The 72,089-nt window shown below is 47.3% G+C and overlaps 1 protein-coding gene across 1 annotated transcript; it reads left to right on the forward strand.

Annotated features, from left to right (window-relative positions):
* The first annotated feature begins 9,243 nt into the window (after positions 1–9,243).
* Positions 9,244–56,726, forward strand: CDC5L (cell division cycle 5 like). The gene is made up of 16 exons (XM_044289783.1): positions 9,244–9,396; positions 11,639–11,742; positions 12,816–12,977; positions 13,911–14,038; positions 14,125–14,224; positions 20,426–20,644; positions 21,625–21,772; positions 29,444–29,632; positions 29,934–30,082; positions 30,546–30,708; positions 33,998–34,162; positions 35,336–35,416; positions 37,664–37,909; positions 38,597–38,794; positions 48,989–49,201; positions 56,191–56,726. The coding sequence occupies exons 1-16, from the start codon at positions 9,352–9,354 to the stop codon at positions 56,293–56,295; spliced, it is 2,415 nt and encodes an 804-aa protein (XP_044145718.1). The 5' UTR covers positions 9,244–9,351; the 3' UTR covers positions 56,296–56,726.
* The last annotated feature ends 15,363 nt before the right edge of the window (positions 56,727–72,089 follow it).

The following is a 72,089-nucleotide window of genomic DNA, read 5'->3' on the forward strand; positions in this document are numbered from 1 at the left end:
GAGGGGGCACATATCTGGCCATAACTGTGAGGGGGGAACATATCAGGGGCATTACTACTGTGAGGGAGCACATATCTGGGCATGTCTACTTTGAGGGGGGCACATATCTGGGCATAACTACTGTTAAGGGGCACATATCTGGCATAACTACTATGAGGAGGCACATATCTGGGCATATCTACTGTGAGGGGGCACATATCTGGCCATAACTGTGAGGGGAGAACATATCTGGGGCATTACTACTGTGAGGGAGCACATATCTGGGCATATCTACTTTGAGGGGGGGGGGCACATATCTGGGCATAACTACTGTGAGGGGGCACATATCTGGCCATAACTACTTTGAGGGGGCACATATCTGGGCATTACTACTGTGAGGGAGCACATATCTGGGCATATCTACTTTGAGGGGGGGCACATATCTGGGCATAACTACTGTGAGGGGGCACATATCTGGCCATAACTACTGTGAGGGGGCACATATCTGGGCATAACTACTGTGAGGGGGCACATATCTGGGCATAACTACTGTGAGGGGGCACATATCTGACATAACTACTGTGAGGGGGCACATATTTGGGCATATGTAGTGTGAGGGGGCACATATCTGGGCATCACTACTGTGAGGGGGCACAAAAGTGGGCATAACTACTGTCACAGAAACAAAGGTGGGTATAACTGCTGTGAGGGGCCTCAAGGAGGACATAACTTTTGTGAAGGGGCCACAAGGTGGGCTTAATTACTGTGAGGGGCCACAAGGTGGGCATTAGTACTGTGTGGTAGCACTTAGGCGAAATGTCCTAGATTGCCCTGCTATACATGGACATGGCTCAGTCTTACAGGCCAGCACAGCGCCCCCTGCTGGTGATTTCACAGGGGCAGTCACCATCCCTTCCTTATGTGATTATTCTTTTTTTCTCCCCACAGGGACCTTTTTCTGGATCCAGCGGACATCACGCCAACGCCAGAGACGCCCTGGATGAGGTAGGACCAGATTTTATTAGTTAGGGCTTGGTGAGTGTAGCCATGCATTGGGCTTAGTGTAAAAAAAATGTGCCGCCTCTTTGTATGAATTGGGGGGGATCCAAAGTTTGCACTGGGGCCCATAGCACGCTAGTTACGCCACTGCTTGTCAGAGTACGGGCTGTACAGTTTATGCATGGGGCTGCAGTGCACGGTGTATGGGCAGGAGCGCACATTGCTGCTCCCCGGAGGTTTACTAAATGCTGGCATAGCACATGGGTAGCCTGTAACAATGTACTATGCCAGCATTAGCTGAGCGGAGCAGCTCCTGTCTGTGCCTGCTTCGCTAAGCTGAAAGCTGACATGTAGGATTCCGGCAGGAGCCGCTCCGCTCAGCTAATCCTGGCATAGTACATTGTTACAGGCTACCCATGTGCTATGCCAGCAATATGTGCTCCTGCCCGAACTGTGGCCCCATTGATAAAGTGTAGAGCCCGTACTCCATACACCGCCTAGAAGTCAACGGTGTACAGACACGTCAACTATAAGGGGAAAGGTGCGCTTTAGGGGTGGGGGTGGGGGGGGGTCTATTAAAAATATAAAACACGTTAATAAAGTATATCACAAAATGTGTTATTATGACACTAGGGACATTTTAACAACATGAATTCAAAAGTTGAGTTACTCTTTAACCAAAATATAGGTACATAGCACAGTATTCCCAAGGATACAGAGTAAATGATGTGATACCTGCATCAAAACAAATTAACAGAAACAAACATGAAAAGAATGCTGTGTCAGTCCAAACTACACTGGTAGTTCTATTCATAATTGTGAACTAAAATACTAGCGCATCTGTGGAGAAAAGGAGACAATATAGTATGCAGTAGGTTATACCTGTCCTTCATGCGCTGTGTGGTCTCCCCCACATACAGTAGGTCATACCTGTCCTTCATGCGCAGTGTGGTCTCCCCCACATACAGTAGGTTATACCTGTCCTTCATGCGCTGTGTGGTCTCCCCCACATACAGTAGGTCATACCTGTCCTTCATGCGCAGTGTGGTCTCCCCCACATACAGTAGGTCATACCTGTCCTTCATGCGCAGTGTGGTCTCCCCCACATACAGTAGGTCATACCTGTCCTTCATGCGCAGTGTGGTCTCCCCCACATACAGTAGGTCATACTTGTCCTTCATGCGCTGTGTGGTCTCCCCCACATACAGTAGGTCATACCTGTCCTCCATGCGCTGTGTGGTCTCCCCCACATACAGTCAGCCATACCTGTCCTCCATGCGCTGTGTGGTCTCCCCCACATACAGTCAGCCATACCTGTCCTCCATGCGCTGTGTGGTCTCCCCCACATACAGTAGGTTATACCTGTCCTTCATGCGCTGTGTGGTCTCCCCCACATACAGTAGGTCACACTTGTCCTTCTTGCGCAGTGTGGTCTCCCCCACATACAGTAGGTCATACCTGTCCTTCATGCGCAGTGTGGTCTCCCCCACATACAGTAGGTCATACCTGTCCTCCATGCGCTGTGTGGTCTCCCCCACATACAGTAGGTCATACCTGTCCTTCATGCGCTGTGTGGTCTCCCCCACATACAGTAGGTCATACCTGTCCTTCATGCGCAGTGTGGTCTCCCCCACATACAGTAGGTCATACCTGTCCTTCATGCGCTGTATGGTCTCCCCCACATACAGTAGGTCATACCTGTCCTCCATGCGCAGTGTGGTCTCCCCCACATACAGTAGGTCATACCTGTCCTTCATGCGCAGTGTGGTCTCCCCCCACATACAGTAGGTCATACCTGTCCTCCATGCGCTGTGTGGTCTCCCCCACATACAGTAGGTCATACCTGTCCTTCATGCGCTGTGTGGTCTCCCCCTCCACATACAGTAGGTCATACCTGTCCTCCATGCGCTGTGTGGTCTCCCCCACATACAGTAGGTCATACCTGTCCTTAATGCGCTGTGTGGTCTCCCCCACATACAGTAGGTCATACCTGTCCTCCATGCGCTGTGTGGTCTCCCCCACATACAGTAGGTTATACCTGTCCTTCATGCGCTGTGTGGTCTCCCCCTCCACATACAGTAGGTCATACCTGTCCTCCATGCGCTGTGTGGTCTCCCCCACATACAGTAGGTCATACCTGTCCTTAATGCGCTGTGTGGTCTCCCCCACATACAGTAGGTCATACCTGTCCTTCATGCGCTGTGTGGTCTCCCCCCCACATACAGTAGGTCATACCTGTCCTCCATGCGCAGTGTGGTCTCCCCCACATACAGTAGGTCATACCTGTCCTTCATGCGCTGTGTGGTCTCCCCCACATACAGTAGGTCATACCTGTCCTCCATGCGCTGTGTGGTCTCCCCCACATACAGTCAGCCATACCTGTCCTCCATGTGCTGTGTGGTCTCCCCCACATACAGTCAGCCATACCTGTCCTCCATGCGCTGTGTGGTCTCCCCCACATACAGTAGGTCATACCCGTCCTTCATGCGCAGTGTGGTCTCCCCCACATACAGTAGGTCATACCTGTCCTTCATGCGCAGTGTGGTCTCCCCCACATACAGTAGGTCATACCTGTCCTTCATGCGCAGTGTGGTCTCCCCCACATACAGTAGGTCATACCTGTCCTTCATGCGCAGTGTGGTCTCCCCCACATACAGTAGGTCATACCTGTCCTTCATGCGCAGTGTGGTCTCCCCCACATACAGTCAGCGGTTGGTCAGTGATTGTGAGTAGAGATGAGCGAATTATTGGAAAATTCTATTTGGCTGCTTTGCCAAATTTTACAAAAAATGTGCTTTATTACGAATTACTTTGTCACAACGTGCATTTCTTTGTAAGTAGTGGGTGCAATGGCAGGGAACGGCGATTGCGCCCCTCCCCATCATTGTACCCCTCAGATGGTGTTCATACATGATCGCGGCATGTGATACAAATAACACAGTGTAAAATGAAAAAAATTAAATCACTCTTACCTGATCCATTTGCTCGCGATGGGAGAGCCGCCGCCATCTTGCTTGAAGATCTGGCACAAAATCGTGTGGCCTGAGATGACGTCATCATCATTCATACATCAACCCACACAGTATTTAGTGTGTGATCTTGAAACAAGATGGCACCGGCCGGTGAATCGCGAGCAAATGGATCAGGTAAGTATTTTTTATTTTTTTTTGTTTTTACACTATTTCAGGGTAAATTGATTCACTACCGCGAAGTACGAGGACATTAGGCTGCACAGCGAATCGAAATTATCCATAAAAGTTAGGCCTCTTTCACACTACAGTATGTTGAATTCAGTGTTTTGCGTTCCGTTTTTCACGGATCCGTTGTTCCGTTTTTTGCTTCCGTTGTGGTTCCGTTTCCGTTCCGTTGTTCCGTTCCGTTTTTCCGTATGGCAAATACAGTATACAGTAATTTCATATTAAAAATTGGGCTGGGCATAACATTTTCAATAGATGGTTCCGCAAAAAACGGAACGGAAACGGAAGACATACGGATGCATTTCCGTATGTGTTCCGTTTGTTTTGCGGACCCATTGACTTGAATGGAGCCACGGACTGTGATTTGCGGCCAAATATAGGACATGTTCTATCTTTTCAACGGAACGGAAAAACGGAAATACGGAAACGGAATGCATACGGAACACATTCCGTTTTTTTGCGGAACCATTGAAATGAATGGTTCCGTATACGGACCGTATACGGAACGCAAAAAACGGACCGTATACGGAACGCAAAAAACTGTAGTGTGAAAGAGGCCTGAGATAGAAGTCCTCAAATTTGATTTGCTCATCACTAATTGTAAGCCACAACCCAGATCAAAGCCTACACAGAGATAAGGTTTAATGGAAAGATTTACAATTTTTCTGCGTATTTAACCTGCACCTGGTTTTGGCTCACAGTCACTAATGGAAATCACTGATCAAACACTGACTGTGGGGAAAAAGCCGAAATGTGAATCTAATGCACTTCAAATGTGTGTATGTTGTGAACAGCACTGTGTTGATGCTACCACCTAGTGGCCAATTGTTTTATTAGTGTTGGATAATGTGTGGTTGCAAAATCCTCTGCCCCTATCACTAGAGATGAGCGAATTCACCGGTTCGGCAATTTTTTTAGAAATAATTTGGTTCGATCCGAATATATTTGCGGTGAATCGCGTAACAAAATGGCTATTTCCTGGCTGCAGAGAGCCTTTATAGTGGTGTAGAACACTGTGCCTTGCAGTAACACGCATAGGGAGTCTGCTGTGGTAGTGAAACAATACTGTGAGTCCGTATGACATGCAGATGACAAGCACACTTCACTTATTTGGGCAGTTACGGGGCCAAAACTGACCAAATAACTCAAGTGTGAACTCAGCCTCACAGGTCGATGTTAGCGCCAAGAAGAAGCGCACTCCTTTTACACCGTCGTCAGCTGATTCCACATAAATGTCTACAGAACCTCTTCTATTATACGCTGATACAAGTAGAGCCACCAACAGAGTAGAGAGGGTGTCAGCAGTAAGTTTGTGTTGACGTCACTGATTATTTTGCCCTTCCTCTGATCCGTCAGAACAATAACCCACAAAAAACGGATCCTGTATGTGGAGCTTCCGCCTTCACTCGGTCAGCATTTGGTCAGTAATCCATCAGTATTGCTAATGCCCAAAAAAAACAGGAGTGGATCTAAAACAGAGATAACACGTGAATGGAATATTTACATGTCTTCTGTGTTTTGTACCCACTCCTGCTTTGGCTACTAAATCACAAGCCAATTCTGATGGAACCATACAGGCCTTACAGCTGCTACACAGACAGGATGCGTTGTGCGTCTCATTTTTCCTTCCTCCTGACAGATCAGAAGAAAGGTCAAATAAATGATGATGTCAGCCAGGCCGAAAGCCAAAACAGTGGCCCAGTTGTGAGGGGCAGTACGGATCCGTTCGGGGCCGCTTGTGAGAGCCTTCAAACGGAACTCGCAAGCGGAGCCCCAAACGCTAGTGTGAAAGTAGCCTAATACCCACCAAAAAGGGCTGTCATTTTCTCACTTTACCACACAACGGAAAATACTTTTTTGTGCCAGTAACACAAGCCAAAAAGGGCTTTAGGACATATAACTGCACCGCTAAGCGGCAAATATATTTTTTCTTTTTATGGTAATACACGTCACAAAAGGCTTTAAAACATATACGGGAACTGCACTGCTGACTGGCAAATATATTTTACTTTTGCCACTAAAACATGGCAAAAAGGGCTGCAATTTTCGCACTTCACCATACAATGGCTAATAAGCCCTTTTCTTCCCACTATTAAAAGCCAAAAAACGCTTTAGAACATATAACTGCACAAGGGCAAATAAGACAGAAATATTTCCTCGTAATAAACCCTATTAATGTCTGTATCAAACAGCACTTGCACCCTAATAAGAACGGTTTGCTGGAATTACAGAGCTGTATAATGGCAATTTGCATCCCCAGTCAGTGCAGCAAGGTGTAATAGGATTGTTCCTATTTCCCAGGCTGTCACCTCCCCTACTGAACCCTGTTCTACATAAATGCTGTGGAATGATATCCTTTCCTGCACCTTGAATAATATTTCCCTGCTTGTAAATCGCTTTTTCTTAAATAGTTTTTTTCTCCTCGCCTTGAGTGTTGGAAAGTTGAGATGTATACGTACCTCCACTCTGTATTGTAACTCCTATGTAAACTGGATTACTTACTGATCTATGATACGACTCTGATTATTGTTGAAAAACAATAAAAACTTCCTGGTTTAAAAAAAAATGGTTGTTTTTTCTAGCACTGTCCCTAGCGCCTGCAGACGTCTCTCCCTGCACTAAGTACACTGGTAAATGGCAGAATCTAAGATGGCTTCACAGGGGCTGGCTGCTGATTGGCTGCATGCATGGCATTGTGGGTGATCCCGCCGTCCCAGAGTTACTTTCTCCATGTCCTCACACGTGCAGCAGCCCAAAATGCGTTCCGTTTCGTTTGGTTGCGTTCCCATACCGGAGAGCAGCATGCTGCGGTTTTCTTTCCATCCTGGGATGTTGAGCAAGAAGGATCCGTCATGACCCACAATGCAAGTGAATGGGGACAGATCCGTTTTCTCTGACACAATCTGACACAATAGAAAACGGATCCGTCCCCCGTTGACTTTCAATGGAGTTCATGACGGATCCGTCTTGGCTATGTTACAGATAATACAATCGGATCCGTTCATAACAGATGCAGATGGTTGTATTATCAGTAATTGAAGTGTTTTTGCTGAACCCTGCCGGATCCAGCAGAAACGCTAGTGTGAAAGTACAATTAGGGTCCATTCACACGTCCGTAAAACACGGACACTGGTAATGTGCGTTCCGCATTTTGCGGACCACACATCGCCGGCACTATAATAGAATATGCCTAATCTTGTCCGCAATTGCAGACAAGAATAGGACATGTTTAATTTTTTTCGGGAACAGAATTTCCGGATCGTGTGTAGCACATCGTGCGGCCCCATAGAAATGAATAGGTCCACAATTCCGTTCCACAAAATGCGGAACGGAATTGCGGATGTGTGAATGGACCCTCAAAGGGGTTATCCAATCCTATAAAAAGCTCCCCCATATGCCGGGCCCCCCATACTGAATATACTTACCTGGGTCCCCGCTCCCTGCGCCGCTCCTGGTCCCCGCACCGCCACTGCTGCTTCTCTCCATGTACGGATGAAAACATCCGGTGTCGGGGGGCAGCCAATGGCAGACGGGGACAATCCTCCCTAGCATCGCGGGTGACGCTAGGGAGGCTCGTCCCCGTCTGCCATTGGCTGCCCCCCGACACCGGATGTTTTCATCCGTGCATGGAGAGAAGCAGCAGTGGCGGTGCGGGGACCAGGAGCGGTGCAGGGAGCGGGGACCAAGGTAAGTATATTCATTGTGAGGGGCCCAGCATAAGGGGGGACATTTTAAAGGATTGGATAACCCCTTTAATTTAATGAGGTACGTAAAGGGGTTTCCTCTTTGCATCAGCATCCTTGTAGATAATTACTTATGAAGGTCGCTGTAGTTTCGTAATTGTGTCATGTATTTCTTTTACCTTTACTGCTCCTATCTTGCATTGTGGACTGTGGTCACATGACCTTGTCCATGCAGCTCTTTCTTAGGATACAATCGCACGACCGTATGCGGACAGATCACCGGCTCATTTCAATGGGGCCGCAAAAGGTGCGGACAGCAAGTCCGTAGTTCCGTTCCACAGCCCTGCAAAAAAATAATAATAATAATTTCAGCGTATCCACCTCCGATTCTAAATGTAAGAGCTTTCTTGCTGTCTTACACTTAGACTACGGTATTTTCTGCGCCTAAGCCAGGCGTACAAAAATATGAGTGCGATGCGCCTGCCGGCCCGTCCCCTTTAAGGCCACGCCCCCTTTTTTTAGACGTGGAAAGAAGTATCAGATTCTGCCGCAACATGGCGTGCGACAGAATCTGCGCTATATATATGCAACAAAAGTGGTGAATATGTGTGTGTCCATAGCAACCAATCACAGCACAGTTTGCATTTTTCAACAGTAAGATATGAAATGAAAGCTGCACTGTGATTGGTTGCTATGGACAATTTGCACGCAGGAGTGAATCGTCCTTAGCAACCAATCACAGCGCAGCTTGCATTTTTCAACAGTAAGATATGAAATGAAAGCTGCACTGTGATTGGTTGCTATGGGCAACTGAGCTGTTTTTTCTTTCAGACAGTTTCAGACATTTCCCCCATTAGGGCTCATGCACCCGACCGTTGTTATTTTGCGGTCCGTTTTTCCCGGATCCATTGTTCCGTATCTCCGGTTTTTTTTTTCTCTGATTTAAGTCCTCTTCCATTCCGTTATTCCACAAAACATATTCGTATGGTTTCTGTATGTGATTTTCCTTGTCCCTTCCGTTTTTTCTCTGATAGGATGCAGACCCATTTATTTCAATGGGTCCGTGGGGTTTCGTCCCATGCTTCCGTTCCGCAAACGCCCGTTCCGTTCCGCAAATTGAGGAAGGCACACGGGCGGCTTCCATCTTTTGCGGATCCGTGGTTTGCGGACCACAAAAAAAAAACGGCACGGTCGTGTGCATGAGTGCATGAGTGTGCCTTCCGCATACGGTCCGCAAAAAAAACGGAACGGAAGCGGAAAGAAAATACGTTTGTGTGCATGAGCCCTAAGTGAGACCATGTAGGGACCTGCAGTAACAGTTCCGGCCTCCGGTCAGCAGAGGGCGCTGTGCAGACTATAGTCTCCCCATTGGACGCTCTGTTCGCTCGGGCACAGAGAGTCACCGCCATCCACAACAAGCGGCCGCGGTGTGTCCCCGGAGCGGACAGGTTACCGGACGTTATTCCCTGTGACGGAGCCCGCACACCGCAGCCATGCCGCGTATTATGATAAAGGGAGGCGTGTGGAGGAACACTGAGGTGAGGGGAGCGGGCTGCCCCTGGGAGGCCTCCATGCTGCCGGAGCTCTGCGGCCTGTGGGGTCTCTGCAGCATGCTGGGACTAGTAGTTCTTCCTCTGCTGCATACTCTGCCGTCAGTGCATGCTGGGGCTTGTAGTTCTTACACTGCAGCTTAGCATGTTGTTTTAGAGCACACTGGGGGTTGTACTCTTTACACTGCCGCATAGCATGCATGCTGGGGCTTGTAGTTCTTCCTCTGCTGCATACTCTGCAGTCAGTGCATGCTGGGGTTTGTAGTTCTTACACTGCAGCTTGGCAGATAGTGTAAGGCTACTTTCACACTATCGTTCGATCGGATCCGTTCTGAACGGATCCGATCATATTAATGCAGACGGAGGCTCCGTTCAGAACGGATCCGTCTGCATTATATTGGCAAAAAAAAAGCTAAGTGTGAAATTAGCCTGAGCGGATCCGTCCAGACTTTTACATTAAAAGTCAATGGGGGACGGATCGGCTTGAAGATTGAGCCATATTGTGGCTCAATCCGCACGCCACCGCACGGCCAGGCGGACACCCGAACGCTGCAAGCAGCGTTCAGGTGTCCGCCTGCTGAGCGGAGGCTGAACGCCGCCAGACTGATGCAGTCTGAGCGGATCCGCTCCATTCAGACTGCATCAGGGCTGGACGGAAGCGTTCGGGTCCGCTCGTGAGCCCCTTCAAACGGAGCTCACGAGCGGACAGCCGAACGCTAGTGTGAAAGTAGCCTAGAGCATGCTGGGACTTTTAGTTCCTGGCCACTACATCTAGGCTGTATGTATGAGGAGCTGTCCCTGAAAAGACAATTCTTCTCTCAGGCTCTATTCACATCCAGCACTGGGATACGTCGGGCAGATCCCACTGACTGATGGGTTCCCTCAGGTTTCCAGTATGGATAACGGCATTCTGCCGCACAAAACCCTTCCCCCAATCCCCCAGACGTGTCGGAAGAGGTGAGAGCCGTTCACAGGAGGCCTGGCCCTCGTCCTGCGACCCCACATGTATTTCACATATTCCGCGTTGGGAATTTATTAGGACTTGCGTCTCTTCTGTCTGTCTTAGGCCGCATGCACACGACCGTGGTGTGTTTTGCGGTCCGCAAATTGCGGATCCGAAAAACACGGATGACGTCCGTGCGCGTTCCCCAATTTGCGGAACGGCATGGACAGCCTTCAATATAAATGCCTATTCTTGTTCACAAAGCACGGACAAGAATAGGATGTTATATTTTTTTTTTGCGGGGCCACAGAACGGAGCAACGGATGCGGAGAGCATGCCATGGGTCCGCATCTGAGCTGCCAAAACAATGGCCGTGTGCATGTAAAAGAGGCCAGATGTCAGCGTTTTTTGTGGACCCATTGACTTTTCATGGTCAGAGATCCTCTCTTTGCAGACTAGACTAGGACACGCGGAAAGCACTCAGGTGTCTTCCATGTGCTTTCTGCATGTCCGTGCCGCAAAAGACAATGGGGGTCATTTATCAAACTGGTGTGGGCAAGGGCAGCAGCCTCTTCCTCGGCCTGTGATGCCACATTTATCGGTGACAGGGCCTTTGGGAAGCTCAGTCCCCTTCATGTAAATGTGATTTAGTCTACTTTCACACTGGCGTTTTGGCTTTCCGTTTGTGAGATCCGTTCAGGGATCTCACAAGCGGTCCAAAACGGCTCAGTTTTGCCCTAATGCATTCTGAATGGAAAATGATCCACTCGGAATGCATCAGTTTGCCTCCGCTCAGTCTCCATTCCGCTCTGAAGGCAGCGTTTTGGTGTCCGTCTGATGAAACTAAGCCAAACGGATCCGTTTTGACACACAATGTAGGTCAATGGGGACGGATCCGTCTTTGCTATGTTAAAGATAATACAAACGGATCCATTCTGAACGGATGCAGACGGCTGTGTTATCTGGACGGATCCGCACAAAACGCGAGTGTGAAAGTAGCCTTAACTGCAATACCAAGGGCATCAATGCATAATTCCTGGAAAACCGGATGTGGTAGAGAGGGCTGCCCCGTAGAGCCTCTGAGGATCTCACCCCCATGGGCCCAGCCTGTCCTTGTATTCTGTGGTCTCCTGTTATTGTGATGCTACAGTTGTCCTTCAAGTGGCACTGCAGGGGAAAAGTATTGGCAGTGTCCTTATATGACCCTAGGGGGGCTCAGTCACTGGGCTGGCCTCATGTGGAGGTGTTTTCTGTGCTGAGGTCTCATTTTATCTATTTCTTTAATAGGATGAAATCCTCAAGGCGGCGGTTATGAAATATGGCAAAAACCAATGGTCTCGTATTGCCTCTCTGCTGCACAGGAAGTCCGCCAAGCAGTGCAAGGCCCGATGGTAAGTGTTTCTAGTGTCCAGCGTTGTAAGAGCATTGTTACTCTGGCTCAACAAAAAAAAAATGTCCGCCTGTTCACCATCTCAGGATATACAGTAGTGTGCACTGTGCAGGGGGCCGGAGTAAGGTAAGAGAGGTATATACAGATTCCAGCACCACACTTACTGGATCCAACATTAAAGGGGATGTCCAGATTCAGAGCTGAACCCGGACATGCCCATATGTTCACCCCGACAGCCCCACTAAGATGAGCATCGGAGCATTTCATGCTGGATTGCACAGGGCAAGGGCTTGTTTGTTAACTCCGCACACTGCCAGGTGGAGACTTCCGCCCAGCAATGTGTTCGGTGACGTCACCGGCTCTGATAGCTGTTTTATAGGCTAGAGCGACACTAAAGCCCGCCCATCGCTGCCGGCGACGTCCCTGGGTCACTGCTGGGTAGAAGCCTCCCCCTGGCAGCCCTCAGGAGACCCCGGTGCGTCTCCGAAACTCTTGAACATGCTTTTTTACCCTGCACGATTCAGCGCAGGGCAAAGAAGAGCATCAAAGCATGAAATGCTCCAATGCTCATAACAGCGGGCTGTCTGGGTGAAAATATTGTATGTGTGGGTTCAGCTCTGATCCCCAACAACCCCTTTAAAATCTCAGATATAGAGCTCATATGTTTGAGTTTACAGGTTTCAGTGGATGGTCTTAAAGGGGTTGTGTAACTTCAGGAAGTGGCATTCATCGTGTAGAGGAAGTTCATACAAGGCACTTACTGATGTATTGTGATTGTCCATATTGCTTCCTTTGCTGGCTGGATTCATGGTTTGTACTTGTTCAGATTAGGTTACAACTAAGGCTTTATGCTGAAACGCGTGAACCCTGACCTATCTGCTCTGTATCTGAGATTTTAATGCTGGATCCAAAAGTAAGGAAAGTTTTAACAGGACAACGTGCGGTGCTGGAATCTATATATACATTGTTCCTCCTGCTCCTTCCACTGAAGCCACATATCCATCCGACATGGCATCAGAAAGCTGCCAGCAGGGAAAATATCCTGACTGCTTCTCTCTCCCTTTTTGATAATAGGTACGAATGGCTGGACCCCAGTATTAAGAAGACAGAATGGTCACGTGAGGAGGAAGAGAAGCTGCTGCATTTGGCCAAGCTAATGCCCACGCAGTGGAGAACAATAGCCCCCATCATTGGCAGGACTGCCGCCCAGTGTCTGGAGCATTATGAGTACCTACTGTAAGTAACAGGGAGTGCACAGGAAGCCTGCAGCCTATGGGGAACTAGTAGGGAATTCTAGTCATTAAGAATTGTACTAGTGCAGATGGCCCTCGGCAGCCAATTGGAGTCTGTGGGATATCCTGTTTAAATGGTTGTTGTGGCTCAGAGCCGCCCCCCCCCCCCTCTGCTATGGACTGGTATTGATAAATGCACGCTGTGGTCATGCTGCAGGAGCAGAAGGGGGAGATGAGGCTCCCCCGGGCCGTTGGAAGGTAAGAGGGTGCCCCAGGACCCTAGAAGGGGGGGAGATGCCCCTCAGCCGTAGTTGAAAGAAGCACTATACACAAACCTAAGCCTACATTCGGATAATGGCCAGATGCCAAGGAGAAGGAATTAGAAATATTCAGTGTAACTCTCCTCTCCACATTAGGGGGAATTTATCGAGACTAGCGTTTCTAACGCCAACTTGCGATGGTATAAGATGTACCAATTAATAATTGTGGCGCATCTTGGCTGGTCTAAGAGTTATGATAACAGAGGTTGATATTAAAGTGGCACGCTGCACAATGTAATGACCGACTAAAGGTGCAATGCTGAGAGTAGTGATTTCCCAGAGCCGCAGGTTTGTAGACTGATGTGTATGGAAGCAGCCTGGTTGGATTCTGAACCATCTTGCCCAGTTTTAAAGAAGCACCACGCATTTGGAGCTGCTTTTCCACCATTGAACTAACGTGAATGTGTGGCAAAAACCATATTGTCTTGTTTATGGCGCAGCCTCCGATCATAACTTCAAAAACCGTCTATTGTACGCTGGGGGTTCACATCTCTTGCTGCCTCTCATATGTGGGACATATACATTCCCCCCCCCCCCCCCCCCCCCCATTGAGCTTGGTTATATTTAGTGTCTTGAGAATCTTCAGGTTATTGATTCTATGGTTCTTTCCCCCTCAGAGATAAAGCAGCTCAGAGAGACAATGAGGAGGAGGCAGCTGATGACCCTCGGAAGCTTAAACCTGGAGAAATCGACCCAAATCCTGAGACCAAACCTGCCAGGCCTGACCCCGTGGATATGGATGAAGGTACAGTATATAAGCTAGCTGCTTATAATCTTATTTTGCACTTTTCTGCCTGTAAACTAAGTGCATGCAATGTGTCTTACTTGCAGATGAGCTTGAGATGTTATCTGAGGCCAGAGCTCGTCTTGCTAACACCCAGGGTAAAAAGGCCAAGAGGAAAGCAAGAGAGAAGCAGCTAGAGGAAGCCAGGTGTGTGGAGCACGTAGGGCTGTGTAACTGTCGCCGATATCATGCAGTATGACACGCCGTGTCAGACATTCTTCATGTAGCTGACCAGGACCATGGGCTGTAATCTCGCATGTATCCAGAGGCATCACTTACAGTGTGCGCTGCATACCCCGAGCCAAACCTTTAAGGCCTCCTTAACACATAAATTTGCTTTTTACCAATAGTGTGTTTTTTGGATTTTTAAACAGGAAAACGCAATGTAAAAATGCTATAAAAGATGCAGCAAATTCATTGACACGGGAGTTTTTTTTCTTTCTTTTACTGTGCTAAAAAGTATTGTATGTGAAACACCAGCAAATGAGCAAAAAAAAAAAAAAACTACAATAGCCAAAGTATGCTGAGATATAAAGGGCTTCTGTCAACCCACTAAAGTTTTTTTTATTTATTTTTTTGGCTAGTTAAATTCCTTATACTGCGATATATGAATATATAATGCTCTTACTCACTTTCCTTCAGCAGTTTCTTCAAAAAACAGACTTTTATAATGTGTAAATGAGCTCTCTACCAGCGAGTAGGGCGGCTACTTGCTGGTAGCAGCCGCATCCTCCTTTCATAAAGACGCCCCCTCCTCATGTTGATTGACAGGGCCAGTGAACTCGATCGTCCTCTGGTAGGGCCCTGTCTGCATTCAAAATCTGGCGCCTGCGCCGTACCGGTCTTCAATCGGCGCAGGCGCACTGAGAGGAGGACGCTCGCTCGGCCGCTCCATCCTCAATGCGCCTGCGCCGGGTGTAGATGTGACGTCGTTGCCGCAGGCGCATTGAGGATGGAGCAGCCGAGCGAGCGTCCTCCTCTCAGTGCGCCTGCGCCGACTTTTTTTTTTAAGAAACTGCTGAAGGAAAGTGAGTAAGAGCATTATATATTCATATATCGCAGTATAAGGAATTTAACTAGCCAAAAAAAAAATAATATATGACTTATTGGGGTGACAGAAGCCCTTAAAAAAAAAAAAAAAAAAAGCTAACCAAAAACGCATTCTTGTACATGATTCCGCTAGACTTAACCTCCACCTTCAGATGTTAGCTGTATTTCACACGGGCGTCATGGTTTTGGGCTGGATAAGATGCGGGTGCGTCGCGGGAAAATGCGCGATTTTTATATATATATATTTTTTTTCAGTGCAAAACATTTTAATGCGTTTTTCACGCGCGTGAGAAAAATCAGCATGTTTGGTACCCGAACCCGGACTTCTTTACAGAAGTTCGGGTTTGGGTTAGGTGTTGTGTAGATTGTATTATTTTCCCTTATAACATGGTTTTAAGGGAAAATAATAGCATTCTGAATACAGAATGCTAAGTACAATAGCACTGGAGGGTTTAAAAAAATATATATTTAACTCTCCTTAATCCACTTGTTCGCACAGCCCGGCTTCTCTTCTTTCTTCAGGACCTGGGTAAAGGACCTTTGATAACATCACTGCGCTTATCACATGTGACGGACCATGTGATGAGCGCAGTGACGTCACTACAGGTCATTTTCCTCCTGCACAGCAAAGATGAAGACAAAAGAGAAGCCGGGCTGCGTGAACAAGTGGATTAAGATGAGTTAAATATTTTTATTTTTTTAACCCCTCCAGCCCTTTTTTACTAAGCATTCTATATTAAGAATGCTATTATTTTCCCTTATAACCTAATGTTATAAGGGAAAATAATAATAATCTGGTCCCCATCCCAATCGTCTACTAGCAACCGTGCGTGAAAATCGCACCGCATCCGCACTTGCTGGCGGATGCTTGCGATTTTCACGCAGCCCCATTCATTTAGATGAAAAACGCATAAAGTAGAGCATGCTGCAATTTTCATGCAACGCACAAGTGATGCGTGAAAATCGCCGCTCTTGTGCACAGCCCCATAGAAATGAATTGGTCCGGATTCAGTGCAGGTGCAATGTGTTCACCTCATGCATTGCACCCGCGTTGAAATCTCGCCTGTGTGAAAGAGGCCTTAGGGACACATGACGACGTACTGATCAGTTCAGACCTGCGGCTTTTCCGGGTGGTTCGGGGGCGAGTGCAGTGGCTATCGGGTCCCCGTGATGCTGCATCGGCGCTGCCTTCCTGTGAAGGAGCCTGTGAGATCCAGCCTCCTGCTGCTAAATAAACCATTTTTTTGTCACCTTACATCACTAAAAGTACAACAGCAAGCGATCAAAAAGGCGTATGCCCACTAAAATAGTACCAATCTAACCGTCACCTCATTCCGCAAAAAATGAGCCCCTACCTAAGACTATCGCCCAAAAAATAAAAAAAACTATGGCTCAGAATATGGAGACACTAAAACATTATTTTTTTGTTTTAAAAAAGCTGTTATAGTGTAAAACTAAATGAAGTAAATAAAATAAAAAAGTATACATATTGGGTATCTCCGCGTAATAACCTGCTCTATAAAAATATTACATGACCTAACCCCTCAGATGAATGCCATAAAAAAATAAAAATACATTTTTTTTGTCACCTTACATCACAAAAAGTTTAATAGCAAGCGATCAAAAAGTCATACGCACCCCAAAATAGTGCCAATTTAAACCGTCATCTCATCCCGAAAAAAAATGAGCCCCTACACAAGACAGTCGCCCAAAAAAATAAATAAAACTATGGCTTTCAGAATGCGAAGACACTAAAGAATCATTTAAAAATAATAATAATAATGCTTTATGTAAAACTGAAACAACCCAAAAAATATTGTCATATTTGGTATTGTCGCGTCCGTGACAACCTGCTCTATAAAAATACCACATGATCTAACCTGTCAGATGAATGTTGTAAATAACAAAAAATAAAAACTGTGCCAAAACAGCTATTTCTTGTTACCTTGCCTCACAAAAAGTGTAATATAGAGCAACCAAAAATCATATGTACCCTAAAATAGTACCAACAAAACTGCCACCTTATCCCGTAGTTTCTTAGATGGGTCACTATTTTGTAGTTTCTACTCTAGGGGTGCATCACGGGGTCTTCAAATAGGACATGGTGTCAAAAAAAACAGTCCAGCAAAATCTGCCTTTCAAAAACCATATGGCATTCCTTTCCTTCTGTGCTCTGCCGTGTGCCCTTACAGCAGTTTACGACCACATATGGGGTGTTTCTATAAACTACAGAATCGGGGCCATAAATATTGAGTTTTGTTTGGCTGTTTACCCTTGCTTTGTAACTGGAAAAAAAATATTAAAATGGAAAATCTGCCAAAGTGAAATTTTGAAATTTTATCTCTTTTCCATTAATTCTTGTGGAATACCTAAAGGGTTAACAAAGTTTGTAAAATCCGTTTTGAAACCCTTGAGTGATGTAGTTTCTAGAATGGGGTCATTTTTGGGTTGTTTCTATTATGTAAGCCTCGCAAAGTGACTTCAGACCTGAACTGGTCCTTTTACAAAGTGTTTTTTTTTTTTTTTTACATTTCTGAAATATTTCAAGTTTTGCTTCTAAACTTCTAAGGCTACTTTCACACTAGCGTTCGATCGGATCCGTTCTGAACGGATCCGATCATATTAATGCAGACGGAGGCTCCGTTCAGAACGGATCCGTCTGCATTAAATTGGCAAAAAAAAGCTAAGTGTGAAAGATGCCTGAGCGGATCCGTCCAGACTTTTACATTGAAAGTCAATGGGGGACGGATCCGCTTGAAGATTGAGCCATATTGTGGCATCTTCAAACGGATCCGTCCCCATTGACTTACATTGTAAGTCTGGACGGATCCGCACGCCTCCGCACGGCCAGGCGGACACCCGAACGCTGCAAGCAGCGTTCAGGTGTCCGCCTGCTGAGCGGAGCGGAGGCTGAACGCCGCCAGACTGATGCAGTCTGAGCGGATCCGCATCCATTCAGACTGCATCAGGGCTGGACGGAAGCGTTCGGGTCCGCTCGTGAGCCCCTTCAAACGGAGCTCACGAGCGGACAGCCGAACGCTAGTGTGAAAGTAGCCTAAGCCTTGTAACGTCCCCCAAAAAATAAAATGTCATTCCCAAAATGATCCAAACATGAAGTAGACATATGCGGAATGTAAAGTAATAACTATTTTTGTAGGTATTACTATGTATTATAGAAGTAGAGAAATTGAAACTTGGAAATTTGCAAATTTTTGGTAAATTTGGTATTTTTCTTTTTATAAATAAAAATAAATTTTTTGGACTCCATTTTACCAGTGTCATGAAGTACAATACGTGATGAGAAAACAATCTCAGAATGGCCTGGATAAGGGCCCTTTCACACTTGCGTTGTCCGGATCCGGCGTGTACTCCACTTGCCGGAATTACACGCCGGATCCGGAAAAACGCAAGTGTACTGAAAGCATTTGAAGACGGATCCGTCTTCAAAATGCGTTCAGTGTTACTATGGCACCCAGGACGCTATTAAAGTCCTGGTTGCCATAGTAGGAGCGGGGGAGCGGTATACTTACCATCCGTGCGGCTCCCGGGGCGCTCCAGAATGACGTCACATGCGCATGGATGACGTGTTCCATCTGATCATGTGATCCATGCGCTTGGGGCGCCCTGACGTCACTTACGGATGGTAAGTATGCTGCTCCCCCGCTCCCCGCTACACTTTACCATGGCTGCCAGGACTTTAGCGTCCCGGCAGCCATGGTAACCATTCAGAAAAAGGGCATTAATTCCGGATCCGGCCTTGCGGCAAGTGTTCAGGATTTTTGGCCGGAGCAAAAAGCGCAGCATGCTGCGGTATTTTCTCCGGCCAAAAAACGTTCCGTTCCGGAACTGAAGACATCCTGATGCATCCTGAACGGATTTCTCTCCATTCAGAATGCATTAGGATAATCCTGATCAGGATTCTTCCGGCATAGAGCCCCGACGACGGAACTATATGCCGGATCCGGACAACGCAAGTGTGAAAGAGCCCTAAGTCAAAGCGTTTTAAAGTTATCACCACTTAAAGTGACACTGGTTAGATTTGTCAAAAAATGGCCTGGTCCTTAAAGAGGACCTTTTCATTACAATAAAAAATCTAAACTAAGTATGCTGACATGGAGAGCGGCGCCCAGGGATCTCTCTGCACTTACTATTATCCCTGGGCGCCGCTCAGTTCTCCCGGTATAGGCTCCGGTATCTTCAGATTTTCGGCTCAACTGGGAGGAGCCTGCCGGCGTCTCCTTCTCCCAGGCTGGAGTGCTGGCCAATCGCAGCGCTCAGCTCATAGCCTGAGTTTTTTTTTTTTTTTTTCCTCTCAGGCTATGAGCTGAGTGCTGCGATTGGCCAGCACTCCAGCCTGGGAGAAGGAGACGCCGGCAGGCTCCTCCCAGTTGAGCCGAAAATCTGAAGAGAACGGAGCTGCGCCCAGGGATAATAGTAAGTGCAGGGAGATCCCTGGGTGCCGCTTTCCATGTCTGTATGCTTAGATTTTTTTTATTGTAGTGAAAGGTCCTCTTTAAGGTGAAATAAGGCTGTGTCCTTAAGGAGTTAAAGGCTTTTTTTTTTTTTTTCTACTGATGTGTGAATGTAGTCGTAGGCTGCACCCACAAACAATACTTATCCGCAGGATAGGTGATAAGTCTCTGATGGAAACTGTCTGACTGCTTGTGATTAGCGCTTGCCTATCACTGTCATTCTCATATCCCTGAATGGAGCGCAAACACCAAGTGGTCAGACCTTCTCCCCAGTTGGTGTCCAGTCTCCGTTGGGGTCTCCCCCACACTTGAAGTCATAAAGGCAATTCATACATGCCTTTATACATATTGATACTAATTGAGTTGGAATAATTAAAGATAACTTTGGCAAGAATCCCTTAGGGTAAGTTCGGATATGGCAGAAACGAGCAGCCTGTGGACCTTCTCACTTTACTAATGTCCCAACGCTGTCAGGGTACAGGGGTCACTTTGGGTTGCTTGTGTGAATATCGAAGATTGGTCACTGTTGGTTTCTCCCACAATTGCTCCTATTTGTACGTATGGCAGCTTGTGCGATAAAATTAGACAATATCTAGCAGTTCCCTAATACCCATGCAGACTGGTAGCTGCGTACACAGTTATTACAGTAAAGAACAGCTCCATATTGTATCATGTATTGGTGCAACATGTTTACTGTTTAGCAAATTTAGGTTTTCTTTGTGTTTGTGCATTGTGTATGACTTGGCGCTTCTGCTGTGGACTCCTTATCGTACCTGTGAATGATCTCTCGGCTGCGTGGTATTGATGTTTGCTCGGTTCCCCTCAGGCGTTTGGCAGCTCTTCAGAAGAGGCGAGAACTGCGAGCAGCAGGGATAGAGATACAGAAGAAGAGGAAAAAGAAGCGCGGCGTCGATTACAATGCTGAGATCCCGTTTGAGAAAAAGCCGGCCCCAGGGTTTTATGACACCTCTGAGGAGAACTATGACGCACTGAACGCCGACTTCAGAAGACTGAGGCAGCAGGACCTGGACGGGGAGCTCAGATCGTAAGTTACGAGTGCGATGCTGTCTGGTTGGTGGATTATTAAATATGAGAGAAATCTGTCTGGAAGACTACACGATCACAAGGTGCCCTGTTATTTAGGCACAGAAGTAATTAGTATACGTCTCCTGCTGATGTCAGAGCCAACTTATTTTATCTCAGATTTAAAGGGGTTGTCTCATCTCAGACAATGGGGGGTATATCGCTAGGGTATGCCCCTATTGTCTGATAGGTGGGGGTCCCACAGCTGGGACTCCTCACCTATATCGAGAACAGAGCCTCAAAAGTGGTGGAGGGCACGTCCGCAGCCGCCCTCCATTCATTTTCTATGGGGCCACCGAAAATAGCAGAGCGCTGGGCCCATAGAAGTAAATGGGAGCCGGTCATGCGTGGTGCGCTCCCATTCACTTCTATGGAGAGAGCATTTGGTGGTGGCTGGACCGTAGTCCTCCAGCCACCACTTTGCGGGACTCCGTTCCCAATATAGGTGCAGGTCCCTGAGGTGGGACCCACACCTACAAGACAATGGGGACATATCCTAGCAATAGACCCCCCATTGTCTGGGATGAGACAACCTCTTTAAGTCCGAAGGGTCACATTGGTGTGGTTATCTGAAAGCCATGTGCAGCCATCTCTCAAAGGGAGCTGCAGAAACCTACAAGTTAAAACGCCTGTCTCCCATTCCAGCAGCTGTGAATGATAGTTGCAGCTCAGTCCTGCTCAATAAATGGGACTGCGCTGCGATACCACTATAAAATATAGTTCTGTACCCTGTAAACAATGATGGGGATGTGGCTTCTGATCTGGGGGTTGCTGAGAATCGGACCCCCAGCCATTGGATATTAACTACCCTAAGGATAGGCCAACAATATCAGTCACGAAAAATCCCATTAAAATAAAAGAGAAAAAGAAACTGGGCCAGTGTTAAAAGTAAGGTGTTGCAGTCTGGTAACTTCAATTACAGTTCCACTATTCTTCTGTTAGTGAAAAAGAAGCTAAAGAGAGAAAGAAGGACAAGCAAAATATCAAGAGGAAAAAGGAGTCAGACCTGCCGGCAGCGATCCTCCAGACAACCGGCGGGGTGTCCGAGCTGACTAAGAAGAGAAGCAAGTTAGTTCTACCATCACCTCAGGTTTGTCTCTCACTAAACTGGTGGAAGTATTAAAGTTAATTAGTGCAAGAATCTCCCCGCAGGGTACCCATATACTATGCCAAGAGTTAGTAGTTGTCTGGGAGCACGGGCAGGAGCGGCAATGAGTAGTCCCGCCCGTACTCCCTGCGCTGCTGCTGCCCATTCATAAAATGAGTACTACGTACACCGCTGAGCTGTCAGGTGTAGGGAGAATTGAGTTTTAAGCGCACCCTGAATGGTGTGCTTTAGGGATGTAAAAGTGTAGTAAAAATATTAGAAAATGTTTTTTCTCGCCCAGTTTCCTTGGGGGACACAGAAGACCTTGGTATAGCTCATCTCCATAGGAGGCGTGACACTAAGTGAAAACTGTTAAGCCCCTCCTCCACAGCTATACCCTCAGCCTGGAGAGAGAGACTGCCAGTTTTTGCTTAGTGTCCAAGGAGGCAAGACACTCTCTGCTCTGCAGGGCTGATTCTCCTTGTTTTAATTTTTGATTTTTACTTTTTTCTTTTCTTTTTGTTCCAGAACATCAGGGACAACAGAGACGCACTAGACCTCTCTGTTTCTCCCGGGGTCGAGCTGCGCCAGTGCCGGTCATCCGCACTGCTGCCTCCCCCACAGAAGGCAAGGTGGATCAGGGCAGCCCAGCTCCCCTACATCCCGCCAGCACAAGGGTCGCCCGCACGCCAAGTCCCTCTTCCAGCGTCCTGCCACTACGGTGCCAGTAGCTGAAGGGGCGACCCTGCTGGAACGGACCGAGGGTGAAGACGGCTATGGTGAGAGATTGGCTTCTCCAGCCCTACGTCCCCCCCCTCACCCCTCACCCCACCCCGGTCTCCTGCGTGCCTGACCCCCATACTGACAGGGCCTCTGGACCCTTTTGTCCCTGCTAGCCCTAGGCTGGCCCTGGCTGCACAGGGCGACATTCTGCTCCCATAGGACATTGGCACCCTTCTTCCTGCAAGAAGAATGCCTGGGGAGCTGCACCTAGCTGCCCCTGACGTAGGGGTTAGGCAGGCTTCCCACCCTCACAGACCGGGTCTCAGGGTCCCCCTCCCTCTTACCGGCCACTGCTTCAGGGCCAGAGGGCCCGCGCCTTGCTGCCCCTGACCCATCACGGGCACCGGTCCGGTCAGCACTAATATATCCGGTGCGGCCGGGCGCCGCAAAAGATTTTAGGCTCCGCGGCTCCCGCGGCGGTCCGCCATTCCAGGCCCCCTTACTTCCGGCCGGCGGGGTGGGCTCCCGCGGCCAGCGAGCCACCATTCCGGTCCCTGTCTCTTCCGGCCGGCCGGGTGGGCTCCCGCGCCGGCAAACCGCCATTACGGGCCCCTGTCTCTTCTGGCCGGCGGGGTGGGCTCCCGCGGCCGGCATTGGGCTATGCCCCAGCAGGTGGCGGTCGGCGGGGCTCCGCTACTTTGGTCCCAGGCTTCGGCCTGCTGGGCCGCAATTTCGGGGTGGGCTCCCGCGGCCGGTTTGAAGCGCCGTTCTGCCGCAGGTCCCGGCGGTATGACGGGCCGGGCGCCGCAATTTAGCCCCCGGCTTCGCGGCCTACTAGGCCGCAATATTCCGGCCTCTGGTGGAGGGGGTGGGAACTTCTCCAGGCGCGAATTTTCCCGCCTGGAGGTTCCTCCGCCCCCAGGGGATCGCACGCCGCCCTCCAGGCCGGATCCCTGTTAACCCTTTGGGTGCAGGCCGGCTCCCAAAAATGGGTCTGTATAGTTGGCCCCCCTTTTTTTCTCTGTCTCTCAGGGCCCCTATATGGTGGCTCCCCTTTAGCCTCAGAGGCTGAGTTTAAATAATAATTAAAAAAAAAAAAAAAAAAAATGAAATAACATAAAAATAATAGATCATGTTTTCTATTGGGCTGCGCTTGACGCTGCAGCCTCATCAGTAATGCTGCATGTCTGCATGACCTCTTTCCACAGGCGGCATGGTGTTGCGCTCCCAGCCTGCGTCGCTGCTAGGGCATTTCCCCTTTTAGGCGGTTTTCTTGCCTCTTCCAGGATACGGCGCTGGCCAAGTGCATTCGGCCCTCTGTAGGCAGCATTCATAATCTCTCCAGTTATGGTGCCTGCCATGTGCATCCCCCCCCCCCTCCTAGGCGGGCTACTGCACTCTCCCTGGCTGGCCATGTGCATGACCCCCTTCTTAGGCGGAATGCTGCACCTTCACCGGATACGGTGCTGGCCTTGTGCACGACCCCCTTCCATAAGCGGAACGCTGCACTCTCTGGATTTGCTGCCGGCCATGTGCGTGACCCCCTTCCGTGGGCGGAACGCTGCACTCACTGGATTCGCTGCCGGCCATGTGCGTGACCCCCTTCCTGGGCGGAACGCAGCACTCTCACGGGATCTGTTGCCGATCATGTGCATGCCCCCCTTTTTTAGGCGGGATACTGCACTTTCACCGGATACGGTACTGGCTATGTGCACGACCCCCTTCCATAGGCGGAATGCTGCACTCTCGCTGATGTGCTATGATGTACTTATGTACTATGTTATTATGCTGCACTCTCGCTGATGTGCTATGATGTACTTATGTACTATGTTATTGTGCTGCACTCTCACTGGTTGCGCTGCCGGCCATTTTTTAGGCGGTATGCTGCACTCTCATTGGATTCCCTGCCGGCCTTGGGTATGCCTCCTTCCCTCAGGCAGCATACATACATCCCTCTGTCTTTGGGTGTTTCCTCGCAGGTACGTTGCTGGCCACGTGCATGTACCCCATACATGGCAGGGTGCTTGCTCTCTCGCTGGATCCGCTGTCGGCCATAGGCATGACCCCTCTTCCGTAGGCGGTGTACGCACTCTTGCTGTATTCGCTGCCAGCCAGGGGCATGCCTTCCTTCCTCAGGCGACATGCACGCGTTCTTAGTGACTGTGTTTGTCTCTCGCCAGTACGTTGCTGGCCATGTGTATGACTCCCATGCATGGCGGTGTGCTCGCACTCTCCCTGGAGGAGATGCTGGCCATGTGCTTTCCCCCCTTTTTTCTGGGCGGTGTGCTACACTCTCACCGGATACATTGCTGGCCATGAGAATGGCCCTCTAACATGGGTGGAACGCTTGCACTTCCATTGGATACGGTGCTGGCCTTGTGCGTGACCACCTCTCACTTCAGGGCAGAATTTGGCACGCTCATGGGATTCACGGCTGTCCTTATATGGCTGGGCTGGACTTGTACATGTCCCCATTCATTGGCAGAGTAGTTACTCTCTCGCTGAGTTCAGTGTTGGGTGTATTATTGCACACTCCTTTAATGCTAGGATGCCCCTGTGCATGTTCCCCTTTCACTAGGTGGACCTCCTGCGTTCCTGCTGGTTTATAGGGTATGTCCTGCTTCTCTGAAGTAGGTTCGGCCTTAGGCATCACTCCCTTTTGGGACGGGTCTTTGCACTCTTGCCAACTGCAGTTGGCCAGGTACAATTTCCCCCCTTTCGGGGTGGACTGATTGCGTTCCATCGCATGCTATACTGGTTTTGTGCATAACTCCCTTTCAGGTTGCACTTTGCGATTCCGTACATGCTGTGGCGCTCTGGGACGAGCCCCCCTTTTTTTCTAGGTGGGTTGGCCTTCTCGCTGCTTGCGGGGCTGCTCGTTCGTATGCCTCACCTGCTTCCTGCGGCATACCTTTGTTTCTTGGGAGACGATGCTTGCCGCCAGCCTTGCACTCGTCCCTAGGGAGTTCATTCTGTCCTCCTGACCGGACAGGCTCTATTTCTCTCTGCTGCACCGAGCTGGGTGGTGCTCATTCATTTAGTTGGCCTTTCATTCCAGGGAGTGTTCGTGGGTCCTAGATGCATGCCCTTTGCGTCCTTCTGCAGCATTGCTTCCCTGCGCAAGTGGTCACATGGTCGAGAGTGCTGTTGTCTGAGGCGCCTCTCGAATTCGTCATTGGCGCTGGCAGGACTGCGGTTCCCTTGCCTGCCGCAATTTCCTCCTCTTCGGATGCAGTGTGGTATGAGTCCTTCCTCTTGGCGCCTCTACGCTTCTGTCTGATCTGCTACCGGGTTCGGGCTGCTCTTCTCGGGACGGTCACCCAACTTCTCTTGGGTGCTGGATTACCCAGGTCCGGAGGACCTCCGCCTTGGGTTCTTCGAGGTATTCGCCTTCTGCGAGGCGGTGGACCGGGCGTCTCACAGTGTAGCGGGTTCTGCCTTTGAGCTGTCCTATGGCTTCCCTGTTGCCCACTCCTCCTCCTTTCGGTTGGAGGGTGTTATGTCGGCCTCTGTCTCGACTGCCTCTTTTCGCCGGCTTTGTTTGGCTCCCGCTCTATACAGATCACTCCGATGTGGCTTCCCGCCAGACTTCGGAGGCTGTGTTTTCACTGTCCTCCCCTCTGGGGTGAGCATGGTTGTTCCTGTGGATGGTTCCGGTGTTCCTTTTGGCCTCGTACTGTCTCCCTTGTTCACGCTGGCTGTATTAGCTGTGTGCTTGTTTACCGAGTCTACCGCGTTCTGTCCTCCCGCTGGGTGCAGATTGCGTGGCCCGTTCTAAGACGATGGTCCTGATGTAGACTTACCTTCTCGATAACTTGGGGGGACTACCTTTTCGGTTCAGATTGTCCTTTGATCCCACACAGGGGCTGTACAACGTGGTTACATCAGCATGGACTTTAGCCTGCCTTCTCCTGGCATCTGGCGGATCCTTTGGGTTCTTTCCATCTGTCCTTCTGCTCCCCCATTCGGGTGGATGCGGGTCAACGTTGTTCGAGGGCCGACGGGGCTAGTTTTGTCGACCCTTCTGCCCGTGTTACTGGTCTGCGCCTGTTCTCATTGGGTTTTCGCCTGCTTGCCAGGCGACTCCAGCGGGTTCACTGCTGTCCACTCCTGGCTGTGTCTCGTCCAGGATCTGTTTTTTGTCTGGGGTTCTGTGGGAAGCTGTGCATTCCCCACTCTGAAGTTCTTTCCCCATGGTTCTGTCTTTTAGTTGAGGTGTCAAGTGTCGGCGCGGTTCTTTCTCTTCCAGCGTTCCCGGCCCTCTGGGCCTGCCAAGACCTTCTTCCTCGGAGTGGCTCTTTGGTTCCTCTGTACTGTCCTTCGGTACCGCCCTGGGGACTATATCCTGAGCTCTCGGCGCTCCGATCTTGCCCTTGGAGCCGTTACAGGAGTTCTCTCTATCCTTCTGTCCTGTACGGTTGTGTTCCGTATCAGTCGTGTCTCTGACGGGTGCCGGCATGGCCCCCTTTTTTTGTTACGAGCTTTCTGTCTTTTCCAGTACAGGGCTGTTCTGCATCTCGTTTCTTCCTTCCTTCCTTCCTTCTGAAGGTGGTGTTGCCTTTCGCTTCAACACCTCACCTATTTGGACGTTGTTTGGGCCTGGCCGTTTTTTACTTGGAGATCTCCGACTCTTGCAGTCGTTCGGCCTCTTGGGGTTCCAGGAGGTCTGTGCATAGGGTTGACAGACTCCAGGGTGGTTTTCCTCCGCTTGATCAGATTGGCTATTGCTGAGGTTATCGCACCTAGGGCAGGATTCTGTCTTGGTGTCACCGTTCCTTTCACCAGAGCGGTCGGTGCCTCCTGGGCCGGAGGCATTGGGCTTCGGCCGTGCATTTGGGCACGGCGGCCACAGGTCTGCCTTGCACGCCTTACTGAGTTCTACAGGGTGCATACTCTGACTTTGGCAGATGCTGCCTTACCCCGCCTGGGTTTACAGGCGGCGGTTCATTGATGCCTTTCGGGTGCTTCACCTTGGTGCTGTGGTCCCTCCCCCTTTTGGACTGCTTTTGAACGTCCCAAGGTCTTCTGTGTCCCCCAAGGAAACTGGGCGAGAAAACGAGATTTTTGTATAACTTACCAGTAAAATCTCTTTCTCGCTCTTTCCTTGGGGGACACAGCACCCACCCATTAATTGTTTTTTCTCTGTGAGTTTTCCGAGTTTTTGTTACCCGTTGGGTAGTTGGCTTGTTGGTTCCTTGTTGGACTTTGCCTTTTCTCACTGCTTGGACACGCAACTGGCAGTCTCTCTCTCCAGGCTGAGGGTATAGCTGTGGAGGAGGGGCTTAACAGTTTTCACTTAGTGTCATGCCTCCTAGGGAGATGAGCTATACCAAGGTCTTCTGTGTCCCCCAAGGAAAGAGCGAGAAAGAGATTTTACTGGTAAGTTATACAAAAATCTCGTTTTTTTTTTTAGGGGATTGGGGACAACATATAAAAAATTACTATTAAAAGTTTAGTTACTCTTTAAGGGCTCATGCACACGAATGAGTTTCAGCCGGGCCTGTATTGTGGTCCGCAAACAGCTGCTCCGCAATATATGGGCCCCAGGTGTTTGTGCCCTGCGTCACGGGTGCAGACCTGTTTATTTGAATGGGTCCGCAATCCGAAAGGTGCAGAACAGAGGCACGGAACCCTACTAAGGGCTCTTTAACACCTGCGTTCTTTTCTTCCGGCATAGAGTTCCGTCGTCGGGGCTCTATGCCGGAAGAATCCTGATCAGTTTTATCCTAATGCATTCTGAATGGAGTGAAATCCGTTCAGGATGTCTTCAGTTCCGGAACGGAACGTTTTTTGTCCGGAGAAAATACCGCAGCATGCTGCGCTTTTTGCTCCGGCCAAAAATCCTGAAGACTTGCCGCAATGCCGGATCCGGAATGAATGCCCATTGAAAGGCATTGATCCGGATCCGGCCTTAAGCTAAACGTCGTTTCGGCGCATTGCCGGATCCGACGTTTAGCTTTTTCTGAATGGTTACCATGGCTGCCGGGACGCTAAAGTCCTGGCAGCCATGGTAAAGTGTAGCGGGGAGCGGGGGAGCAGCATACTTACCGTCCGTGCGGCTCCCGGGGCGCTTCAGAGTGACGTCAGGGCGCCCCACGCGCATGGATAACGTGATCGCATGGCACGTCATCCATGCGCATGGGGCACTCTGGAGCGCCCCGGGAGCCGCGCGGACTGTAAGTATACCGCTCCCCGCTCCTACTATGGCAACCAGGACTTTAATAGCGTCCTGGCTGCCTTAGTAACACCGAAAGCATTTTGAAGACGGATCCGTCTTCAAATGCTTTCAGTACACTTGCGTTTTTCCGGATCCGGCGTGTAATTCTGGCAAGTGGAGTACACGCCGGATCCGGACAACGCAAGTGTGAAAGAGGCCTAAAGCACTACGGAGTTTTGCTTTACGGGTGGATCATGGACCTATTCAAATTGAATGGGTCTGCATCCGTCTGCGGAAACTGCACGGATGTTGCCCATGCATTGGGGACAGGAAATTGTGGTCCCCAATGCACGGACCGGCCAGCACACATGTGCATGAACCCTAACATTGGTGGATTTGGGGTAATTTCCCCTGCATGTCGATGCAATGTGTCAGGAGATATTCCCGAATTGCTGTTGAAAAGGTGGAAACACATTTTGTAAAGAATTTACATTTTCCCCGTTGTAGAATTTGCCCACTAGGGGGCACTGTGTGCTCAGTGGAACTCCAAATGGAGATTTTGGTGTGTGGACATTTCCCTATTGTCAAAAATCCATCAAAACAATAATAATAATAATGTGTATAAGTATATAAAATAATATATATATTCCGGCGCTTTACAATTCAGAGGATTTATGTACAAAACAAAAGACATCACAACATAACTGGCTAATATACAACTGAAACACCGGGAGTAAGAGCTTACAATCTATAACTAAAGCTTCGTTTTTAGATTATGGTCTCTTCCCATTTAGATTTCTGATGCAGAGTTAGAAGAAGTGGTGAAGGTCGGACAAGCCAGTGAGATTGCCCGGCAAACGGCTGAGGAATCTGGAATCACCAATTCTGCATCCAGCACCTTATTGTCTGAATATACTGTTGCGAATAACAGCATTGCCCTCAGAACGCCAAAAACGCCAGTGGCCCAGGACCGCATACTGCAGGTAACAAAGTGACAGATGTCCGCACAGAATTTATTTATATTATGGACCTTATGTAATATAACGGTGTGCTAGCATCATTACTGTATGTTGTATCCCAGGGATATAGTATTTCTAAACTCGCAGGCATTAGGGCTTCACAGCTCTCACCCTTCTACCCATCCCCAAAGTAGGAGCAGCTGACTTCTTTAAATGCAAGGTGGGCTTAGTGCAAGATCCTGCCTGCAGGCTGTTACAGACCACTGCTGTAGATGAACATGGAATTGCATTTTAATAGTTAATCTTATGTTTTATGTCTTTTCAGGAAGCTCAGAACCTTATGGCACTTACAAACGTGGACACCCCTTTGAAGGGTGGGCTCAACACGCCTTTGCACGAGAGCGATTTCTCTGGTGTGACGCCTCAGAGACAAGTGGTCCAGACCCCAAATACTGTGCTGTCCACACCGTTCAGGTGAAGCCGATTATCACAAGGGAGTAAAGTATTATCTGTGCTAGTCTCCCAGATGGAGCAAAGAGGGACAGACAGCAGCACACACAGAGCTCGTTTATCTATGGTCTCCTGGAGGGCCCAGCTTGCTGGATTCCTCAGGAACATCTGAAGAAATGAATTTGTGGCCTGTTTATTTACTCTTTTGATTTGCCCCAAAAATTGCACTGTGGTTGGACAGTAGGGGATGAAACTTTTCATCGCTACAGCTTTATTTCTTCTGATCTTCTGATCCGCAGATAACTGTGGAGAAATCTCTGGCGGTATATAGTCACTGACCGGGGCATCTTCGGTCAGCCATACATTACTGGGGTGGGGGTGGGGAGGTTAGTTTTGCATGCCAACAGCTAATGAATGCTAGAACTAAAAGGACTGAAATGCCTTAGTTCCTGTAAATCCTATTGACTATTTGACTTTGCTTCTCTAGAACCCCATCTCAAAGTTCAGAAGGTCTAACCCCACGAGGTGGCATGACCCCCAAACCAGTTATTGGTGCCACACCAGGGAGGACACCGCTGCGGGACAAACTGAACATCAATCCAGAGGATGGATCAGTGGATTACAATGATCCAACATACGTTAAGCATCTGGTAAATGACATATACAATATATTTCTGATCTAAGATGTATTGGAGTCTAAAAACCTCAGGGAATTAAAGGGGCAGCACCCTCACATTGCAGGGGGCCCTTGTGATCAGCTACCTTTGGTTGAGTCTTGATGATAAGGTACATACTGTGTGCAGGAAAAACTGCATGTAAAGGTGCCTGTTATGTTTTGTGACGATCCATGGGAAGTGCTGATACAAAACCAATTTTTAGCTTTAGTTAAAGGGTTTCTGACATCAGAATTAACCCTATTAAGCTAGCTGACGTTAGCGATGTGCTAATGTCAGCTGAACCTAACTAGCCTGTTCCTACTTGTATCTATGCCCCCGTTATGGCAGAAATCTAACTTTTATAATATGCTAACTTTCCTCTTTCCCAGAAAACAGCTTTGAGGCTTTCACACTAGCGTTTTTTGCAGATCAGTCATGGATCTGCAAAAAACGCTTCCGTTACAATAATACAACCGCACGCATTCGTCATGAACGGATCCAGTTGTATTATGTCTTCTGTAGCCACGACGGATCTGGCTTGAGCACCATTGAAAGTCAATGGAGGACGGATCCGTTTTCTATTGTGTCAGAGAAAACGGATCTCTCCCCATTGACTTGGGCCGCTTGCACACAACCGTATGGCTTTTTAAGTATTTTGCGGAACGGAACAGCTGGCCCCTGATAGAACAGTCCTATCCTTGTCCGTTATGCGGAACAATAATAGGACATGTTCTATCTTTGAACGGAAATGGAAGGCATAACGGACTACCTTTTTCATTTTTTTTGCGGATCTATTGAAATTGATGGTTCCGGAAATGGAACGCCAAAAATGGAACATGAATAGAAAAAAAAAACATTTGTGTGCAAGAGGCCTTACATCGTCTGCCAGGACGGATCCTTTTGGCTTCGCTTCGTCAGGCGGACAGCAAAAAGCTTCAGGCAGCGTTTTGGTGTCCGCCTCCAGAGCGGAATGGTGACTGAACTGAGACAAACTGATGCATTCTGAGCGGATCCCTTTCTCTTCAGAATGCATTACGGCAAAACTGATCCGTTTTGGACCGCTTGTAAGAGCCCTGAACGGATCTCAAAAACGGAAAGCCAAAACGCGATATAAAGAGTCTAATAAAGTCCTGGCTGGCGGTTTCCATTTTGTTCCATTCTGTTTTGCTAAGAGCACATGATGGTCAGGTAAGCCTTTTAACCCCTTAGTGACCAGCCTGTTTTGGGCATTACTGACCAAGCGTTTTCTTCCTTTTTTCGTCGCCATCCAAGAGCTATAACTTTTTTTATTTTTCAGTTTATGTAGCAGTATGAGGGCTTGTTTTTTGCAGTACAAGTTTTTTAAGCGAACCTCTCACAGGGATTTTGTGTATAGAGCTGAGGACATTGGTTGCTAGATGGCTGCTAGCACATCCGCAATACCCAGTCCCCATAGCTCTGTGTGCTTTTATTGTGGGAAAAAAACTGATTTGATACATATGCAAATTGACCTGAGATGAGTCCTGTCCCTGACTCATCTCACATACAGGACTCATCTCAGGTTAATTTGCATATGTATCAAATCGCTTTTTTCCCACAATAAAAGCACACAGAGCTATGGGGACTGGATATTGCAGATGTGCTAGCGGCCATCTAGCAGCCCATGTCCTCAGCTCTATACACAAAATCCTTGTGACAGGTTCCCTTTAACTGTGTCATTTTGTAGTACACATGACTTTCTGTATAACTTTTATTAGCTCTTTCTGGGAGGGAGATGGGGGAACAGCAATACTGGCACTGAGTTTTTAAGTTATAATTTTTGCGGCGTTCATTTTTTGGTATAGATAACATATCATCTTTTATTCTCTGGGTCCGTACAATTCCAATGATGCTACATTTTATATATATATATATTTTACGTTTTACTACTTTTGTGTACTACGTTTATTTCTTAATTTTATCTTCTTTTTTTATGGAGTTGCGTGAGGGCTAAGATTAAATTAGATATTTGTGTAGTGCGGGTCATTACCCACGCAGCGATACCAAATATGTAGGGGAGATTTTATTTTTGCAATTTTTTTTTCCATTGTAAAGCGTATTTTCATATTTTCGTATTTTTTTTTTTTTTACTTTTTGAACCACTTAAAGGGACACTGACAGGGCCAATAAGCATATTGAGGTATATATATGGCAGTACAGGTCTTATAATGGGTATTACAATCATATAAGTATCCCCCCCTGTCCACATTATACATACAGAAAACTGAAGTTTTATAACCTGCTCCAACGGTCTTCAATCTGCCCAAGGGGCGGCGTTTCACCTCTCTTGCGCCCAGCCACTTACTGGGCGGCGCTTACTGTCCCCGACTTCCCAAGATCCGGCGCATGCGCAGGGCACTGTTCAGCGCAGCGCTTCAGAGCGGGGACCGCAGAAGCCGCCCAGCAAACTGAATATTCATGAGCTGGGCGGCGCTTCAAAGCGGCAGTTGGGGGAGGCTGGCTGGGCACAAGAGAGGTGAAACGCCGCCCCTTGGGCAGATTGAAGACCGTTGGAGCAGGTTATAAAACTTCAGTTTTCTGTATGTATAATGTGGACAGGGGGGATACTTATATGATTGTATTACCCATTATAAGACCTGTACTGCCATATATATACCTCAATATGCTTATTGGCCCTGTCAGTGTCCCTTTAATAGCCCCACAAAGAGTCTATAAAATACTATGCACTGTCCCTATAGTGCATTGCAGCCATTCACAGCCTTATACAGCCATTGACGAGCAGGCTGGGCCAGAGAGACGCAGCCTGCTGGGGAACACTCAAGGCTGGCTTGGGGCCTACACCAGGTCCCAGTCTACCTATACACACATTAGCACCCTGTGATCGCATTTGCAGGGTGACGATGAGAGACAGAAAAAGTCCACTCCCTCTGTCACCGCTTACATGCGGCAGGCGCCATGTAAGGGGTTAAACAGCCAGGATCGGCACTCCTGCCCCTCCGGACTGTTAGAGCAGGAGCACTGATCTCATGTCTTAGGTGTTTGACCTTTTTTAAAATTTCTTGCGACGTGACTTAGATAATAATTACGCCAACACCTCATCTGCAGATAGCTGTTTCTGTATGATTGCCCCTAATCAGTGCAGAGTAGAGAGAACTGGGTGAGAGGCGCCGGTCATCTTTCCTATAACTGGTCTGGGCTTACCTAAGTTTTCAGAAAAAGTGCTAGTGAATGTGAAGACCCCGCTGACTAGGGATATGGTGAGATGTACATATTTCATAATAATCTACAACTGTGTCACACGCAGGAAAGGGAGTCTCGGGAACAGCTGCGTCTTGGATTGATGTCTCTTCCTACTCCGAAAAATGACTTTGAGATTGTCTTACCCGAAAATGCTGAACGAGAACTAGAAGAGCGAGATCAAGAGGACTCCTTCATAGAGGATGCTGCAGATGTGGAGGCGGTAAAACAGGTAGAAATCTATGTACTGCAAATGCCATGTATATATTAATGGATTCTATGTGAAGGAGTTGTGTGTGTTTAATACCTGGGAACCACCACTGTCATTATAGGGTCCCCTATGTCACCCTACCGGCATGTCCGTAGAGTCTGTATGCAGCACAGTTCAGCGTGTGTGCTGCCTCTCCATACGACTCCATGGGAGTTGCTGAAACAGCGGTAGGTGTGCTAATGCCAAAAAATAAATTAGTCACCTCTCTGGCAGTCCGTGAGCCAGAACCGGAAGTCTACACCAGCAGCTAGGAGCGGGTATAGACTTCAGCTGGAACTTCTCCAGTTTCTGGCATAAGTTATAGTAAATCCAGCTCAACGCTCCCTCCCGTTTCTCACCACTATAGAAAAGTTGGTGAGAAGCTCCAAAAAGTCAAATTTTGGCCCAAATATGGCATGCGTCATAATTGGCAACTTTTTTTTTTTTTTTTACACAGTAGGGGTGTGAACACTTTAGTAAATTCCCCTCAATGTGTTGTCTCCAGAATAGTTTTTTCCTTTGGCCCATGTTGCTTCTGTAAAGCAAATCTCTGAATACTGCTAACAGCAGCTCAGCCAAAACTGCTGCCTTGTGATTGTTTACAGAAAAGAGGATTTTAAAAAATCTACCGAAAACAGACTAGAATAAAGATTTAAAAAAGAGAAAAATTTTGTAGATACGTTCACTTTACATTTGAAGCGTCTCGGTTGGTTATGGGTAGCATCAGTATATTAAAGGGGCTGTCCGCCTTTTTCTTACTGATGATCTATCCTTTGTATAGGTCATCAGTATCTGATCGGTGGAGGTCCGACACCCGGGACCCCTGCAGATCAGCTTTTTGAGAAGGCACTGGTGCTCACAGTAGCACTTCGACCTTCTCGCAGCTTCCCGCAGTCCAGTGACATCATGGCTATAGGTCATGTGGCCTGGGCGCAACTCAGTCCTATTTACTTCAATGGGGCTGAGCCACACCTATCAGATGCTGATGACATATCCAAAGGATAGATCACCGGGCGGACATCCCCTTTACCTAAGAATTGCTTAAAAGGAAAAAGGTAAACTTGGTAAAAAAAAAAAAAAAAAAAGTAGGACGTTCGTGGTTCTTAGTTACTTGTGACTGTTTTATAGGAGCATTTTGCTGTTCTTTGTTTGCAGGCGGCCAGAGATGCACAGCGAGCGAAGGAACTGAAGCAGAGACATAAAGCTGTGCAAAAAGAATTACCAAGACCCAATGAAGTAAGCAGGCCCTGGTTCAATTTTTTTTTTTTTAGGCTGTTTATACCTTTGCATCCAAAATAAATGTAGCAAAGTTGCAAATGGAGTTTTTTTAAGCTGATCTATAATTTTGGACTTACAGCAGTTACTGACAACAAACTGGGTGTAGTCTGACTCTGCGTTTGTGCCCCATTATGACTTTCCTCTACTTCTTGTTGGCCTACCGAATCTACATTCTCGCATGATTGCAGGATCAGACTGCACAGGGTTTGTTTGTGGTCTGTGGCGATGGCGACACATAGATCTGCGTTTTTAATGCAGTCTGTTTGTAAAGTTGCTTATTTTCTTATTTTAAAGTGTAACTTTTTTTTATTTTGTAATGTATAGTGGCAGTGATACCGACCATTTTTGTAATATACTTTAATTACTGAATTTGTACTTTTCTGTTAGAAAAATAGCTCTAAAGTGACCCATTTTGAGTCTTAGCAGCGCTCCCCTGTCTTCTGTTTACATAACACAATGTGAGCAAGTCTCCACAGTTATGTAAACAGAAGACAGAGGAACGTTGCTAAGGCTCACTTTAGAGCTATTTTTCTAACAGAAAAGTACAATTTCAGTAATTAAAGTATATTACAAAAATGGTTGGTATCACTGCCCCTACACATTACAAAAAAATAAATAAAAAAATGACAGTTACACTTTAAATGCCTTGGAGCGATTTGCCTTGATTGAAAAAGATGAGATCCACCTTCACAGCTTTATCATTTCAATGCTTCTGGGATTAAAAAATGAAGCAACTTTGCAAATAATTTAATTTTAATGTAAAAAATTGTTTTGTCTACAGCTCCTAGGCTGACCTAGATGTTACCATGGCAACATACCAAAACCCTATGTAATTGTGAGCCTTCATGCCTCCTCTCTTCCATCTGTCCCATACTTTTTGGTAAGAAGTAGAGAAAAGAGGGAAAGACGTATGACTGCATGAGGGTCTGTTTTCTGTTTCCATTGAGGCAAATAAATCTGCATAGGAGCTGCAGACACAAAATACTAGAGTTTAAAGAGGACCTTACACGGATTATGTGTTACAAACTGGTATGCTTACCAGATAGGACGGCCCCTACAGATCCCATTATTATTTATTTAATTTTTTTCTAAAATACCCCTCCGTTCTGGCGCGGTGTCCCCTGCTGTTTTTGGCGCCTGATATGTTAATTTAGAGTATCAGTACAGGGAGGTGGAGACGGCCCGGTTTTTCAAGGGGCGTCTCCTTCTGCCTGGCTGTAGCGCGGTATAATCGCAGCGGAGAGCGTCACAGCCAGGGGGAAGGTGAGCGGTTTTCTCTCCCTAGATGTGACGCTCTCCGCAGGGATTGGACCGTGCTACAGCCAGGCAGAAGGAGATGCCCATTGAGAAACCGGGCCGTCTCCTCCCTGTACTGATACTCTAAATTAACATATCGGGCGCCAAAAACAGCAGGGGACACCGCTCCGGATCGAAGGTATAATTTAGTGGGGAAAAAAGTGCTGGCATCTCTAGGGGCTGCCCTATCTGGTAAGCATACCAGTTTGTAACCCATAATCCCATGAAAAGCCGCCTTTTAAAGGAGTTGTGCCAAGTATGAAAGTTCTCATCTAACCGCAGGATAGGGGGTAATCAACTGTTCATTGGGGGTTCTGACTGCTGGACCCCCACTGATTTCCCCCCCCCCTTGTTCCACTCCTGATGGAGCTGCAGACCTAGCATGCACCCAGTCGGACGCTGGAGATGGCAGGTATCCTGATAGGGGATAACTTTCATACTTGGCACAACCCCTTTAAATAAGACTACTTGCAGCACTGCTTCATTTTTTATTTTATTTTTTTATATGCATTGATGGCATAAAATAAAGTGATCTATAGATGGACATGGCCTCAGGGTCGGACTATTGTACCAGAGGATCCTCCAGTAGGCCCCAAAGGTCCAGGATAAAAAAAACATTTGGCTTCTTTTGGAGCCGATCACTTTCCATTTCTTTGATTTAAAACCTGTTAGACTTTATTGATAACGTAGGGGTTGGGCCTAGAGAATAATTTCCTCTGTTGGGCCCGAGGGACCCTGCATGGACCTGACTAGAAGTTTTGCTCAGCTAGTGGTTTAACACTTTAGTGGTGTCATTCTTTTTGTGACTCTACCCAGACAGTTTTCCCAGTGGGGCCAATACAGTGCATGTAATATTGGATTAGGATGTTGCTCTGTACAGATGATACTGAGGTCATTATTGGTTTGCAGGTAAACGAGACGATCTTGAGGCCTGTGAATGTCGAGCCGCCTCTTACTGACTTGCAGAAAAGCGAAGAAATGATCAAGAAGGAGATGATAACAATGTTGCACTATGACTCCCTGCATCATCCGTTTGGTGATAATTCGGGGAGTAAGAAAGGGAAAGCCCCCGGCTCTGCCTCCACCAGTGCAGAACATGCATCGTATCTGGAGCAGAGTCCGTATGACAAATTCTCAGAAGATGAGCTCCGGCATGTAAGTAGCTACGTAATGGCAGCACCACCATCGCAGGCGGAATGAATGGATCTCAGTTTGTTGCATTCAGTCAGCTGTCTGAGATACATTCACTTGTTGGGGCCCTCCACAATGAGAGACGCTGTGTAGCTGCTCTCTGCTTTGGCTGTTTGTACCCCCCCTCTAATAACTCAGAATTGCCTATTAAGGTTTACAATACTAGGCAACAAGCAGTGTAAAAAAAGATTTAGAAATGTGACAACATTTTTAAAGTTAAACATCCAATACTTGCCAGCCGCTCCAGCAGTGGTGCTGGTCTTAGTTTACTTTGCTCCAGTGATGATTTAACCTGTATCCATGTGACTGCTGCAGCCCATCTGTCAGTGTCCGTAGTGGTCTTGTGCCAAATATGCAAGTATTACTGCTGAGGCCACTGATTGACTGCAGCAGTCACATGGATGTATGGCACATTACTGTTGAAGAAAAGTAAAGGAAGCAGCCTGGTTCCCATCATGGATTTGTGACATCTGGTATAGTCTACCTCCCCATGTATTTACCATCTTGGGCATCTCTCAGTGCTGACGCATTGTAGCGAGTCTCTCACGGTTGTCCAAATTTAGGACTTGGCAGGTTTTTAGTCCTAACTGAGCATGTGATCTGCATCATTTGACTTGATGGGAATAATTCTCTCTCCTATTCACTGTTCAGGCGGAGGAGCTTCTGCAGCAGGACATGGAGGTGGTGAAGCAAGGTATGGGCCATGGAGACTTGTCGTTGGACGCCTACAACCAGGTGTGGGAGGAATGTTACAGTCAGGTGCTTTACCTACCCGGACAAGGGCGATACACCAGAGCGAACCTGGCCAGTAAGAAGGACAGAATAGAGTCTCTGGAGAAGAGGCTGGAGGTGAGTGCTTCTCTGATCTTCGCTCTCTTTGGATACCTGCACAGCATTTCTGATGTCATCTTGGTTGATGGTTTTATGGATGAACCATTTGTAATACAAACAACCCAGCAGCTAAATTGCAAAATTGTTCTTTCCAGATAGAGGTAAGTAATAGGGATCGACCGATATTGATTTTTTTAGGGCCGATACTGATAATTTGTGAACTTTCAGGCTGATAGCCGATAATTTATACCGATATTCTGGGAATTTTCATTTTTGAAAAAAAAATTAAAATTCCCACAAATCTGCTGAAAATTAATGTTTATTGTTAATGTGTATTTTTTATTTTTTGTAAATCTTTTTCATTTATATTTAATATTTTGGTGTTTTTTATTTTTGTAACTTTTTTTTTTTTAAACTAACTTTTAGCCCCCTTAGTATTAACCAGTGGTGGCACATAGGGCCCCCCTTGCGACTGGGGTGGGGGGGCCCTATGCGCCACCACTGGTTAATACTGGGGGGGAGGGGGGGCGCACTGCGCCACCAATGCTTAATACTGGGGGGGCTTGGGGGGGAGGCGCACTGCGCCACCAATGCTTAATACTGGGGGGGGAGGGGGGGGGCGCACTGCGCCACCAATGAAGCTTAATCTCTAATTTATTCATATACAGGAGGCGGGAGCTGGCTGCAGGATCGCATAGCCGGCTCCCGACCTCTATGAGCAGTAGCTGCGATCCGCGGCACCTGATGAGTTAACTACCGCAGATCGCAGCTACAGCTCATAGAGGTCGGGAGCCGGCTATGTGATCCTGCAGCTCCCGCCTCCTGTATATGAATAAATGAGAGATTAAGCTTCATTGGTGGCGCAGTGGCTTTCGGATAGGATGGGGACCAATTCATTTCAATGGGTCAGCAAAAAAATGCTGATAGTTCATCCGTTTGTGTTCCGCGTCCGTTGTCCGTGTTTTCCTTCAGCAAAAAAAATAGAGCATGTCCTACTTTTTTCACATTTGCAAGGGATCTGTGGGGAAAAAAACGGCTCCTCCCAAAAAAACGGATGCCGCATCCGTTTCTTTTTGCGGACGCAAAAAACTGTCGTGTGAATGAGGCCTAAGGATGACACAGATAAAATATAAAAACTTTTTTATGTGAGCGATGCCCACAGGTCATAGACCCCCACCAGCACAGCCTGATCCCTGATATAAAGTCAAAATGTAAAATCAAAACCAGGCTACTCAGAAAGTCTTCACACCCTTTCACTCTTTTCATTTTGTTATGTTTGTAGCCTTGTGCTAAAATAAAAAGGAAAAAAGTTTCACTTAATACCCCATAATGAGAAAGTGAGAACTGAATGTTACAAATCTTTGCTGATTTATTAAAAAGAAAAAACTAGAATCTTGCATTGACATAAGTATTCAGACCCTTTACTCAGGACTTAGGTGAAGACCCTTTGGCAGTAAGTACAGCCTCCAGTCGTCTTGGATATGATTCCACGAGGTTTGCACACCTGTTCTGCTCTGCAGATCCTCTTAAGCTCTGTCAGGTTGGATGGGGATGGCTGGACAGCAATTTCCAGGTCTCTTCAGAGATGTTTAGTTGGGTTCAGGTCAGGGCTCTGGCTGGGCCACTCAAGGACAGTCACAGAGTTGTCCCTAAGCCACTCCTATGTTGTCTTGGCTGTGTGCTTACATAGAAACATAGAATGTGTCGGCAGATAAGAACCATTTGGCCCATCTAGTCTGCCCAATATATCTGAATCCTATGAATAGTCCCTGGTCCTATCTTATATGAAGGATAGCCTTATGCCTATCCCATGCATGCTTAAACTCCTTCACTGTATTTGCAGCTACCACTTCTGCAGGAAGGCTATTCCATGCATCCACTACCCTCTCAGTAAAGTAATACTTCCTTATATTACTTTTAAACCTTTGCCCCTCTAATTTAAAACTGTGTCCTCTTGTGGTAGTTTTTCTTCTTTTAAAAATGCTCTCCTCCTTTACCGAGTTGATTCCCTTTATGTATTTAAAAGTTTCTATCATATCCCCTCTGTCTCTTTGTCTTTCTTCCAAGCTATACATATTAAGGTCTTTTAACCTTTCCTGGTAAGTTTTATCCTGCAATCCATGTACTAGTTTAGTAGCTCTTCTCTGAACTCTCTCTAGAGTATCTATATCCTTCTGGAGATATGGCCTCCAGTACTGCGCACAATACTCCAAGTGAGGTCTCACCAGTGTTCTGTACAGCGGCATAAGCACTTCACTCTTTCTACTGCTTATACCGCTCCCTATACATCCAAGCATTCTGCTGCCATTTCGTGCTGCTCTATTACATTGTCTTCCCACCTTTAAGTCTTCTGAAATAATTACTCCTAAATCCCTTTCCTCAGATACTGAGGTCAGGACTGTGTCAAATATTCTATATTCTGCCCTTGGGTTTTTACGCCCCAGGTGCATTATCTTGCACTTATCCACATTAAATTTCAGTTGCCAGAGTTCTGACCATTCTTCTAGTTTTCCTAAATCCTTTTCCATTTGGCGTTTCCCTCCAGGAACATCAACCCTGTTACATATCTTTGTGTCATCAGCAAAAAGACAAAACCTTACCATCGAGGCCTTTTGCAATATCACTTATGAAGATATTAAACAAAATTGGTCCCAGTACAGATCCCTGTGGAACCCCACTGGTAACATGACCTTGTTTTGAATGTTCTCCATTGACTACAACCCTCTGTTGTCTGTCACTCAGCCACTGCCTAATCCACTCAACAATATGGGAGTCCATGCTCAATGACTGCAGTTTATTGATAAGTCTTCTGTGTGGGACAGTGTCAAAAGCCTTACTAAAATCTAGATATGCGATGTCTACTGCACCTCCACCTTCTATTATTTTAGTCACCCAGTCAAAAAAATCTATAAGATTAGTTTGACATGATCTCCCTGAAGTAAACCCATGTTGTTTTTCATCTTGCAATCCATGGGATTTTAGATGTTCCACAATCCTATCCTTTAATAGGGTTTCCATTAATTTGCCTACTATTGATGTCAGACTCACTGGTCTATAGTTGCTCGATTCCTCCCTACTCCCTTTCTTGTGAATGGGCACGACATTTGCCAATTTCCAATCTTCCGGGACGACTCCTGTTACTAATGATTGGTTAAATAAATCTGTTAACGGTTTTGCCAGCTCACCACTAAGCTCTTTTAATAATTTTGGGTGTATCTCATCAGGCCCCTGTGACTTATTTGTCTTCACTTTAGACAGCAAACTTAGAACATCTTCCTCTGTAAAGACACATGCATCAAACGATTTAATAGTCTTTCTTTCTAGTGGAGGTCCTTCTCCTTCTTTTTCTTTTGTAAAAACTGAACAGAAGTATTCATTAAGGCAGTCGGCTAGCCCTTTATTCTCTTCTACATATCTTCCGTCCTTTATTTTTAATTTAGTTATTCCTTGTTTTAATTTCCTTTTTTCATTTATATATCTGAAGAATGTCTTATCCCCTTTTTTCATAGACTGAGCTAGTTTTTCTTCTGCCTGCGCTTTAGAAGTTCTTATAACTTGCTTGGCCTCTTTCTGCCTAATCTTGTAGATTTCCTCATCTTCATTGCTCTGGGTTTTTTTATAATTACAAAATGCTAGCTTTTTATTTTTAATGATTTGGGCCACTTCTGCTGAGTACCACAGTGGTCTCTTCCTTTTTTTGCTTTTACTGACAAGTCTAATGCAATTTTCTGTTGCCTTCAATAATGCACCTTTTAAGTAGTCCCATTTCTCCTGGACTCCATGTAATCCGTTCCAGTCTGATAAGGACTCATTTATGACTCATTTCATTTTTGAAAAGTCTGTCTTTCTAAAATCTAAAACTTTTGTTTTTGTGTGGTGGGACTCTTTCACAGTTCTTATATTAAACCACACTGACTGGTGATCACTAGATCCCAAGGTTTCGCCTACAATGACATCATATACCGAATCCCCATTTGTGAATACCAAATCCAAAATGGCCTCCCTCCGGGTTGGCTCCTCAACCATTTGTTGTAGGGATAACCCCAGTAGGGAATTTAGAATATCTGTACTCCTGGTAGAACTTGCTATTTTGGTTTTCCAGTTTATATCTGGAAGATTGAAATCTCCCATAATGATAACTTCTCCTTTCATTGTCATTTTAGCTATTTCTTCAACTAGTAGATCATCTAGTTCTTTAACTTGATCAGGTGGTCTATATATCACACCTACACGAGTTACTGCATGATTAGCAAACTGCAACGTAACCCAAACTGACTCTATGTTGGCCTCACCAACTTGTATTAGGTTAGATTTAATGCTATCTTTCACATACAGGGCCACTCCTCCTCCTTTCTTGCCTTCTCTGTCTCTTCTGTATAAAGAGTACCCTGGTATGGTTATGTCCCAGTCATTTCTTTCATTAAACCATGTCACCCTAACAGCCACTAAATCTACATTCTCAGATGCCATTATTGACCCAAGTTCATTGATTTTTTTACCTAAACTGCGAGCATTTGTAGACAGGACTCTGAGCTTATCATTTCTTAACCTCTGTGCTTCTAACCTGTTCTGGCATTGTTTTGGGGGGCAATTGGACTCTTTTATTTTCACTCTTTTGCCCCCCTTCCTAGTTTAAATACTCTTTCGCAAATTCTTGGAGTTGTTCACTAAGTACATTTGTTCCTTTGAGAGAAAGATGCAAACCATCTTTCTTGTACAGTTCCTTTCTATTCCAAGTAGAGCTATCATGAGAAACAAAGCCAAATCCTTGCTCTTGACACCATTTACCAAGCCATATGTTGAACTCCTTTATGCGCCTCTGCCTATCATTCTGAACATTATGTACGGGCAGAACTTCAGAAAATGAAATGGTGGATGCAAAATCCTGTACGTCATTACCAAGTGTGATAAAAGATTTTTTCACCTCTGACACTTCATTGCAAGCCAGGTCATTTGTCCCTAGATGGACAAGAACATCCACGTCCCCTTCCTGCTTTGCTTGCTTAACAATATTGATAATACGTCTTCTATCTCTTCTAGCAGTAGCCCCAGGGAGACATCTCACAAAACCATTTTCTTTAAGCTCCACACTTCTTATGATTGAATCACCCAGCAACAGCTGCTTCCTTTTGAGACTTCACTTTATCTTTTTTGTCCTTGGCTGCAGTCTTGCATACATTAGACATAGGAGTCGATGGTTTCTCACCCTCTGTGCTTGAGTCCATATCCATGTTTTCCTTACATTCTGAGAGTGCCACAAATGAATTATGGAGAACCATCGACTGTGGGACATGTCTTCTATCCACCACTCTAAGTCTTCCAGAACCTACAGTAACCCATCTGCCATTTCTGGGGGTCCTCTGTGGCAGTGGCATTGCAGCAGTCCTAGCTGGAGTTTGTTTAACAGATAATTTAAATATCTCAGATTTCAAAAATGCAATTTCCTGCTGCAGTAAAGAGAACTGTCTACAGATCTGACAGCATCCGAATCTCCAAAGAGTGGAACATGAAATAAATGCACAACAATTCCTGCACTGAACCAAGTCTGCCATTTTAAAGAGGAGAGAAAAAAAAAAAAAAAAAAAGTGAAGCTTCAGCCCAATCTAAGGTCCAGAGCACTCTGGATCAAATTTTAATTAATAATATCTCTATACTTTGCTCCATTCAGCTTTCCCTCAACCCTGACCAGTCTCTGTCCCAGCCACTGAAAAACACCCCCAGAGCATGATGATGCCACCACCATGCTTTACTGTAGTGATCGTATTAGTCAGTGCCTGGTTTTCTCCAGACATTACACTTATGAGATTTAAAGGTTCAATCTTAGTTTCATCAGAGAATCTTGTTTCTCACAATCGGAGTCCTTTAGGTGCTTTTTTGCAAACTCCAGACAAGATTTCATGTGTCTTGCTGAGGAGAGATTGGTAGAGGTCTGGAATTACAGTTGACCTGGAAGTTTCTCCCATCTGCACATATGATCACATATGATCTTTGGAGCTCAGCCAGAGTGACCATTGATTTCTTGGTCACCTCTCTTACCAAGGCCCTTCTCCCCCGATTACTAAGTTTGGAGGGGTGGCTAGCACTAGGAAGAGTCCTGATTGTTTGAAACTTCTTCCATTTAAGAATTATGGAGGCCACTAAGCTCCTGGGAACGTTTAGTGCAGTAGAAATGTTTTCAAGACCAAGAAATGTTTTGTACCCTTCTCCAGATCTGTGTCTCCACACAATCCTGTCTCTGAGCTCTACAGGCAGTTCTTTTCACCTCATTGCTTGGTTTTTGCTCTATGTATTGTCATTTGTGAGACCTTAGGGTTGCATCTTTCTAAATCATGTCCAATTGCCTGAATTCACCACAGGTGACTCGAATCAAGGTGTAGAAACATCACAAGGATGATCAAGAGAAATAGGAGGCCCCAGAGCTAAATGTTAAGTGTCATAGCAAAGGGTGGGAAATACTTATTGAGACGTGAGATTTACGTTTTTCCCTTTTTAATTGCAAAAATGTCTAACATTCTGTTTTCACTTTCTCATTATGGAGTATTTTGTGCAGATTGGTGGGGAAAACCTGAATTTTATTTTAGCATGAGGAGCAACATAACAAAATGTGAAATGGCCTGTACCAAATCTATGCCAGTAAACATAAATATCCCCATATTGGAGAGGGAGAGAGGAGGAATTTGGCAACAATGTGTAACCAGAGTCAGCATAGGGAAATACAGCATAACAGAGATGCAACTATTAACCATTCGCACCTCTCTTCTCATTGGTGACTTTGTTTGCACTGTCTATAGTAACACATTATAGCCTAAGTCCCTTTTTTCCAATTTCTGGATGATCTTTATGTTGGTATACATTTGGTACCGGATGTATGTTCGGAGGTGTAGCCTGGTTTTGGTTTTACATTTTGACCTTATAACATGGGTCTTGCTATGATGGTGGGTTTTTTTCTTTGGACGTCTCCCACATGTCTTTTGGTATCATGCTTATACATGTAAATACAATTCCAGATTTTTCACTATTGCCATTTTCAGGTGTGTTCCACTGCGTGTCCTTTTTGCATGTTAGTAAGTACCTCCACATACAGCCAAATGTCGCTGTGTAGCCCCAGTCTGAGTGTTCAGTACAGTAGCTGCAAGTGTTAATACCACAGAGCCACCAGTAGGTGGCAGTGATGGCCTTCACAACGGCGGTAATATCAAGGCTTCATCTTGTGTGTTTTTTTTTTTTTTTTTTTTTTTTTAATACATTAAAGGGTGTCTCTTTAGTCGCCTGGCGCCTATTTGCTTGAAAAGTGGGAAACACATATTCAATAGATAATCATTTATCTCATTATCATATGGCCTTAAAGGAGCTGCAAATAAGTTGACACGCTCTTCCGTGAACATCTTAATGCACCCTCATGTTCTAGGGTTCCTTAACTTTTTTTTTTTTTTTTAAGGTGTGTGTTTGTTGCATTTTTTTGTGGTATAGTTTAAAAAATATTGGGGAAAATGTATTAAAACTTGCCTGAAGGAAAACTGGCTTAGTTGCCCATTGCAACCAATTGGGTTCCACCTTTCACTTTCCAAAGGAGCTAAAAAAAATAATAATCTGGTTGCAGTGAGCAACTAAGACCGTTTTCTTTTAGGCGCGTTTTGATCATCTGTGACGCTCAGCCAATATATTTTGATTAAAACACACCTGTGCCCGCCTACCCAGCGCGACGGTGGTCTCACTCATGCAGGTCCTACTCTGAACCTACCTATGCCATTGGGCATCTACATTCAGGAGAGCAGACCCTGCACATGTGTGCTGCTCCTAGTCACCGCTATGTGCATCCAGCAACCGATGAGAGGAGGAGCACACACAGCTATATGTACCAACCTAATTAAGGTCACCTATTAGACAAGTGGTGCAAAAGTGTACAAAAATGCTAGTCCCCAGAAAATAAGAGCGCATTCACGCCTGGAGGTGCCACTCCTTTTAAGTATACTACAGACTGATTTGACTAGTTTTATGGGTGGTTTCTACTATGAAAGCCTCTTAAAGTGACTTCAGAACTGAATTTGTTCCTTAAAGGGCTTCTGTCAGCCCACTAAACATTATTTTATTTTTTTGGTTAATATTAATCCCTACACTGCAAGCTCCCTGTACATATGCTAAATATTCATTTTTGTTCAGTAGATTTTGTTAAAAATCAAGTTTTATAATATGTAAATTACCTTGCTACCAGCAAGTAGGGCGGCTACTTGCTGGTAGCAGCCGCATCCTCCTCTCATCATGACGCCCCCTCCGCCGTTTGATTGACAGGGCCAGGGAACGGGATAGTTCTCTGCTGGCCCTGTTTGAATTCAAAATATCGCGCCTGCGCCGTACCTGTCTTTAATCGGCGCAGGCGCACTGAAAGGCGGCCGCTCCATCCTCTATGCGCCTGCGCCGATGACGACACATCTACACCCGGCGCCTCTCAGTGCGCCTGCGCCGATTAAAGACAGGTACGGCGCAGGCGTGATATTTTGAATTCAAACACGGCCAGCAGAGAACGATCCCGTTCCCTGGCCCTGTCAATCACACAGCGGAGGGGGCGTCATGATAGAGGAGGATGCGGCTGCTACCAGCAAGTAGCCGCCCTACTTGCTGGTAGCAAGGTAATTTACATATTATAAAACTTGATTTTTAACAAAATCTACTGAACAAAAATGAATATTTAGCATATGTACAGGGAGCTTGCAGTGTAGGGATTAAAGGGACACTGACAGGCCCAATAACCATAATTAGCTGTACATATCCATGCACAGGTCTTCTAATGTGCATTAAAAACATATAAGTATCCCCCCTGTCCACATTATGAATACAGTAAACTCACGTTTTATAACCTGAAGTAATCGCTGTTTTCTGCCCAAGGGGCGGGGTTTCAGCTCCACTTGTGCCCAGCCAGCATCAGTGGAGCTGAAACCCCGCCCCTTGGGCAGAAAACAGCGATTACTTCAGGTTATAAAACGTGAGTTTATTGTATTCATAATGTGGACAGGGGGGATACTTATATGTTTTTAATGCACATTAGAAGACCTGTGCATGGATATGTACAGCTAATTATGGTTATTGGGCCTGTCAGTGTCCCTTTTAATATTAACCAAAAAAAAAAAAACGGTTTAGTGGGCTGACAGAAGCCCTTTAACCCCTTTAGGCCACAGCCTTATTTCACCTTTAAAGGGAACCTGTCATGTGGATATTTGATTTATAATCTAACTAATTATATAGAATCATTAACTACTAAAAAGTACCTTAGATGTATTCACTTACTGGTGTGACAGATGGTTACCTCATAATATACACACAAAGAAAAAAAAAATGCCTCGTTCACACATACGTGGATTTTCCCACACCACGGTCTGTGAAAACCCGTCCTGCTGAGTGCATGAGCGCGCTGCGTCATTAGTTGCTATGCTGCCGTGCGCTTCGTGCCGCCGCTGTACAGTAATGCACTCGTATGATCTTCCTCAAAATGCGGAACGAAATTGCGGACGTGTGAATGGACCCTTAGGCCGAGTTCACACGAACGTGTGTGACCCGTGCGCGTGCTGCGGGTCGCAATGCAGGATCTCCGGCCGTGGGTCAGCCGCATCGGATCGCGGACCCATTCACTTTAATGTGTCCTGCGATCCGCCAGTTCCGCAAAAAGATAGAACATGTCCTATCTTTTTGCGTAACGGCAGTACAGGACGCAACCCCACGGAAGCACTCCGTAGTGCTTCCAAGGGGTCCCGTTCCGCAAATTCCGGATTTGCGGACCCATTAAAGTGAATGGGTTCGCATCCGTAATGCGGAATGCACACGGAACTGTGGCCCGCACTATGCGGGCCGCAATACTGCCACGGATCACACGCGTTCGTGTGAACTAGGCCTTAGGCTGATGTCTTAAAGGGGTTGGACCTGTTTATAATTTTATTTTTTCTAAAAAGGCTGCCCGTGGTGAAAATGAAAATAAATCCGTAGTGCTGTACTGCTCCCCCTCTAACTCTTGACATTCCCTTACCGTTCTCCGCCTCTTGGTCCCTCTTGATTTACAGGAAATGCCTGCTCAGCAAATGAGTGGCAGACAAAGGTCACCACCATTGGGGGCCTAGACAAAGAGAATACCCAGTCTTTGTGTGATCTCGCCAGGCTGCGTACTGCTGATTGTCCCCCCGAAGACTGTGATGAATGTAACCTCCTGTCATCATCTCCTTTCAGATAAACCGAGGGCACATGACTGCGGAGGCAAAAAGAGCGGCAAAGATGGAGAAGAAGTTGAAGATTTTGCTGGGCGGTTACCAGTCTCGATCAATGGGACTTATTAAACAGCTGAATGAAGTATGGGATCAGTTTGAGCAGGCCAACCTGGAGCTGAAGACCTTTGAGGAGCTGAAGAAACACGAGGACATCGCCATACCCAGGAGGATAGAGGTAACCACTCTAAATTCTGTCCATTCCGATGTGTTCATAGCTCGGACACCTGTTTTAAAGGGGTTTTCTGCTTTTTCTATATTGGGACCTATCCTTATGATAGGTCCTCAATATCAAAAGGGTGGAGGTCTGACTCCCGGAAGAAGAGACTGCATCTTTCCTGCGAGTGCTGCTTTCTCTTCACCTGCTTGCCACAGACATTGCAACGGCCAAGTGGTATGATTACAGCTCCTCCATCCCATTCACTTGGGTATGGGACGGAGTGTAACTGCAAATGCTCCTTCCCAGTTTAGTAAATGGGACGAAGGAGCTGTAACGACACTGCGCTCTGCTACAATTTCTATGGCGAGCAGGTAAACAGTAAAGAGAAAAAAATGGTCGTAATGTTGGTGGGAAGATTCCTTTTTGGCCTGAGTTCCCATCCCTTTAAAGAAGTGAGGGCCCATTATTCACATTAGAAGTGTGAGATGTGACCTTCATGTTTCCGTGTCCCTTTGACGTCTGCAGAAAATCTGTTTTTGATCCGTGTACTATTCCACCGACACTGCTAGGCTGAAAGTTTATTTCCAGAGCATCTCCTACCAGTGGTCTCTGAAAAAACACTGACTAAACACGAATGCCATCAGTGGTCACACTGATGTGTGAAAAAATACATTGAAAGTCAGTGGGTACGTGTCTGGATGTGTGCTCTGCCAGCCAAAGTAATAAGTGGCACGTGCTCTGACAAAAAACCACGGCGGGCACTGGGCGTTTCTGGAGTCAGAGGGGATGTCTCCTCTTCCATCTACCACTGGATCTGACACTTCACATTCAACCAGTTCAGCCTAGCAGGGGCATGCGTTTATCACATTTTTATAATTTAATTTTAAATATTTTAGGTCCTTTTTTACATAGGTATGGGTAAAAGGTATGTAGAAGTAGCACGTGCTTTTCTCGCCCAGTTTCCTTGGGGGACACAGAAGACCTTGGGTATAGCTCATCTCCATAGGAGGCGTGACACTAAGTGAAGACTGTTAAGCCCCTCCTCCACAGCTATACCCTCAGCCTGGAGAGAGAGACTGCCAGTTTTTGCTTAGTGTCCAAGGAGGCAAGACACTCCCTGCTCTGCAGGGCTCTTTTCTCCTTGTTTAAATTTTTGATTTTTACTTTTTTCTTTTCTTTTTGTTCCAGATCATCAGGGACAACAGAGACGCACTAGACCTCTCTGTTTCTCCCGGGGTTGAGCTGCGCCAGTGCCGGTCATCCGCACTGCTGCCTCCCCCACAGAAGGCAAGGTGGACCAGGGCAGCCCAGCTCCCCTGCATCCCGCCAGCGCAAGGGTCGCCCGCACGCACGCCAAGTCCCTCTCCAGCGTCCTGCCACTACGGTGCCAGTAGCTGAAGGGGCGACCCTGCTGGAACGGACGGAGGGTGAAGACGGCTGGTAAGAGAGAGGCTTCTCCAGCCCTACGTCCCCCTCCCTGGCCTCCTGCGTGCTGGACTCCCATGCTGGTCCCGGCTGGACCTACGCTGACCCCTGGTGCCGTAGGTGAACAGCCATGTTTCTGACTCCTGGGCTGTCGCTCATTTCTAGCTGTTGCCTAATAATTATATAGCCCCACACCACCACTATACTGGTGACCGCAGGGCGACAATACAATGCCCCTCCATAGGGGATTGCACAGGGGTGAGCATGGCATTGCTGTGGAGGAAATAGAGCCAGAGACCTGCTCCTAGCTGCCCCTAACACAGGGGTTATGCCGACTCTCCCCCTTGCCGGTCGCAGTTCAGTACAGGGGGCCGGCGCTAGCTGCCCCTGTCTCTCCTCTACGGGGGCCTGTCCATTGGGGCAGGGGGCGCAGTGCTGGACTCCAGGGTCTCCCTCCTTACCGGTGTGCTAGGGCCAAAGGGCCGCTCCAGACGCTGCCGGACGCAGGACCTCGCGGCCTGCATGTGGAACGCGATGCTCCGACAGGCCCCGGCCGACTGCTGATGCATCGGGTCGGCCGGGTGCCGCAATCTTTGACCCAGGCTTTGGCCTGCTGTTCCGGGCTTCTGCCTCTGCCGGCCCGCGGGGTGGGCACCCGCGGCCGTTGGTACATGGGTCAGCCGGCTCCCTCCAGGTCTCGGCTCGCCGTCGCTGCCTCTTGGCCGGCCGGGCGCCGCAAAACTCTAGGCCCCGGCTTTGGGACCTACTAGGCCGCAACATCCCGGCCTCGGTTGGAGGGGGCGGGAACGTCTCGCGGCGCGAATTCTTCCCGCCCGCACGTCCCCCGCCCCCCAGGGGATCGCAGCGCCGCCCCCCCCTGGTCGGATCTTTGTTAACCTGTTGGGTGCCGGCCGTCTCCAAGGGCCGGCTCCCATCTGGAGGACCCCCTCTATGTTCTGGTGGGCTTCCTAATAAGCCTGTACAAGGCTGTGTCCCTGTATGGGGCCCCTTTTCTTGCCTCAAGAGTGGCTGTGTTTTAAAAAAAAAAAAAAAAAAAAACAGAGGACTTCCATGGCGGAGTTACTAAATAACGGAATGGCTGCGCAGGACGCTGCAGCATGATACAGTAGTGCTGGCTGCATGCTGTGCCCCCCTTCCGTAGGCGACATGTCGCGCTGGCCGGCTGCAAGTCTCCTTTTTAGGCGGACCCTTGCCATCTCCCGGGATACGGCGCTAGCCGAGTGTAGGCGCCCCTCTTCCGCCCGTTCTATGGCAGGGCGTCACCTTCCAGTATGGTGCTGGCCATGGGCATGAACCCCTGCCTCAGTGGAATTCTGCGCTCTCTGGCCGCAGGCTGGCCATGTGCATAGCCCCCTTCTATAGGTGGAATACTACATTCACCGGATCGGTGCTGACCATGGCACGACACCCCCCTTCCTTAGGGGAACGCTGCACTCACTGGATTTAATGCTGGACAGGTGCATGTCCCCCTTCTGGGGCGGAATAATTGCACTCTCACCGGATTCGGTGCTGGCCATGTGCACGACCCCCCTCCTTAGGGGAACGCGGCACTCTCACTGGATTCCCTGCCGGCCATGTGTGTAACCCCCTTCTTAGGCGGAACGCTGCACTCTCACTGGGTTCGCTGTCGGCCATGTGTATGAAACCCTTCTATAGGAGGAATTCCACATTCTCGCTAGATGCGGTGCTGGCCATGTGCACGTCCCCCTTCCATAAGCGGAACACTGCACTCTTACTGGATTTACTGCCGGCCATGTGCATGACTCCCTTTCATAAGCGGAATGCTGCACTCTTATTGGTTTTTGCTGCCGGCCTTGGGCAGTGCCTCCTTCTCTCAGGAGGCATACATACACTCTTACTGGCTTCTCTCGCGGTAGGTTGCTGGCCACGTGCCTGACCCTCTTCCATGGTTGGGTGCTTGCACTCTCACCGGATCCGCTGCCGGCTATATGCATGGCCCCCTTCCGTGGGCGGTGTTCCGCACTCTCGCTGGATTGCTGCCGGCGTGGCCATGCCTCCTCTCCTCAGGCGACATTCATGCACTTTCACTGACTGGGTGTCATTGTGCCAGCACGTTGCCGGCCAGGTGCATGACCCCCATCCATGGCGGATGCTCGCGCTCTCCTGGGATGCCATGTGCACCCCTCCCCCTTTTTGGGAGGATCACTGCACTTTCACCAAATACGTTGCGGGCCGTGAGCATGGCTCTAACAGGGGTGCGCTGCTTGCACTCCCTTTAGAAATGGTGCTGGCCTTGTGCATGACCACTTCTCATTCCATGGGCGAAATTTTGTACGCTCACGAGATTCACGGCTGTCCTTGTGTATGCTGTACTGTACGTTCCCCTTTCTTGGGCGGAGTAGTTGCACTCTCACGAAATTCGGTGTTGGGTGGATTATTGCACAATCATTTAATGCTAGGATAATCAGGTGCATGCCCCCCCTTTTCAGGGCCTTTGCACTCTTGCCATCAGAGTTGCCAGGTACCTTTCCCCCCTTTTTTTCCGGGCGGGCTACTTGCGTTCCTTCGCATGCCGGTGCTGGTCTTGTGCATAGCTCCTTTTCAGGTTGCACTTTACACTTCCGTGGATACTGTGGGACGCTGTGGCTGTGCGCTCTGTGCGTTGTTTGGGCCGTGTATGCCTTCTCCTCCCGTGGGTGGGTTGGCCTTCTCGCTGCCTGCAGGGTTGCTAGTACGTATGCCTCCCTTCTTCCTGCGACATACGTTTTTCTCTCTGGGGTGGGGTTGCTTGTCGCAAGCTTTGCACTCTTCTCTGTGGAGATCTTCTGTCCACTTGTGAGCCTAAGGTGTTGTTGTCCAACACGCAACAATGAATGCTCAATGTATTCACAGCTGTATATCTTGTATATACGTAGACGAGCTCTGCTGGCTCGCTACTGCACTGAGCTGAGTGGTACCCATTCTCCGGTGTGGTCCCGTTGTTGTCGGCACCCACCATGTTCGTTGGCCTTTCCACCTGGGGAGTGTTCGGGGTTCCTTGATGCGTACCCATTCGTCATCTCGTGACATTGTTTCCCTACGCAACCAGTCGGGGTCGAGAGTGTTGTCTGCAGTGCCGCTCGACCTCTACGTTGGCTCTGGCGGGACTACCTTGCCTACTACCATTTCCTCCTCTCGGATGCAGTGTGGTGTGGGTCCTTCCTATTGGCGCCCTTTTCGCTCCAGTCTGTTGCTACCAGGTTCACACTGCTCCTCTCGGGTAGATCGCCCAACTCTTCTTGGGTGCTTGATTATCCAGGTCCTGGGGACCTCCACTTTGGTTTCTTCAGGGTATTCGCCTGCTGCGAGGCGGTGTGCAGGTCGTCTCACAGAGTAGAGGGGATTCGACTCTGCCTTTCCTCGCCGGCTCGGTTTTTGGGCTTCTGCTCTGGGTTTGTCGCTCCAATGTGGCTTCTGCCCCGGCCAGGCCTCAGAGGCTGTTCCGTCGTTGCCCCCCCCTCCTCTGGGGTGAGCATGGTTGTTCAATTGGATGGTTCCGGTGTTACTTGTGGTCTCGTACCATCTCCCTCGTTCTCGCTGGTAGTGCTAGCTGTTTGCCGGGCCTACCGCGTTTTGTCCTCCCACTGGGTGCAGATTGCTTTTCCGTCTGGGCGTATGGTCCTGTGGGACTTACTTTCTCGGTGACTTGGGAGGACTGCCCTTCGGTCAAGGTTGTCCTTGGATCTCCCACACGGGGCTGTAGAACTCCTTCTTTGGTGGCTACATCGACTTAGATTTGGCCTGTCTTGTCTGGGCGTCTGTCTGATGCTGGGCAGACCCTTCTGGGTTCTTCCGTCTGTCCTTCTGCTCCCCCACGCCGGTTGGATGCGGGGCTGTGTTGTTCGGGGGCCGACAGGACCGTGGTTTCCGATCCTTCGGCCGTGTTGCTGGTCTGCGCCTGATCGCTTTGGGTTTTCTCCCGCTTGCTGGGTGATTCCTGTGAGCACGCTAGTGTTCGCTCCCGACTGCTTAGTCCAGGTTTGGTTGTCGGACTTAGGGTTCTTACCTGGGGTTTTGTGGGTAGCGGGGCATTCCCCCACTCTGCCTTTCTCGCCCTTGGTTCTGTCTTTCTCTAGTCCAGCCTGACCCTGGGACTGGGACTCTGTTACTTGAAGTGTCAAGTGTCGGCGCTGTCCTTCCCCTTCCAGCGTTTCCTGGGCCTTGTCATGACCTTCTTCCACAGAGTGGCTCTTTGGTTCCTCCTTCTCGTTTCCTGGTTCCACCCTGGGACCTACATACTGAACTCTCGGCGCTCCAATCTTTCCCTTGGAGCTGTTGCGGAAGTTCTCCCTACTCCTTCTGTCCTGTACAGTTGTGTTTCTGTTGTCATCATGTCTGACGGGTGCCTGATTGGCGGCCCTTCGTGTTCTGTGCCTTCTGTCCTTTTCCAGGACGGGGCTGTTCTCCGTCCTGTCCCTTCCTTCCTTCTGACGGTGGTATCTGCCTTCTTGTCAACGAGGCTTTCGTCCTTTTCCTCCCATCGCCGGGAACGGTCGCTTATCGTTTGGAGGTTGTGGGGCCTTGCAGTTGTTTGCTTGGAGATCTCCGACTCTGGTCGGCGTTCGGTCTCTTGTGTTTCCAGGAGGTCAGTGCAAAGGTTGATGGCCTCCAGGGTGGCTTCCTCCGCTTTCTCAGAGTGGCCTTTGCTGTGGTTATCGCACCAATGGCAGGGTTCTGCTTTCGGTGTCACCGTTCATTTCACCAGAGCGGTCGGTGCCTCCTGGGGCGGAGGCGTTAGGTTTCGGCCATTCATTTGTGCAAGGCGGTCACTTTTTCCTTGCGCACCTTACCGAGTTCTACAGGGTGCATACTCGGGCTTCGGCGTATGCTGCCTTGGGCCGCCTGGTCTGCAGGCGGTGGTTTCTTGATTCCTTCGGGTGCTTCGCCTTGGTGCTGTGGTCCCTCCCCTCTTGGACTGCTATTGAACGTCCCAAGGTCTTCTGTGTCCCCCAAGGAAACTGGGCGAGAAAACGAGATTTTTGTATAACTTACCAGTAAAATCTCTTTCTCGCTCTTTCCTTGGGGGACACAGCACCCACCCATTCTTGTTTTTTCCTTACACGGTTTCCGAGTTTGTTTTACCCGTTGGGTAGTTGGCTTCTTGGTTCCACTTTTGGACTTTGCCTTTTTTCACTACTTGGACACGCAACTGGCAGTCTCTCTCTCCAGGCTGAGGGTATAGCTGTGGAGGAGGGGCTTAACAGTCTTCACTTAGTGTCACGCCTCCTATGGAGATGAGCTATACCCAAGGTCTTCTGTGTCCCCCAAGGAAAGAGCGAGAAAGAGATTTTACTGGTAAGTTATCCAAAAATCTCTTTTTTTTTTTTTTTTTTTTTTTTTTTTTTTTTTTTACATAGGCCATAGTGTTTGTAGAAAGACCTGCAGACTGGCACAGTTCTGTAGAGATCTTACAGGAGACCACAGTTCCTACTTTCCTCTGACCCCTTCCTTTCACTTCAGGGATGTGGCTTAGTTGCCTTACAGAACACAGGTTTGTGAAAAGAGAGAAAAGGAATTAAATTTATCTTTTACATATTTTTTTTATTCCCCCCCCCCATCAGTGTCTTAAAGAAGACGTGCAGCGACAGGAGGAAAGAGAGCGGGAGCTCCAGCAGCGATTTGCAGAACTACTTTTGGAGAAGGAAGGCTCAGTACCCAAATACTAAGCGATGTGGATGTCTCCAGCCCGGCCACGTCTGCATGTGCTCGTCCTGCTACCTGTCATCAGTACAGATCTGCTCTGTGAATCTGCCGTGTCGTGAGCCGCACTGTATACCCTCGTGAAACCTGAAGTCCTATCGATATGTTATGAGACGCATCCGGTTTAAGGACTTTCACCGAAGCAAGAAGAACAGTGACAGTGATATTTTTTTTTTTTTTTGTGAGAGCCCCCCATAAATCCATGTGATGGTGTGAGGTGACGCTCTGTCAGCGTGGAGGCTTGCTTTCTTTTGCCACCTGTCTGTTTTTCCTGTCCAGGCAAATCATTCATTCCATTGAATGTAGGTAGCGGCAGCGTTGGATCAGTCTTTAACCTCAGAGGTTTTCATTGCCTGCGGATTATTGATGTACAATAAATATCATTGTAAAATAAAAACTGAATAAGCGACTGTGCTTTCCCATACACGACAGGCCGTATTGATGGCTTGTTCTCCAGAATTGCTCATCAATATCTGTTCAGTGATGGGTCTGACTCCCAGCACCCCCACAGTGGCTATACCATGTACGGCACTGTGCTTGTCCAGCTGCTTATCAGCACGTGTGTTGGAGTCAGACCCCCACCGATCTAATATTGATGACCTATCTTGAGGATATCAAACACGCAGACAACCCCTTTAAAGGCACTGTGGCAATTTTTAAAGTTATCTGTCATAGCGCCGGACCCTTAACACGCAACAGTGTGGGCACTTTTCCCATTACAGGTTACTTTATTGAGAGACCTTTGCGCCTGATGACACGGGGCATAATATGTCACGTAGAAACACGTTGAGCTGTTGATCTCTGTTTAGGACACGGTTCTACAGGCAGGGTGCATGTATGTTTTAAGGCAGCTCAACAGCTAGTCTCAATACAAGTGTGAATGCGATCTGAAACCTAGTCCCAGTGCGGTTACGCATGAGTGGGTATGCAGATTGAGCCAGCCTAGTGTGCACTTGTACGTATAGCGGTTGAGTGGCTGCTTGCTGTATGGATGTCCTGGTGTCGTGTGAGAACTACACCACATACAGGTCCGTCTAAAAAAAATTAGCATATTGTGATAAAGTTCATTATTTTCTGTAATGTACTGATAAACATTAGACTTTCATATATTTTAGATCCATTACACACCAACTGAAGTAGTTCAAGCCTTTTATTGTTTTAATATTGATGATTTTGGCATACAGCTCATGAAAACCCAAAATTCCTATCTAAAAAAATTAGCATAACATGAAAAGGTTCTCTAAACGAGCTATTAACCTAATCATCTGAATCAACTAATTAACTCTAAACACCTGCAAAAGATTCCTGAGGCTTTTAAAAACTCCCAGCCTGGTTCATTACTCCAAACCGCAATCATGGGTCAGACTGCCGACCTGACTGCTGTCCAGAAGGCCATCATTGACACCCTCAAGCAAGAGGGTAAGACACAGAAAGAAATCTCTGAACGAATAGGCTGTTCCCAGAGTGCTGTATCAAGGCACCTCAGTGGGAAGTCTGTGGGAAGGAAAAAGTGTGGCAGAAAACGCTGCACAACGAGAAGAGGTGACCGGACCCTGAGGAAGATTGTGGAGAAGGACTGATTCCAGACCTTGGGGGACCTGTGGAAGCAGTGGACTGAGTCTGGAGTAGAAACATCCAGAGCCACCGTGTACAGGCGTGTGCAGGAAATGGGCTACAGGTGCCGCATTCCCCAGAAACAGCGGCAGAAGCGCCTGACCTGGGCTACAGAGAAGCCGCACTGGACTGTTGCATGTCATTCGGAAATCAAGGTGCCAGAGTCTGGAGGAAGACTGGGGAGAGGGAAATGCCAAAATGCCTGAAGTCCAGTGTCAAGTACCCACAGTCAGTGATGGTCTGGGGTGCCATGTCAGCTGCTGGTGTTGGTCCACTGTGTTTTATCAAGGGCAGGGTCAATGCAGCTAGCTATTAGGAGATTTTGGAGCACTTCATGCTTCCATCTGCTGAAAAGCTTTATGGAGATGAAGATGTCATTTTTCAGCACGACCTGGCACCTGCTCACAGTGCCAAAACCACTGGTAAATGGTTTACTGACCATGGTATTACTGTGCTCAATTGGCCTGCCAACTCTCCTGACCTGAACCCCATAGAGAATCTGTGGGATATTGGGAAGAGAAAGTTGAGAGACGCAAGACCCAACACTCTGGATGAGCTTAAGGCCGCTATCGAAGCCTCCTGGGCCTCCATAACACCTCAGCAGTGCCACAGGCTGATTGCCTCCATGCCACGCCGCATTGAAGCAGTCATTTCTGCAAAAGGATTCCCGACCAAGTATTGAGTGCATAACTGAACATAATTATTTGAAGGTTGACTTTTTTTGTATTAAAAACACTTTTTCTTTTATTGGTCGGATGAAATATGCTAATTTTTTTAGATAGGAATTTTGGGTTTTCATGAGCTGTATGCCAAAATCATCAATATTAAAACAATAAAAGGCTTGAACTACTTCAGTTGTGTGTAATGAATCTAAAATATATGAAAGTCTAATGTTTATCAGTACATTACAGAAAATAATGAACTTTATCACAATATGCTAATTTTTTTAGAAGGACCTGTATGGCAGATCGTGAGATCTGATGTCGATACAGACTAAGACTTAACAGGGCATCCAGCTCTAATACATTATAAGCAGCTAGGCTGCAAAGAGATAGGTAGGACTGCAATTTAGCGCACCTGTGCCTACCTGTAACACATGGACCGTGTCCTTATTCCTTTTCCTGCTGCTATTGGCATCAATGTGCCAGCAGGATTAGGATTTAGTCCAGACTGTTTTAGATGTAGCGGGTCAATACCTATCCTTGACTACATCAGTCCAGTCTGCAGCGTTCGGGTGTCCGCCTGGCCGTGCGGAGGCATACGGATCCGTCCAGAGTTACAATGGAAGTCAATGGGGGCGGATCCGTTTGAAGGTGAGACAATATGGTGCAATTTTCAAACAGATCCGCCCCCCGTTGACTTTCAATGTAAAGTCTGGACGAATCCGTCTGAATACAAATTACACTTAGACTTTTTTCTGAAATATAATGCAAACGGTTCCGTTCTGAACGGATACCATTGTTTGCATTATAGGAGCGGATCCGTCTGTACAGATACCAGACGGATCCGCTCCGAACGCAAGTGTGAAAGTAGCCTTAGCCATTCACCTGACAGAAAAGAGCAATCGATTATGTGGCTGGAGGTATATTAGGTCAGTGGATAACAATTTTACTGCAGGCCGGTGGAGTACAGGCCCCCAAAATTATGCATTTACTGGACAGAAAGGAACAAGTGATTATGTGACTGAAGGTATATTAGGCTGGGTGGTGGCGGATATGTGTGGGCTGGCATGAGGAAATTCAATTACACGTGGTTGTCACGGGTGTTGAATTCCTCCGAGATCCATGTCTGATTCATTTTTAGAAATGTGAGGTAGTCCACACTGTCGTGAGCTAGGCGGGTGCGCTTATCAGTCACGATCCCCCCCCTGCTGCGCTAAACGTCCTTTTGGACAGGACACTCGACGAGGGTCAAGCCAAGAGTTCCATGGCAAATTGTGCCAGCTCTGGCCACAGGTCAAGCCTGCACACCCAGGGGTTCCTCATTTCTCAGAGCGTCCACATCGACCGTTAACCTGATGGGAGTAAGGTACGATGTCACTGATGGCACCCTGGCTGCGACTGACTAGTTTGGTAATCTAATCAAATGGCCGCAGAAGTCTGCATGCGTCGTGCATGAGCAGCCACTGGCGCTGTGAAAAGAAACCAAGCTCCCAGAACCTTTCCTGCTGCAGAGTTCGTACAGGTAGTCGTTAACGTCACGTTGCTGCTGGAGCAGGCTATCAAGCATATACAAGGTGGGGTTCCAGTGTGTCTGATGGGCAGGTGGTGTCGCTGCTGAATGTTATCAAGGGGAGCCATGGCCCTGTAAGATCTTCTAAAATGGCCAGAGATTTTCCTGGCCTGCCGAAAGACGTCCTGGACCCCAGGGTATTTGGCAATGAATCGCTGCACGACTAAGTTCAGGACGTGTGCCATTCACGGCACGTGTGTCATTTTGCCCTGTTTCAGCACGCTCAGCAGATTGTCACCATTGTCGAACACCACTTTACCAATTGTCAAATTGAGCGAGGTTAGCCACTGATCGGCCTGTGACCGCAGAGCTGAAAGCAGTGCAGGATCGGTGTGGCTCTTGGCTTCCAGGCAGAACTGCCGCAGCACAGCATGGCAACGTCTCACCTGGCACGTCAAATAGGTTCTGGGTGGCGCAGCGGAAGAGGGATATTCCGGTTACATTAATTTATCCCCTATCCACAGAATAGGGGATAAGTATTATCTTGCTGCTTGGACCACCCCAGATCACAAGAACAGATACCCTACATTCCCCCTGAAACGAACGGAGCGGCCAGTTGGGCATGCACATGGCAGCTCCGTTAATTTCTATGGGAATTCTGAAGATAGTTGAGCACTGTACTCCGTTGTACAGAGGGGTACTGTACACCTGACACTGTTTATTTCAGGGGTGCTGCAGGTGGTAAGGGGTTCTTGTGATGGGGGCCCCCAGCGGTAGGTCTCCCATTGATCTAATAACTATCTCCTATTCTTTGGATAGGGGATAACAATGTAATTGGAATATCCCTTTAACACCTCCCCAACACGCACACACAGTTCTGCAGAACAGAATTAAGGTCACTGGGGCTCTATGGTGATTGTAGCTTGATTTAGTAGCATGGGGGGGGGGGGGGGTCAGGATATTTTGATCAAGTGATATGGATCAAGAGATGAGGCATTCTTGAAAGTCACTAGATGGCCTGGATGAAATGATTCTGTGACTTCCTGCTGCGGGAGATGCATGTGGAGCCGGTCCACTCAGAATCTAGACACAAAAGCTTCGTGCTCAGAGACTAGTAGGTCATAAGGTAAGATTTGAATATTTTCCATATAGCTGAGACTAGTCATCGACAGAAGCTTTATTTTTTCTGTCATTGTTTTAAACCCAGAATATTGGGCTCCTAGCCGCTCCACCACACAGAGTGCAATTATTACCGGTATCTGTTTCATCTGCCAGGCTCTCTTGCATGCAGTCCAGTGCTAACATTTTACTCCTCTTCATATAACTGTATATTATACAGTATTAGTGTAATCGTCCTCGCACCCGGCTGAATGATAGGCTTCATGTTTGCACGGTTGTGCCAAAGAAAACCTCCAGCCTAATGAGCCGCATACCTTCTACGACGTGTGACTGGCACCGATCACAACTATTTTTCTTGTCCTTTGTTCACGGGAGAAACTGCAAATAAATTTCATCTTGGCTGAACGTGGGGCGGCTGCAGCCTCCTCTCCTCTCTGCGTAATGCGAAACAGACCTTAGGACAGATTCTCCATACACGGAGCTCGCAGATACCTCAGCATGAAAACCTGGAGGCTGAAAGTCATTGTTATAATATGGTGAGCGCCTGTCTGCACGTCAGAATGAAGAGGAGAACTGGAAGTGCTTACTGGGCCAGTGTCTTCACCAATTCATGGGACAGGTGCCAGATCGTCAGATATTCTGGATTATTACATTGTATAGAATATTGTCAGTGCCAACCATGATTAAAATTACATAGTTTTTTTGCTCCCTGCCTTCCAATAAGCCATAACTTTTTTATTGTTCCAGTTCACATGAGGTTGTACTTTCTAATGACCAACTTCATATGGCATGTGATGTAGTGGGAAGTTGAAAAAAAATGCCAAATAGGATGAAATTGGGGAAAATAAAACTGCACTGTAAAAATAAAATAAAAAAAGGCACTGTAGTGGGAACTTTTTAAGTTTTCCATAAATTTCACCCGAAAGCCAAATATCCCTAAATTTTATTGTGAGTAGTATGTGTGTATATATATATATATATATATATATATATATATATATATATATGTGTTATGGAGCTGAGAGCTTATTTTTTTTACGGGATGATCTGTAGTTATTAGTGATAACTTTTTCTTTTTTTGGGGGGTATGAATTGACAAAAAAAGCAGCAAATTGACTGTTTTGTTTTAATTCATTTTTTTTAGTTACAGAGTTCACCGTACAAAATAAATGTTCATATTTTAATAGTATAGGCATTTTGGGATGTGGCGGTGCAAGTGATCTTTATTTTTTATTTTTATTTATGGGGGAAGGGGAATTGAATTTTTATATATCTTTTTATATTTTTAAAAACTTTCTTTTTTTTTTTTACATATTATAAGTCCCCTTATGGGCCTTTAACAAGCAATTGTTAGATCGCTTGTCGCATAGACTGCAATGAATTACCAGCCTATGGGAGTTGCACTGTGTTCCTATGGAGCCCTGCCCCCTGCAGGTCCCCAAAGGAATGACTTCTGTGGTAGCCTCGGAACCTTCAGAGGGACTGTGGCTATCGCAAGGAATGAACGGGGGAGCCTATTCGGGCCCCTAGAGCACAGCGCTCCCAGGGAAAGATGTCTCGGAGGCTGTGCTCAATTGAGCAGGCACCATTTATAAAGAACGTATATATATGCCATACATGTACAAAAAACGAATGCACTGAGCGCAAACCATAAATTTTTCTCTAAACAGATTCTGACACCATTTGTATCGCTCGTGTGAAAGAGGCCTAATTCTGCTGAAAAATGGCTCCCAAGTGCCCAGCAGGGTGGACTTTGGTATTCCAGAATTACAGCATTATATCCATTACATCGGGAGATATAGCTGTTAGAAATCAAGTCGGGAGTGAAAGGTGTGAGGACACAACGTACACACGAGTTCTTATTCAAAAAGCAGAGGTCTTGAATAGGATGAGAAATGGAGGCTCATAAGGGAGAATCCATTAAGACTGGTGTTTAGCTATCACAATTAGAAGAAGGGGCAGGCTCTTAATACATTTGCTTCATCTTCTGGTAGTCTATGCTACAGAAAAGAAAATCTGGCTAAAGTTTTGAAAAGTGTAAAGAGCTCCGTAAATCTGAAAAAGCGTGCAATTGTGAACCACACACACAATATAGTGGGGAAGAGGAAATGTAGAGGAAAAAAACAGATGTAAAACGTCAGTAGGGAACTGGCCACATATATCATGCAAGTTGAGATACAATTTAAAGAGATTGTCCAGGATAAAGAAAGGGTTCCATGACGACCCCTTTCCTTGGCCTGTGTCTGGTACTACAGATGATGCCTACTGAGGCTGCCATACCAAACATGGCTCATGGACAAGAGTGGAGCTTTAAATGCCAAGACTTAGAGCAGTATGTCCACCACTAGCCATAACTAGTCCCATTTTTTGTTGGGAATGTTCCAGGAGCTGCACCACAAAAAGAGCTTGGATTAGGCAAAGTTGAACTTAATTGGGCCATTTTAAAAAGGTGCCTGATTGGAACGGGGGAATAAAAATGCCCTTTGAATTAGAGTAAATTGATAAATTGCAGATTTGCTTGCAGAAAAATCTGCAGCGTTCTATGGTACTAGAAATATCATCCACCCAATGCCATAAAACTCTACTGCAGAAACCGACCCATAGTGCAGATGTTTAAACCGCAACATGTCAATAATGTGAGCCCGCATAAAGAGTAGTCAGCAGGGGCGGATTGGCCATAGACCTTACAGGGAAATTTCCCCGAGGGCCGCCCTGAGCTCTCCTAATGGCCGGCCAGTAAACGTTTTTGTGGATGTATTTTGTGCTGTGGTGTTTGGCTCTGTTGGGGTGGTATAATGTGCCACAATATGGTGCTGTTGGCCCTGCCTTCCATCAATTTGGACCGGGCTACAAAATGGGGCCACTTTTTTTGTATTTTTTCCAGGGCCACTATAAGTTCCCAGTCTGCCCCAGTAGTCAGAACTCAAGACTAGTACAGAGAGAAGAATTCATGCTGTGGTCAGCAGGAGAACTACTTTTGCACTGAACTGTTAGGGCTGCGCTCAGTCTGGGAATCATAGCCCATGTGTCTGCCTCATCTCCCGGACTGACCGTGGCTCCCCTGACCCAAAATGACTGTATCATAGTGATTCATGATAGTCAATTTCTAACTGATCGTGGCTCTATAGTACTGTACTCATGTCATTCAAGTGAGTACAGTACAATGGTCGCACAATCAGTTAGGAACCGACTGTATCATAAATCACTTTAATAGAGTCATTTTGGGCAAGAAGAGCTGCGGTCAGTCCAGGAGATGCAGCTGAAACATGGACTGTGTTTCCTGGACTGGCGCGGTTGTGTGAATCAGTACCTAATATGGATTGGCAGGTGCAAGGTAACAGAGTCCTTTAAAGTTTTGAGGTCCACAAATTGCCGAAACACGGTTACCGTGTGTGTTCCGCATTTTGCACATCAGAACGTCCTGCCCTTTGTTAGAATTGCCTATTCTTGTCCGCCAAACGGACAAGAATAGGACATGTATTTTTTGGGTCGGGGAGGCAGAACGGACACATGGACATGGTGTGCTGTTTGCATCTTTTCTGGCCCCATTTAAATGAATAGATGGATCCACATGTGTTCCTGATAAAATGCAGATTGGATGCGGACCGAAAATAAGGTTGTGTGAATGCCCCCTAAACAAACTTGGGCATGTTGAAATCCAGCATCCTCATCTTTCTTCCCCCCAGCCCCTGCCATTAAAGGAGAGTCGGGGAGTGGGGCTTCCATTAGATGGTCGGCCAGTCCAGCTGATATGCATCCTCCATATTTCCCTTTTGGGGAAAAAAAATCCAAGCGACCTTGCAGCCATCACAAAAAAAATCCAGTCTTTGATTTTTGCAAAGTTGTTGTCAAAGTTGTTTTGTCTACAGGGAAAGACTTGAGGTGACATTATGGCCACTGATTTCTTAATTTTACCGCGATGCCATGGAGGCCTGGTGAAAGAAAAAAAAATATAGCAAAAAGTTGCCGTCAGGCCATGTGTAGTCATAAGAACGTAAACTGGAAACTCCTGTTTCCTCGTCAGGAGCAGCCCAGCCGCGATCTCTACGAAGGAACGAGAGCATCGCTCCAGAGCTGTGGTTATGGTTCCTCTGCGCCCGTCTCATCCTTCGCTCACATATTGTTATCGGGGGGGGGGGGGGAATATCTGGTCAGCCAAAACTCTGCTTTCAAGTCGGAGTCAAAGGTTTTCCCTAATCCGATAAAACAGGCTTGTCCTGCCGCTCGTGAGATCATTTCTACATTTGCAGCTCGTAACAATCTTTCTAAAGGATTTCAGCTGCCATTGTGTTTCTATCTCCGGAGGAGAAACTGAACCAAAAAAAAAAAATCTCTATCTCTTCTCCTCAGATCCTTTATGGGCAGTGCTAACATTTATGAGCTGTCCTGGGAAGCGGAGAGCACATCTGTCATGTACGCAGCTCGTTCATCAGCCCCACCGCCAGCTCTGTGTCACAGGTAACCGCCATATCGCATCTGACCAAGCGCATCTCGTCTTTGATATCAAGGACTGGCTGATCACAGGGTTCTCCAGAAGATTAGTACCCACAATGTGATTGTAATCATCAGTCATGGGACAAGCAAGCTCCGAATTTCAGACACGGTGCAAGATTACACAATTTGGAGGTGTTCCACATCATCTACGTGAAATGCACCCATATTAGGCCTGATTGACACTACAGTCTTTGCCGTCCATGGGCTGCCCGAAACACACCTGCAGGACAAACGGAACCATTAAAGTAAATGGTGCTAATTAGGGATGCGCAAACCCGTGGAAGTTTGGGTTCGGATGAACTTCAGGTCAAAGTTCAGGTTCGGGACCTGAACTTGACCCCAAACCCCATTGAAGTCAATAGGGACCCGAACTTCGCTTTATTATTTTCCGTTATAACATTGTTATATCGGAAAATAATAGCATTATTAAGACAGAATGCAAAACAATATGGCCATTTAGGGGTTAAAAAAATAAATTAACTCACCTCATCCACTTGATGGCGCTGCAGCATCTTCTATCATCACTGAACAGGACCTGTGATATGCGTGATGACATCACCACATGGGAGAGTACGGTGATGTCATTGCGCACATCGCAGGTCCTGTTCAGTGAAGATAGAAGAAGCTGCTGCAGTGCCATCAAGTGGATGAGGTGTTTTTTTAACCCCTAAATGGCCATATTGTTTTGCATTCTGTCTTAAGAATGCTAGTATTTCCCCATATAACCATGTTATAACGGAAAATATTAATACCACCCGAACACCGAATACGGACTTCAGTGAAAAAGTCCGGGTTTGGGTCCCGGTCCCCGTACTCGCAAAATTCGGTACGAATCCGAACTTTGCATTTCCGGTTCGTTGCTAATCACAATTTATGTTTTTCTGCATTTTCCACTCTTGTCCGTTTTCTGTGCAATGCTTATTCTTTCAAGTGAACAGGTCTAGAAAATTTATATCATGTGGAACATAATTATTATAATACATATTTATAGGGGTCGAAGTTCCAAATCCTCTGCTTTACTTTCACACAGCCATAGAGTAAAATAAGAACTTATGTTATGCTTACAGTCACCACTAGAGGGAGCCATTGCTTACAAATGTATACAGCTCCTCTCCTATGTAACACAATTTGTATAAATGATTTTCCAGTGAGCTCCCCCTAGCGGAGGCAGAATGTTATCATTGCACTGGCTGCATGGCTACCTCTCCTGGAATTTATAGCTGCTACTTTATTTTGGCTTGCAAGTTTCTTTTAATTTTGTTTTTGTGGTGAATGCGCCATCATTGAGCCTTATTATGCTCACATTGTCACGACTGCCCAGAGAATCCTATATTTTGTCCAGATAGAGGCAAAAAGTGGATTATATTGCCCATTAAAGGGGTTGTCTCATGAAGATTCTACATTTTTCAAACCAGCCCCTGGATCTGAATACTTTTGTAATTGTAATTAAAACTTTAGTATAGCCGCTGAGCTATTCACTGAAATCTATCTGTATAGCGCCACCTGCTGTTTGCACTTTTTTTACATTCTCTGTCAAGCTCACTGAGGTTGACAAACATGCTCAATTCCACCCTTTAAATGCCAACAGCTGCAGCAGAAAGGGCACTCGCCCTGAGCTGTGATAGGAAGAAAGCTGCAGCGGAAAGGTAACGCCCCTTAAGAAAGGACACTACCCTGAGCTTCCAGCTTGAAATAAAGCTAGCAGAGACATTGCAGCAAAGAATGGGGAGATCTCTAGATCCATGTGAGGTACAGGGCTGGTTCTAAGTTTGTTCGAAATAGACTGTCTTGTACTACATGAATTCAGTGTTTTTTTACATTAGGGGCCTTACAGGCCCGCCATCACAAATCAGTAGGATTTGACACTGATATTGATTGGACAGCCAATTTATTCATCCTCCTAAATGAAGGTTTACACATCCAGAAGGAACGCGAGTGACGTTTATCTGTGCATCTAAGATTTATTCATCCAATGTTTGTGCCAGTAAATTTCTGTCCCCATCGGGAGCCGGCAGAAAGCCGGGGGATATATTCATCAAACCCAAACTCCTTAATAATCAGCCTCTGAAGACAATGATTAAAGGAGCCTAGGAGCCTTCAGGCACGCTGATATGACTTAATAGCTGGCTCTTGGAGGACTGGAGGCTTAATCAGCTTCATGTCTATGATTGTATTTGGAAATTTTCCCAATCTTCAGATCTAATACTTTTTTTTTTCTTACAGACAAGCGCTTTTGATAAAACCGAAGAATTTTTATTTTTTTTCCATTTTGCAACTTATCTAAATACTGAACGACCTTAACAGTTCTATATTGCATTTTATTGGTAGGACAGGTAATACAAAGCCCATGTTCTTGAAAAGTTTGACCCGTGGTCAAAAGGAGGAGGCTATATGGGCGCACTCTCTATAAGGAATGGATGGCACCAGCAGATTGTACTGCTATTATCACTGGTGGTCTAGGGCAGTAAAGGGTTAAAATGTACATAACTTTTTGAAAACTTTTAATAAAAGCTAGTCTAAATGGGATATAATCGATCTTTGGTAATATACTTTTTTCCCCCTATTTTACTTACAAAATAGGCCCCCGAAGTTTAGGTGTCTACAGCGCATTGGAATCCGTATTTTCATGTCAGCAGTGTATGGAGTCCACTGCGGGGCCGCAGTGAGCACCGTACTGGTAGGATCACACATCATTGCTCCTGTCTAGTCAGGCTTGGCATGGAGGGGTTATTCCATGCTTTAGCGGAGCGGGCACAGGAAAGAGCAGCCATATGCCATGCAGCAGGCTCGGACTGGCCCATAGGTATATAGGTGAATCCCCTGGTGGGCCCCTGAACAAAGTGGGCACCTAGTCTCCCACCCCCTGCATAAGTGGCACATTAACACAGTAGACTTACTGCACTACAGACATATATTCAGTGTACAGCACCTTAACCAGCCGATGTTCATATAAAAAATGCGATAGATTATTAAAGAAACGCCCCAGCTTATTATTATAGACACGATCAGAGCTGAGATGACTTCTAGGTATAGAGGAAAGCTGCCAGTGTCCTCTTCTCCCTAGGACCTACCTTCTCAAAGCTGCTGCAGGGACCCCCATATTCAATCATCTGATAGTATCTTGCTGCTGTATGAGCAGGTAATATTTGAATGTATCCATACAGTGGACCCCCAAAATAAATTTTACTGGTGGGCCCTAGGCATCCCAGCCCAACACTGCATGCAGAGCTCCTGCCTGTGTAAGGGTCATCCCCTTGAAGTATCAAGTCGCATTGTCCAGTGACAATATTTCACACAGACTGTTATGCCTTCTTCCGGCCACAAGAGGCCACTGTGTCGCTGAGTAAGAGATAAATGAAAGTTTTTTGCTCCAGAGGATGTAGGAGGAGTTGAAGTTCCCAAGCAGAGAGAGCTGGAGTGCTGTGTCCTTGCTGAGGTGTACAGATAGAGTCTGCTGTTGTGGGACAGAACTACAGGGACTATAAAGTGATCTTTCCTGGCTGCTGTGGGATAGATCAACAGAGACTGCAAAGTGTGTTCCAGAGGAGCAAAGTGTTCAATTCAGAGACTTGTGACAGGACGGGTGTGGCGAAACCAACCACGCCACTGGGTTTTGGAGGGGCCTGTTTAAAAGCCTCTTGCCTCAGGATTATGGCCCATACTAACTTTTAAACCCCTGAACCTATTCAAGTGAATTTTGGATAGGTTTGTCCCCAAGTTATACTGTTTAAATTGATGTAAGTTATATGTATGGACAATGTAAACTCACAAAGTTGTAACTATTTATAATAAGTGTAACTTGTCAGCTTGGGAGGAATATGCTAGGTGTGTTTCTATTGTCCCATTGTGCCATTGTGTGTTTAAAATGGTGATGTCTGTCCTGTTGTCTCCACATGTGTATTGGCGATTTCCCTTTGTCCTGAGAGATAATTGGATTGCTCCTCGGTTGTCTCCAGGACAGAGAGGAGGAAACCATGATGCATTGTGGGGATATGTTGTATCTGTCCTGTGTCGCAGTCTCTCTTCTGGTCCTCTGGGGGCGTGAACGATTGGTTGCTGTACTTACATTGTATGTGTTGTAATATACTGATTGGTTGTATTTCAAAAACCTGTGGGCAGTACTATGTTTCTTTTTTGTGAATAAAAGAGGCTGGACTTGAAGTACAGTCAGACCACTGCTTGACCCTCAACACGGAGCCTTGTCTCGTTATTGGGGGGATTCCCTGCATGCTGTTGGAGACTGATTGCCAGGAGTGTAAGCTGATTGTATGCTTTTCCTGTTCGTCTGCTAGCAGCTATTCGCGAGGTTCCAGTTTGGAGTGCTATTTTGTATTCAGTTCGGGAGTTTGGTGTTCTGCAGTAGCTGTGCCGGTCTCTCAGAAAGGGGCATATCGGCTAAACGGATTTTAACCCCTTGTCTGCTGAAACGGTCCGTTACAATTGGTGGCAAGTGGCGGGATCGTTCCTACAGCCAGAAGGACAGCTACAGGAGACACCATTTCTGTGGATTCTACAATTTAAGGGCAACACATGTCCCAGTACAGCGAAAAGCACCTAAAAGCAACAGGATGGAACCAGCAGTGTTATACGAGGAGGAGGACCTGGATGGCCGGGATGCATTAAGGAAAGGCATCTGGTACCAGGCCCTGGATAATGTACAATACCAGCGGGGTGAGTGTCTCCCCAGTGAAGAGCAGCGGTTGCAGAAGCAAGTGGCCCTGCGGATGCCCTTCCTGGGAGAGCAGCCCCTGGAGGAATGGGTGAAGGAACTAGAGCACCGGGTATGGCAGGAGCTATGGCTGGAGGATGCCTACCAGGCGCTTTGGTGGTATATGGCACAGTATATACCCTGGACAGCCGAACATGACAAGCCAGAGGGAGAGGAGTTTGATGGTCCTGGCTTGTTATGGGAGTCCTTTGCAGAGCCTGGCTTTGGGAGCCCTGCGCAAACCAGACTTCAGGACATTTTCTATGAGAGGGAGGCTAGGCATGAGTGGGATGACCCCCATGAGGTAGAGCAAGACCTGGCTCACCTAGCAACCCTGGAGTGGGAACTGGAGCAGGACTACCGAGATCTCTTCCACTCCATTGGGAAGGCTAAGCAGGACAGTAAGGTGACAGACCCAGATCCAGACCCTTTCAGCTGGGCAGATATTGTAGAGCGTTACTGGGAAGGACCCCAGGTGGCCGGTAGAGATGGGACCGAGGTCTCTCCACCGGTCCTGCAGGGAATTGGGAGCCCAGTCTCCATTCCCCAGCGGCAGTGTGAAATGCAGGGAGAGGAGAGCAGCGTCCTCCCTCCCCAGCGGCAGACTGAGTTACAGGGGGCAGAGGTAGTTGTTCCTGCCCCCCAGCAGCAGCATGATTTTTTGGGAATTGGGAGCCCAGTCTCCATTCCCCAGCGGCCGAGTGATGTGCCGGGAATTGGGAGCCCAGTCTCCATTCCCCAGCGGCCGAGTGATGTGCCGGGAATTGGGAGCCCAGTCTCCATTCCCCAGCGGCAGAGTGTCCAGCAGGGAACAGAGAGCCCAGTCTCCTTTCCCCAGCAACAGGACACTGTATTGGGAGTGGAAACAGTCGGTCTCCCTCCCCAGAGGCTGGAAGTATGTATGGGAGAGGAGCTAGTTACCTTGTCTGCTCTCCCTATTGGCCGTGTGAATTGCAGGGAATTGGGAGCCCAGTCTCCATTCCCCAGCGGCTGGGTGATTTACAGGGAATTGGGAGCCCAGTCTCCATTCCCCAGCGGCTGGGTGATTTACAGGGAATTGGGAGCCCAGTCTCCATTCCCCAGCGGCAGCCTGAGTTACAGGGGGCAGAGACAGTCAGTCCTGTCCCCCAGCGGCAGAGTGTCCTACAGGGAATAGAGAGCCCAGTCTCCTTTCCCCAGCAGCAGGACACTGTATTGGGAGCGGAGGCAGTCGGTCGCTCTCCCCAGCGGCTGGAAGTATGTATGGGAGAGGAGCTCGTTATCCCCTCTCCCCAGCGGCAGCTTAACGCACCAGGGGGAGACAGTAAGCCCCACAACAGTGCAGATAGGACCGTGGTCTCTGCACTTACAGCACAGGGGGTAGGGACATTCGGTCCTGTCCCCCAGCAACAGTGCTGTTTAGCCAAAGGGGAGACAGTCGGTTTCCCTCTCCAACAACCAGGCTCCAACCAGGCTTCTTCCATGGTAGCGCTGGTACCAGGGCAGAGTACCGCTGATCCCTGCCCACAAAGCAACTCAGAGACCGGGAGTACCAGCTACCAATATAACCTTGGTGGATTCACTGGACAGAGACAGGCTACTAAATTCAACAGGTCCAGTATTTGGTTGTGGGTGGCCTGCCAGACTAACTCAGGTACCGACCGGCGTGAGGTC

The sequence above is a fragment of the Bufo gargarizans genome, chromosome 4 (genome assembly GCF_014858855.1).
Source record: "Bufo gargarizans isolate SCDJY-AF-19 chromosome 4, ASM1485885v1, whole genome shotgun sequence".
In the NCBI taxonomy this organism is placed as follows: Eukaryota; Metazoa; Chordata; class Amphibia; order Anura; family Bufonidae; genus Bufo; species Bufo gargarizans.

Bases quoted from the DNA above. Each gene is read 5' to 3' on its own strand.
- CDC5L (XM_044289783.1), top strand. From the start codon at position 9,352: ATGCCGCGTATTATGATAAAGGGAGGCGTGTGGAGGAACACTGAG. The intron at 11,743-12,815 runs GTAAGTGTTTCT...TTTTGATAATAG, and splicing joins AAGCAGTGCAAGGCCCGATG to GTACGAATGGCTGGACCCCA. The intron at 21,773-29,443 runs GTTTGTCTCTCA...CTTCCCATTTAG, and splicing joins TAGTTCTACCATCACCTCAG to ATTTCTGATGCAGAGTTAGA.